The sequence below is a fragment of the Heterocephalus glaber genome, unplaced genomic scaffold, assembly GCF_053883595.1.
Source record: "Heterocephalus glaber isolate CG9 unplaced genomic scaffold, H.glaber_assembly_v1.0 deba00001509, whole genome shotgun sequence".
Lineage (NCBI taxonomy): Eukaryota > Metazoa > Chordata > Mammalia > Rodentia > Bathyergidae > Heterocephalus > Heterocephalus glaber.
In genome coordinates, this window is record NW_028258325.1 from 48,469,483 (window position 1) to 48,541,571 (window position 72,089).

The following is a 72,089-nucleotide window of genomic DNA, read 5'->3' on the forward strand; positions in this document are numbered from 1 at the left end:
TACATTCCAGAACTTCATCTGTCACTTCTCAGAGTGTTCCTCTTGCAACATTGGCATTGGCAGAGATACTTCTTGGGTAGGATGTATTAAAAGTTGCTACAACTTCTTGCTCCATTATTTGGATCTGAAAGGTAATGTTTCCAATCAGAATCCACATTTTGATCCTGGAACGAAGATCACCAATCAAAAGAAAATGCATGGGAATATTCCTATCAAAAATTGTGGCAGGTATGTTTTTCTCCAAAGACCACTTTTCAAATTTGCTAGCACAGCCAATCAAGAAGGCATCTTGGAAGAGGGGCTGAGCCATAAATGACTTCTTTTTGTTCCTGCATCACACTGTGATTGAAGACCCTAAGGTTTTTACTGTATCATATCACAAAGGATTTCAATTTGTAGTCTGCAAAATTGGCCCCAAGCAAGATAGTTATCCTGTCCTCAAAAGCCTTGAAACTTAGTATTGACTTGTCATCTTTAAGGTGAAGGGCCTTTCAGATAACCATTGTTAGACTAGGGAATTTCATCTATGTTGACTTGCTTTGGCAAGTTAACCTTCCTTCACAATCAGCTTACCTAGATGTTCCAAAAAATGTTCAGCCATCTTCACATCTGCACTCACATCCTCACTGCTCACTTTTTCATTATGGAATCATTACCAATTTTTCAGTGGTTAACCACGTAGAAGTAATAGTAAACCCCAAATCACTGATTGTGTCAGTCTTTTCATTCAACATTACATTTACTTTGGTCCCAAGAACCAAGGTGCTACAGGCTATGCTTTTGTATCTGCTGTTTAATATAGCTCATTAAGAGTTTCCCCATGTCAGCTGGAGGCTCTGTTCAAATCTTTAAGGGTCATGTTATTTTCCATGATAGAGACCCTTCTAGAACTTCTGCCACTTTATTTGGCTCTTCAAGAGTGCAGCTATGGTGGAATGGCACAAATCTGACTGAAGAGCAACATCCATCACCAATATTTTGATCACCTTATTTTAACCATACAGAATCATTATCTGCCGTGGATTGATGTTCATCTACAGAAGCATTTGTTAAAAATTGTTTGTTGATGTCTGCCGGGATACCCATGTCCCCGGGGGGCTTAGTCTGTACTGCTTCCCACTGCAGTGACTTTTACCATAGTCTTTAGATATTTCTTATACTCTTTTTCTTTTGAATAAAATTTTGAATAATTATGAGACAAACAGAAAAATTAAACTATCTTCTAGGACCAGGAGGTCTAACAAAGACTCAGTTGTTTATCTCAGATACTGATAAAGCTGTATCTAAACTTTTCCTAATATAACAGTTGAAGTTTAGTGGGCATGTGATTTTATTCCACTTTCCATAGCCAAACAGAAACACAGACAGTTCCTTACTATTGTACAAGTTAAGATTTTTCAACTTTACAATGATACAAAAGTGATATGCATTCAGACAAAATCATACTTTGTATTTTGACATTAGATCATCTCCCTGGATAATGATCCTTGGTAGGGTAATCTCTCATTGCTGGGCATCCACAGCGAGTGGCAGCCTCTAGTTGACCACATGATCAGCAGGGCAAATGACTAGCACTCTCCAGTGTACAGTGTTATTTAGCTATGATTTCTCTAGGTTTGATTTATTAAATGAATTTTGGGGTTAATGATATTTTCAATTCATGGTGAGTTCATTGGTCTGAAATCCAGTCATTTCAAGGAGCATTTTTAAGATACAGGTTTCTTCAGTGTCTTGATATTCAAATTTATTAATGGTTTAATTACCAGCACATTCAATGTTTTGGTCTAAAGCAAGCAGCTTTTGGATTCTTCTGTGTCCTCAGAATTAAAGTTCTCAAATTTAACTTTATTCTTTTTCCAGCTCATGGGAGAAATCAATATATTCAAACAACAAGTTGAGCAAAGAGTCTACTAAAATTGGTACTTATTGGAGACCTTTGACTTTGTAAGCTGGGTAGCCACAACATGACTTGCTTTTGCTTTTTTTTGTTTGTTTCTTATTTTGCTTGAATTACAGCCTACTCTTTATGGATAGGTATAGCATACAGGCCGAGATAAAATTTGAAAAGTTTAAGACTAACAGGATAAATAAAGGGAAAAATTAAAGATAATACAGATAAGAAAATACATAGATCTGTAGTAGTTAATACTGAAATATTTTGTTTTATCATATAACCTTTGAGTTAAATACACATTTTTCATTGATGGCTACATATAATAATAACTATCTACTCTTATAATAATTCTGTTAGGAATACAAGATGGGAACAACTTGATTCATTTCATCTACACAGAAAATTTTACCCTTAAAATTTGAGTGATATATGTATGTTCAGTTCATTGGCTTGTGCCCTTAATAAAAATGACATCGTTATTTCAACATTGCAAGTTTCATGAGGAATAAGAAAATGTTCAATAAGAAGCCTAGATCTAATGACTAAGCAATTTAAACTAGTCGTGATCCTAATTACTTGATTTCATGATTCTAAACATCAATCATTTCGTCTAGAAAAATGATCAATACAGTTTATCAAAATGTATATTTTGGAGTTCATTATTAATTAGCTTCCACAAACAGTTTTTTGATCCAAATGAATTTTTAATCTGATTTTTACACTCTATATTAGAGTTCCAATTGTTACTAAAAAAGAGCATTTAATTGTATTAAATTTGTGTGTTAACTTTTGTGGCTCAAATTCATCTTTTTTGCTTGTGTCATGTTTATGTATATAGAATATATTTAATATTCACCTATCCAAATTTTTTGCCTTCTCTTGCCTCATATATTGAAACTGGCTACCAATTTTATCAAAATTCAGATACAACTCTTTCACATTATCTTCAATCAATTTAGAGTTAGTAGTTTAGAATTTAATAATCATAATATTGGAGCAATCACTGCAGGACACCTTCCAAATTGTCCTTGAAAAAACTTATGTCACAGTTATTTTAAGCCATTATCTCAGTAAGGCTCCAGAATTCATTCTACCTAAACACACAAAGTACCTGGCTATGTATGATCCCAAAATACACCAAGAAGCTGACAAAAAGACATTTTATATATTCTGAGTACACATCCATGGTTCTTGTTTAATGCTTGAATAGATTAGGTGTAACAAACTCTTATTTTACTTTGAAATGTTATATTACTGTTTTCTGAAGCACTCATTTGTTTATGTTCTCAATTTTTTGAATAAATAATTCATATTCATTTCATTAATGCATCAATAAATTAATGAATTAGACAAGCTTCCTTTTTTCATTTCTCAAAGCAAAGGTTAAAAAAATATGACTTTTCTTGTGTACAAGCAAGACTAAAGATTATATCTATTCAGGACTAACAGGATAAATGAGAAAAATTAAAGATAACACAGATAAGAAAATACATAGATCTTTAGTAGTTAATACTGAAATATTTTGTCTTATCATATAATCTTTGAGTTAAATACACATTTTTCATTGATGGCTACATATAATAACTCTCTACTCTTATAATAATTGTTAGGAATACAAGATGGGAACAACTTGATTCATTTCATCTACACAGAAAATTTTACCCTTAAAATTTGAGTGATATATGTATGTTCAGTTCATTGGCTTGTGCCCTTAATAAAAATGACATCGTTATTTCAACATTGCAAGTTTCATGAGGAATAAGAAAATGTTCAATAAGAAGCCTAGTTCTAATAACTAAGCAATTTAAACTATTATTCTGGAAAATACATTGCCATTGCCTAGCCTTATCCCTGCAGTGTTTACACAGGCCAAAGAACACAGTCATTTATTTTTTTATGATTAAATTCTTTTACTGGTACATTGTAGGTATACAACACAATTACATTTCTCATTGGGAATTGTACCTTTACATAATGCATCTTGGTTCTTATTTTTTCCCCATTCCTAGCCTCCCCTTCACCCCCTCCACCCTGTCTATTTACAAAGACTTTATTTCCACTTTTTCCATTTCTCATCATTTTTCCTTTCCCTTCTTTCCTTTCCCCTGCCCCTTCCACTACCCCTACCCCTTTGGACCTTTTCTTCCTATTTTGCATTATCGATTATTCATTCTAATCATTGGTACATTTTAGGTATACAATATAATGACATTCATCCTTGGAAATTTGCACCTTTACATAGTCTCTCTTGGTTTTTATTTTTCACCCTTGCCCAGCCCTCCCTTCAACCCCTCCAGTCCTCCCTACTTACAAAGATTTTGTTCCTATTTTTCCAATTTCTCATATTAATCCCATTCCCTTCTATCCTTTCCCCTAGCCCTCCCACTTCCTTCCCCTTTTCCCCTTTTCTTCCTATTTCACATGACCTATTATACATTTAGTCCTTATTTACACTTTCAGTTTCTCACACCAGAGAAACTATTTGGCATTTATACATGTGTGTCCTATTTATTTCACTTAAGAGTATCACCTCAATGTGCATCCACTTAGCTATAAATGTCTCTAATTTCTCATTTTTTATGGCTGAGTAGTACTCCATTTTATAAAAAAAACACATTTTCTTTATCCAGTCTCCAATTGATGGGGATTTGGGCTGTTTCCAAGTTTTAGCTATCACAAACTGTGCTGCTATGAACATGGGCACACATATATCACTGTGTTATGATTCTTTTAATTCTTTGGGGAAGATCCCCAGCAGTAGAATAGCAGGGTCAAATGGGACTTCCAGTCCTAGTTCTTTGAAGTATCTCCATGCTGATTTCCACAGTGGCTGCAGCAGTCTACACTCCCACCAGCAGTGGAGCAGGGTTCCTCTTTCCCCACAGCCCCACCAGCATTTGTTATTGGTTGATTTCATGATAGCAGCCATTCTTTCTGGAGTGAGGTGGAATCTCACCAGAACAAGAAGAGACCCAGAAAAGCAAAAGCAATTCTAGGTAACACAGACATGGCAGGGGTTATCACAATCCCCAACCTGCAACTATACTACAAAGCTACTGTGATAAAAACAGCATGGTACTGGCAAAGAAACAGGCCTGAGGACCAGTGAAACAGGTTGGAAGATGGAGAAACAATGCCAGACACACTCAGCCATCTCATCTTCGATAAAGGAGCCAAACACCCTCACTGGAGGAAAGATAGCCTCTTTAATAAATGGTGCTGGAAAAATTGGGCTTCAACTTACCAAAGATTAAAACTAGACCTATATCTATCACCATGCACTAAACTAAAATCAAAATGGATTAAAGATCTAAATATTAAAATAGAAACTCTGAACCAGTTAGAACAGAGGTTAGGTAGAACTCTTGAAGACATTGATGAAGGAAAAGATTTTATGAACAAAAGCTCAGTTGGCCTTGAACTAGCACAAATAATCAACAAGTGGGATCTCTTCTTATTAAAAGCCTTCTGAACAGCAAGAGAAACCACCAGCAGTGTGAAGAGACAACCCACAATGTGGGAAAAAATCTTCACCTGCTCTTCCTCAGACAAAGGTCTACTATCTCAAATCTATAAAGAACTTAAAAAGATCAGACCTCCCAAATTTAAAGACCCGATCCAAAAATGGGCATCTGAAATGAACAGACATTTCACAGAGAAAGAAGTAGAAATAGCAAATAAATACATGAAAAAATGTTCAACATCACTGGTCATTGGAGAGATGTAAATGAACACAGAGTCGTTTGTATTATTTAAGTCAGTTGCATTGCTATATACTTGCAATAAGAGAGTAAAATTTTAAAATAAAATTTATAACACCACTGAATAAATGAAAAACTGAACTATAAATCTAACAAAATAAGTAGATGCTCTGTATGCTGAAAATGACAAAATACTGATAAGAAAAATAAAAATGATCTAAAATTAAAAGATATGTCATTCATGGACTAGAAGACAATATTTTTAAAACATCACAATTTTATCTACAGATTAAATGTATTTCCTATGAAATTATACATATGAAAAAAGTAGAAACTAAAATTTACATGCTCACAGTACTATACTGTCAAAAACAATAGGGAAAAATGTTATAGAAATTACATTGAGTTATTTTAAGAACTACCATAAAGTTGCATTAATCAAGACAGTCTGGTATTGGTAAGAGGAGAGACATATGTCAAGAATAGAGAATAGTGAGCCCAGAAAAAGACCCACACAAACAGTGTCAGTTCACTTTTGACAAAGAAGTAAAATGATTTTAAAAAAGAAATTATCTTTTAAACCAATTTAACAAAAGGTTCTGGGGCAACTGTACATCTCCATATTCCAAAAAGAAGGAAGGGCCAGCCCTCAACAAACAAACATAAAATTAACTTCACTAAGAGAAAGATGCTAGACATGAATGGTTAGCTGTTACAGAAATTAGTTCATATAATATTACTAAGAAAATATACTTATATGGATGAAAAACCATCAGTGATTATTAGAGAGAACAGAAGTGTAGTTTACTAAAAGACAGCATACAATCTAAATTTTAGGGTTATAAAGCTATTTTCTCTGGTTCTTAGGTAGTGACCCATGAATCTATGAGTATTACATAGAAATGTGTGTAAAGAATTAATTTTAATGCAAATAATTTAAGAATAGGAAACAGTACCTCAGTGATCTCAGGAAGGGATGCAGAGTATGACTTAAGAATTTAACTTTATCACAGTTTCACTAGATAAAGGGTGACAGTGAGAACCAGTTTACATAACTTTAAAAGATGGTGGTTTCCCCACAGACTAAAATTAAACATAAAAGGAATGGTAAATAAGCTAAATAACTTAGTTACTTAAACTTTCTCACAGGGACAGTCTTTAATAATTCCAAACTCCTTCATATGTATACCATAGTCCTTCAGCCTTATTTGCAGTTTTGTTTTTTGTGTTTTCAGTTACCTGAATTTAAGTGCTTTCCAAAAATATTGAGGGAAAAGTCCAGAAATCAATAATCCACAAGTTTTCAAATGCCATTCTGAGTAACATGATGAAATTTCACACTTTTCATATATGCCAGCCAAGGATGTATATTGTTTCTCTGTGTAGTGTCTCTGCTAATTGTATGTAACCCACCAAATGGAAGCTGAGACAGAGAGAGAGAGCCACCACATTCATATCTACTGCAGCATATTACAATGTTCGTTTTATTGTTAGTTATATTTGTCAGTATCATACTGTGCCTAATTTACAAATTAAACTTTATCAAATGTAAGATCAAAATATATGGTTAATATTTAAATTTTTAAATTTATTATAATAAAAGATGCATTGTCATCAATCTCCCTCAAAATACTATCTCTCACTTCAAGCATGTTTGTCCTGACTTTCTTTCACCTTTCTGAAGCCTTTCTGAAAGTCCTCTTTCCTGAATGTCTTCAGTTGAGCTGTTGTGGCTTCTTCCATGTCCTGAAATGACTCAAAATTTTTAGTTTTCATGGTCATTTTATCTTTGGAGAAGAGCCAGAACTTGCATAGTGGATAACAGTGAGAAGCAACATTACTTATATTTTTCAGGAAAGAAAACTTTGAGAACTGCTTCAGAAGTGTCAAGAATGATGGCATAAGTATATTCAAAGCCAAGGGGAATTTTGAGAGTGGAATATAATGGCAATGTAAACCTTCACCATATAGAAAAGTCCTATGTATGTGTAGGAGAAAACATAGCACAGATTGGGTTTGGTACTATTTGTAGTTTCAGTAACTGGAGTCTTTTCCCTTAGAGTCTTTTCCCTGTAGGATAGATAGCTCAACAAACATGTACATGGATAGTTAAAATTGAATGGCTGACACCAGTTTTCTCTATATGAGTTTTGAATATATAGAGGAGCAAGAAAGGAAGACAAGAATGAATTAATTAGTTGAAGACGTCAGTTTGGACTCCGTTTAACTTACATACACCCATCCCCACATACCCACACATGCACCGTTTAATACATACCCCCCATGAATATAGATGGTAGATAGATAGATGATAGATAGATAGATAGATAGATAGATAGATAGATAGATAGATAGATGAAATAATTATGGGTATGTCTTTACACATGAGGTAGATTGCATGCGTATACATATTTCTTATTTTTTTTCAACTAAGAAGGCCTAGACGTAGGCTGTGATGTCCCAGTAGCTACAATTCCACCAGTGCTTTGTTATTAATACTATTGTTGAATTGACAGAACAAGGATCCCTTGAAGAAATGTTGATTCTAAGATTGCACAAGGAAACTACAAGATAGCTTGGATTATCTTTTTGCATTTTATAAAAATGATTCTTAAAATTTGATGTTTTGAATTCACACCTTAAAAACATTTCAAAATGGTGACTTGAGCATCTGACATACACTAATATGTTCCTTTAGATGCTAGTATGGCTGGCAAGACTGAATTGATTAAGGCCTTGTCGTCTGCTTTTATTCTGATATTGAAAATTTTCACATTAGCACTATAGCATTGGTTGCAGGAGCATTAATAATGTAAGTAATAGTTTATTTTACCATTTTAGAGTTCATTTTACCATTTTTTGTTTTAGTTAATATTTTTATGATTCTGTAAACTTGGGATAAAAATTTTTATTTGCTTTGCTAATACCCTGTGTTTTGTTTATGTAACTGATCATTCTGTGTTATAGATTCCCTTAAAAAGAATGTAAATTTTTCTAGAGAGATGGGACTTGTGTCTATCAAGTAATTCCTAGTGACTAACTCAGTACAAAGCAGACAACTTATGCCTCAAACATATTTTTAACAAATTAATATTTAACAAGACGGAGCATACATGTCCTTTTATCCTAAACAGTAGAACTACTTACTTTGATTAAATCCAATTTAATTCCCATGAGAATAACATAATGAACAAAACTAAAATTCTATTCATAGAAAATATTTCAATGCCACAAAATTGTTACCTAAACGTCCTTTAGAATGTTTCTATAAATAAGTTCCCATATGGTGTTCAGTTAGACCATCTTCCTCTCTGAGAACACAAGTCATATTCTAATAATAAGGACTCCTTCTGTGCAATTAAGTAAGGGACATAAACATTCTTTTCGTGAAGTAGCCAGCTGCCTTTATCCTTCTATGTGGTAGTAATCCAGGATTTGCTGCTCTCCTTTTATTTATGCACGTTAGAAAAAATATCTCCCAGCTACACTTGAGAAATATAATATATTCTAAAATGAGTTCTTAGGGCTTCACTATACTATTTCATTAATTAAAAGATAAAAAGGAAGAATGGAGGCCATAGAAGAATTGTCAGGAAGTCTAACAATTAATGGATACATAACTGATAACATATTATACATAACTGTTTTTATTAAGTTTGACTCATAAGTGATCTTTTAGGTGTGGATAGCAAAAATCAGAAAGATGTATATTTGGAGTTTCAGAAAGACATGGAACTTTCAGAAACAATAAATGATTGCTGTTGTTAACATCCACAGAATAATAGTTAATATCTACTTACAAATTTACTGTCTATGTCAAGAACAGGACAATAAACATTCCAACAGAGTTACTGACGATAATTTACTGCATTTACAGATAATGGCATTTATTTTACAGTTGGGATTTCCAAGGCAGAGAATTTCTGGGCAAAATACTTAGTGGCTACAGATAGAACACTGGGATTCTCAAGAATAGCATAGAAACACAGACATATGTTAGAGAATGAAAATGAGAAGCTACAAACCTAACACAAGTCAGAAAGTTTAGACTCTGGGATGTTGTGAACATAAATCAGTGGAGGGTGGGATGACTATCAAATGGTACCAGGAATCGAAGTGGGTGTAAGAGAGAAGTGATGAAGAGGCAGGAGTCCTACAGACAGCTGGCAGCAAACTGTGGGAAATGAGAGATCTAACAGGGATGGTAAAAGAGATTAAATGGTTTTTGAAGAAATACCTTAACAGAAAGGAAAGAAGAAGTATTATGTTATTCAGTAAAGCAAGATGGGTGAGTTTTAGACTGCAGGAAATTCATGAGTGTGAGTGTTAAGAGGGCTTTGGGGGAAAAATAGTGTTGTTTTTTTTTTAATGAGGAGTTTCCAAACTTTGCTAAAACACATAGAAATATTCAGCTATGATTTGTCCAATGTCACTTTATAGGAAAATTAGCTTAGAAAGATCCTTGGGGAGAAAAACAGATAAGACATTAAAAATAGCTGAGGTGGGTAACATTGGAAATATGTAGATACATTTAACCTATGACTCATTTTTTTTTTTAGAAAAAAAATCAGTTAAAAAATAGTTTTAAAAAGGCCCCTTGGCAAGGAAAGAGGAGAAAATTGGTGAAAATCTGTTCTTGATAGTCTCTGTATTTCTCTCTGCAGAGGGTGAGGGTTATGGTCTTACACGCTTGAAAAGAAGAAGTGGTATGGTGTGGTGCTGGGCCACTGTTGAAATCAGGAATATGGGAATAAGAGATACACATGTAAACTGTAGTCATAAAGGAATATCTAAAGCCAATTAGAATCAAGAATTAAAAAGTGCAGTACAGCAGTGTTTCTCAACACATTATGGTTAGAGAGTTGCTTTCGGGATTGCATCTATTGTGGAGTTTATTTCTTCTATTAAATTGTGTACTCTATTTCTGTTATTAGCACATTGGCTTTTCATAAGAGGTGCCCATCCTACATCCCTGGAATGTGCGTTTCACAGTAGGGTTGGGCTCCTATGCGAATCCAGCTCATCCGCTCATCTGACAGGAGGCGGAGCTCAGGAGGTAATAAGGGCAGGGGTGGGGAGAAGTTGTCCTCACAGATGAAGCTTCACCAGCTTGCCTGACCTTCATCTCTTGCTGTGCGCAGCCCATAAGAGGCCACAGGCCGGTACCAGTCTGTGGCCAAGTGTCTGGAGAAGCCTGTGATAGAGGACCTTGGAAAACTAGCACATGAAGACTCACGTGGAAAGTCTATTGACAATGCTCCAGTGTGGGGAATATTTTTGTAAAATATCAGGATTAAAGGGATTGAAAATGAATTATGTATATTGAAAAACACCACAAAACAGGGAAATTAGGGGAGTAGTGGGAGATGATGGGGAAAATAAGTAAAGTATATTATGTGCATGCCCAAATCTGTCAAAACAAAATCTATTAATGAGTAAAAAGTGTAAGGGGAAAATCTTGGGTTAATATTTTTCAAAAATTCAGTCTTGGGTTATAAAACAATGCTTTTAGCTCAGAACATCTGCAAGTGTGCCCTGTAATCTGCAGTTTAACATCTCATGGGGTATAAATTATGCACATTAAGATAAAGCACTACACAAAGAAAGAAGAGAGTGTGCCAGCCTATGAGAACCGCAGGTAGGCAGGGGAGGAAAAAGTGGAGAAGAGGAAGGAGAAAGATTATGAAAGCATAAATACTCCCCCACCTCCCTAGTCTCAAAACACTAGGAAGTCCATCATAAATTGTAGTGTAGAGATTAACCACGTTAGTAGTTGAGAAACACAGTTCTGATGTATCTGAATACATGAAACTTTTAATTACTTAAGGCATAGCAGGCAATTCCACTCAAATTTTGTTGTGTCTAGTGGGAACCACAATCATCACAAGGGATTGGTTCATAAAAAGGAAAATTATTCCTTCATGGAGAGCTGAAATTTCTTGTCCATCTACATTTTATTTTTTATGATTAGTAAATTTATTATTATTATTCCTAAAGAAGTCATCACAGGTATTAGTTTTTCCTTGATCTCTAAGTTCTCCCAATGATTGCAATTTTGCAGTGAGGAAATTTGAATATATATATTTTTATATTCCCACTTTTTGTTCTGGTATTCAGAATCTGTAAATTCATTATACTAAATAGAAATTCCTTTATCTTTTTAGCAAAAGTGTGATGTTTCTATTATACTTGGGAGCTTTTCTATTGCCGACACTTAAAGAACTCATGAATAAGTTGAGTAAAGCAGTCATGAAGAAATAGTCACTTTCCTCATCAACTTGAGGAAAATCTATGCATAAGGATAAGAACCTTTCCAGTAACCTGAAGGAAAATGGCCCTTGAATTTCAGCAGAAGGTTACCTGTGGGCTGTGGCCCTTTTGTACTTTTCCCTCCTTGCCTGTCTGCTCAAAACAAGTCTTGCAGCTCAGAAACCAGAAATACTGACACAAAGGGCATTGTCCATGTGAAATTGGATAATTTAGCAAAATGCAAATGGCATCTTAATATTGTTGGGTACTGGATCTAAGGTAGAAAAAATGGCCTGGAGAATCCTTTAATTTAACGTATTGTATACCTAAAATGTACCAATAAAAGAATTTAAGCAAAAAATAATAATAATAATAAAGAATGGGGATGTCAATTAATGTAAAAAATGCTAAGTTCAACCCCTAGTACTGAAATTTAAGAGTGATGTTAAATTTTGAGTATGGAAAATATTAATTAATTATAATTTTAGTAAGATAGAATATATATTTCCAATGCTAGAAGACATAATCACAAATCATGAAATAAAACGTGCCACCAATATTCATAGATGTATTATCTTTAATCTTCATATTCACCCTAAGAGGGGTATTTAGATTGTTTATACCTAGAATCATCAAGAAAAAACTGATAAAAAGATTTTCTTTCCCCCCGTGGTGTGGGTAATTGGGTTAATAACCAGAAGGTGCTAGGTTAGAGAACATACAGTTATATATAATAATAATGGCTAATACACTGTATATCCTTATCTTCAAAGTAGTTACTCAGAGTACAATACATAAACCAAAAATATTCTTACAAAAAAGGATTCTTACAAAGATTCTTACAAAAGTCTTACAAAAAAAGATTTTTACAAAAATGAAAAAAATAGATAACACAAAATTTTCTTTTAATGATCTAAGATAGACTAATAGTATAAATGGAACAAATTATCACGTATATTAAAATATTTTTGAAACAATAAAACATATAATTTGGAGAAGTATATGAATTTCTCCCTATTTCTATTTCTCTCTCTTCTATTTTGCTGTTTCATATATATTTTGTACTTGTCATACAAGAGAAATCATGTGATATTTGAGCTTGTGTGTCTGACTTATTTTACTTAATATTATGTTCTTAAGTCCCATCCACTTACCTATAAATTCCTCAAGTTTATCTTCCTCTATGGCAGACCATACTCCATTGTGCATAAATAGCACATTTTCCCTATGCAGCCATCTGTTAATGTACATATTTATAGATACACTCTATAGTTCAAATTTGAAAGGACTCTTAATTTCAAAGTACAAGTGTCAGATTCGTAATAGTAGAGAAGTTATATTTATGTGCATATATATATTATATACACTTATGTAAATAAACATACACATAGTTGTCATATTTTTCTTTCATAAGTTTTTTAAGCATGATAAGAAAAAAAATTACAATTAGATCACTTAGATGTAATTATCTGAAAGATTTGTAGTGATTTTTCTTTTTGGTAATACTGCTTAATAGTCAAAAACATGGAGCTATGTAGCCTGGTCTGTTTATTCCTCTCTATAGAATACTTGGTAGTTTTAATGTCTATCACCCAAGAATATCTATTAAGCAGGAGCCAGAGACATTGTACAACAAAAAGAAAACAAGACAAATGATATGGACAGCACTGTGAATTACTTTCTAAAAATATTTTTATCTTGATGAAGTTAATTGGTTATAGTTGCATATTTGTATATTCTGCTGTAATTTCCTTCCCTCTATCACAATCCAATGCTGTAGAAGTTCTTATTAGCAAAGATTTAACCATAAAATCAAACAATTAGAGTTTTTACTTCTCAATTTCTTCAATCTCATTTTCAAATGGCAAATTAATAATATAATTATGTTTTTGTTAACAATCTAGAGGTTCAATGTAATCTAATAGGATGTCAAATTTAGTTGTCTAGAGGTATTATGCATTGTACAAAAAGTATTTTGGAAATGCTAATTATGTGCCAGCTCATGCACTATGCCTGCATTTCATCCTCGCAACAGTATCAGCAGGTAGGTCATAAGTATTTCTCCATTTCACAGAGTACCAGAAACAGATAAATGTTAGCAAGAATTGAGAATTCATAAAACGATTCAGAAATACAGATCTATTAGGCTTCAAAGAACAATTTTTTAGCCTACAAATGTAATGAATCATATTTCTTAGAATTTCAAGGAAATAGCAAATTGGTTTTTTACTAAGAATATACAAAACTAGTAGGGAATTGTAAGTATCTCATTCATCAAGTTACATAGACTTAAAAATACATGGAATTTCAGGGTGGATACATTCTGTCATCGCTATCATCAAGACCCTATGAGGAAGAAAAACAATTAACTATTCATAATGAAAATGAGGATACACTGCTAGTCATATGAATTGAATTAAGTCAATCTACCAGTAGAACAGTACATAATTGAACTATTTTTAAAATGCAGACTAATAATACACCATTCACTGATTATAACTCACTTAAAATTATACTTAATACACAAAAGAAACAAGGCAAAAAACTTACCAATATTTTCTAGAAAATGTCCCAAATAAAAATATACAAATGATTTAAAATGTTAAAATACTCATCATTGTAAAATTTGGGCTCAAGTTTAAATAACTAATGAGTAGTTAAAGTTCTTTTGGTATTTTCTATTCCATCAGAGCATTATACAAAAGCAGCTTCTTACTTGTTTTCAATAGCAAATCATGGTACAAATCTTTCTAAAGACCAAAATTTCCTCTCTCTTTTCATATCCAGAATCAAATATTAGAATCATTGTTCCATACTTGAAAGATTAATCTTACCTGATAGGCTTATGAAGAAAGCAATTCATTAAAAAAAAACTTGATTGACTTCAGTGTTCAGAATTCTTAAGGGAGTCAGTAGATCATGGCAGGCGTAAAGCATATTTATTACTTTTTAAAAACTGTGTGTCTTGCCACTTACTTTTCTAAAATTACCTCATTGGCTGGCAATCAGTCTTCTCTTGTATACTTGACCTAGCACATGATATCCATGGGAAATGTAAACAGGTGTGAAAGAGGACCAGAAAAATTAGTGAGTTCTAAAAAATTTGTATTGTGCATTTTGGCTTCACATGTTTAACATTTTTGTTAAGGAAAAAAAGTTTCATGAATGAAAAAAATCTGTATACAGTATTTGTAAAACTCTCTTATCTGTTTTAGAAGTTCTGGGACATGGAAAAAATCATACCATTTTTACTATTTAGGTTTTCTGAGAGAATGATTTCCTGATACTGAAATTTAGGGAAAATATACAGTCACTCATATAACTTATCTGTTTCTTGGCTACAAGTTATGTACTCTGGCAGACATTTATGTATTTTGAACATGGCATCAATTGTTCCTATTGGTATGAAATTTTAGTAATAATTTCTATATAATTTCATTTTCTTATTTTTCACTTACATGAAAAAAATTCTTAACTGTGTTCCTAGTTACAATATTGACTATATTAAAAGTAATGAGGGCTGGGGATTTAGCTCAGTTATTCTGCTGCCTACCTTGCAAGTGCAAGGTCCCGAGTTCGATCCCTGGTACCAATAAATAAATAAATAAATACAAACATAAATAAAAGTAATGATGCTACATAATAAAGCCTACTACATAATTTGAAATTTAAAAAGCTCTTGAACAAAATTCTTTACAAAATTATGAAATAATATGCCCAAAATACTGATGTATAAGAAAAGTCAACATTATTTCATTACTCAAAATGAAATAGGTAGATATATATAATACATATATGTAGGATAGATAAAATATCCTATATATCCATATATATGTTTATATATTCATATATATTTATATATCTACATATATATCTATCCTGTATACATCCATATCTATCCTATATATATCTATCCTATATATCATATGTATCCATCTACCATCTATATATCTCCTAAGGTTTATTATAAAATGATAATACTCAAAATTATGAACATGGGATTAATTTGTATCACTTATATGCGAAAATACAGAAAGTAAACTGAAGTTTCACAAAATATTTGCAAAATGGTAAACTTTGCCCTCTGGCACCTCATTCAGCCTCAAAATTAATGTATATAACAATAAAATAATAATAGTGCTAATGCATAATTATTTAGTATTTACCTCTACCACCTATGTCTGTTTACAGCAAAATATAAAATATTTGATAGTGACTCTTTTAAGGACAGGATACAAGAGAGGAATTGTTAACCTCAGTGATCACTCCATTATGAAAGAATCTACCTCAGATATAATGAGTTCAGTTTCTTAAATGGTTATTCCATCAAAATTTTCTGAGTGTTTCTTCTCTCTAGGAATCTGCCAAAATGGTTAAGCTCCTTGACAGCAAAAATGCTTTACAAATGTAATATACTTGCTATACAGTAACTCTCATAACTCACCACCCAATGAAAAGTTTAAAAAGGTAGTACATATTTCAAAAACCACAAATTACATAAATGTGTCACAGATCCACATTTTTCTTAAAAATGCATTTAAATCGTTGCATATGCATGTGTGTATGTCTTCACAGGTATAAGATTGAATTCTTATATCAGATATTGCCATCTCACATGTACTTATTATGTACGAAGGATGTATTCCACTTTTATGCAAGTGAAGCTTATATTTGAAATTTAATGTTATGCGAATTTCTGTTCTGGGGCAAGTCAGCATTTAGTGGAATCTTTTCCCTTTCTTCTTCATGCATTTCTTTTGTAACACCTTATGAAATAAACCATAATATTTCAAGATAAAGGCAATTCTAATGTTATTCCTTATTGCTTTGCACCTAGTGAATTTCTTGGAACAGAATAGACATTAAGTAAATATTTATGGATGCAATTGATTAATTAATCATTTATAAGAACATATTTAAACACAGAAAACCACATATTGTATCAAGAATATGTATTGACTAATTAATTTTGACATTGATTCTGTAAGGTAAATTCAGTAAATGTCAAGGTTGTGGAATGAATACAGTAATGTTTATTTTAGAACTGTGTAGCAGAATTTGACATTTAGCTAATTCTTCCAGGGAATCTGGGTAATGTGGTGAGTCATAACTTATTCTTTCTGAGACTGTATGGCAAGAAAGTTAACTTTTAGCCTTGAGGAGAATAGAAAGCTTTGCTTAAAGTATCACTCTCGATATCCTATCTCTAGAGGGATAAATCAGAAGGAAAAACAAGTCACTTTGCCTTTGGAAAAGAGGTATATCATGAATTGATCTCACACTCTAATTGTACCATAGGGCAAGATGAATACTTCATATAATCTAAGTAACTCGCTTCTTCCCAGAACCTTAAAGAATTAAGAAGTGGCTGCTACAGTTTGGGTGTTAAATGTTCCTCCAAAGACGAATATGTCAAAACACCTCAGCTTGGCACTTGGAGAAGCAGTGGAAACTTTCCGGGATGCTGCCTAGTGGGAGGTCTTTCAGCCAGGGGTAATGCCCTTGAAAGAGAGATCCGGACCCAGCCTCCTCTTCTCTCTTTTCTGTCCAGGCCACAAGGAAAATAGTTTGCTGCATCACACACCCTTGGCAAGGATGTGGTCCCACACTGCAGTCCCAGAAATAACACAGGCACCTGACTGTGGATTGAAATCTTCAAAGCTTTAACCCAAAATGAACATTTTCCCTATAGGGATAAGAAATCCAAATGAGATTAACACCGTGAGACAAAGAAGCAGAAGCAGCTACATTATTGGGAGTGAGTACTGCCCATTCAGCTGTAGAGGGAAATTTGTCAATATCCAATAGAATTTAAGATTCATATAACCTTTTGCTTTCTATATCCTGTAAGATGTATCCCAATGTGAACTATATGCTGATACATAAACACGCATTAATTTTCCTGAATAACAAAATTAGTTGAACATTTTATTCATTTTTACTATTTTTTAATTTTTTTTTTTTTGTACTGGGGATCGAACTCAGGATCTTGCGCTTGCAGGGCAGGCAACAGAACCACTGAGCTAAATCCCAGGCCCTATTCATTATTTTTTAATTTAACTTTTGTGTAGTCATAGAAAAGTTCTGAAGTACTCAGAAAAGGCAGATAAATATTTTATGCATAGTTTTATTTTTACTTTTTTTGCTTTAGAAACAGCGATATTAACATTGCTATTTATGTTACTTAACCTACTCTGACATAAGCTTAGTTTTGTTTATGTAATTGTTCAATTAATTTTACTTCAAATTAAGGCCTCTGTGTGTGTGTGTGTGTGTGTGTGTGTGTGAGATATCAGGATATAAAAGAAGAAAGGGCTTAAGTTTTACATTTATACATGTGCAGAGGCACATGGTCCTGCAAGGAAGCAAGACTGTATGAACAACAAATTCAGTAGAATTCGTGGCTCAGAGCCAGAGACAGCCATGCAAATACAAGCCACACAGGAATTATTTCAATGCCACAGAGCTTGATGTAAAACATTGATATTACATTTTAGCCAAACATGTCCATATCTTTAGGGATAGGCTGACCCTAGTTGCTACTTTGGTTATATACACAAATCATCTTTCAAGTAATATTTCATTTTTGGAAACTAATTTGATCATAAAAACTCTATGCCATACATGATCATAAATCAACTGTTTGTTTCCTGCCAAAATATAATATATTTTGTTTTATATTGTGTAAACACATGCTCAAGGCACAGAAACCAATTTTAAAAATCAGTTTCAACAAAGCCCAACATTTTATTCATAAGTATTATACAGGGAATTGCATATAATAAAGCAGAACATAGCAACAAGGTCCTCTATTCTTCTGCGGCAACTTTCCAGCTATGAGAAACCTTCGAATAGTAACTATTGATGTAGAACCAGAAGTTATTCCCTAGGTAGGAAATTTTAGAGGGAAAGAGAGAGAGAATAAGGAAGAATAAGGAAGAGAGAGAGAGTGAGAGAGAGAGAGAGAGAGAGAATTCAGAATATATTTCAGCCTAGGATTTTACAGCACTAAATATAAATCGCTTTTATCTTTGGTTGGCAAGATAGTAAGAAAATGTTTTAGGAAAAGACAAGGAAAGTGATCTGTACAGATATGTGGCCACATGCGGACTCACACTAAAATATCACTTGTAAATTTGATTTGCATTACTAGAGGGGAAACACAAAGCAATGGATATGCATTTAAATGATCAGTGAGATTAAACTGATGTCAAAAATACTGAATTAGTGCATGCAAGAAAATGATTTAAGCCAAGGCTTTAAATATGCTGACACAAAAATCTTTTTTTCAGATCAAAATGAAGCCAATGAATGAATAAATTTGTGAATTGAAAGATGCAGCAGTAAAGGTTATTTCTCTTCATGTGATTAGAAGAAGTGACATAGGACTTCTTTAATACCTTAACCATTTTTTTCAATAATAATGTTTTATTAGCATCGTGTAAGAAGTGATAACGTAAGAAGGACATAGATTACAATTTGAGCAAAAAGGCAAATATTCAATTTGTAAATATTCTCTTCATGAACAAGACTTTCTTGTTTTATTGTTCTGAGTTTATTTGAGAAGTACTGAATTCATACAGTTTCAACTATTAATCATATAGTTCTTGATCACCTCAGAAAACTTGTTTTTAAATTTTTTATTGGTACATTTTAGGTATACAATACATTTACATTTATCATTGGGTGCTTGTACCTGTACATGATGTATCTTAGTTCTTATTTTTTCCCCATTGCCTGTTCACCTTCACCCCCTCCACCCTTCCATATTTACATAGATTTCATTTCCATTTTTTTCTTTTCTCATAATTTTTCCTTTCCCTTCTTCCTTTTCCCCTTCCCCTCCCACCACTCCTACACCTTTGCACCTTTTCCTATTTCAAATGATCAATTATTCATTTTAATCATTTTAATCCTTATTTACCCTTTTAATTTCTTACACTAGATAAACTATTCAGTATTTCCACATGTGTGTCTTATTTATTTCACTTAAGAGAATGGCTTCAATGTGCATCCATTTAGCTATAATTTTCTAGTTTCTCATTATTTACGGTTGAGTTGTACTCCATTTTATATAAAAAAAAATCCTCTTTATCCAGTTTCCAGTTGATGGGCACTTGGGCTGTTTTCTAGCTTTAGCTATTAAAAATTGTGTTGCTATAAACATGGGTGCACATATATCCCTGTGGTAAGATTCTTTTAATTCTTTGGGGAAGATACCCAGCTAGATCAAATGGGACCTCTAGTCCTAGTTCTTTGAGGTATCTCCATACTGATTTCCACAGTGGTTGCACTAGTCTGCACTCCCACCAACAAAGGAGAAGTGTTCCTTTCTCCCCCAAACCCACCAATATTTGTTATTACATGATTTCTTGATAGAAGCCATTCTTTCTGTGGTGAGGTGAAATCTCAGTGTTGTTCTCATCTGCATCTCTTGAATGACTAGTGATGTGAACATTTTTTAATTTTTTTGTATTTATTTGCTGCTTTTACTTCTTTGTCTGAGAAATGTCTGCTCATTTCAGATTCCCATTTTTTAATTGGGTCTTTGAATTTGGGGGGCCTGATTTTTTTCAGTTCTTTATACATTCTAGATAGTAGACCTTTATCTGAGGTACAGCTGCTAAGATTTTTTTTCCCACATTGTAGGTTGTCTCTTAGCTCTGTTGGTGGTTTCTCTTGCAGTGCAGAAACTTTTTAATAAGATGAGATCCCAGTTGTTGATTCTCTGTGCTAGCTCCATGCTACTGAGGTTTTGTTCATAAAGTCTTTTCCTAGGCCAATGTCTTCAAGAGTTCTACCTAACTTATCTTCCAGCAAGTTCAGTGTTTCTGTCTTAATATTTCAATCTTTAATCCACTTCAATCTTAGTTTAGTGCATGGTGATAAGTATGGGTCTAGTTTTAATCTTTGGCAGGTTGAAATCCAGTTTTTCCAACACCATTTATTAAATAATCTATCTTTCCTCCAATGAGGGTGGTTGGCTCCTTTGTCAAAGATGAGGTGACTGAGTATGTCCGGAGTTGTTTCTACATCTTCTAATCTATTCCACTGATCCTCAGGTCTGTTTCTTTGCCAGTATCATGCAGTTTTTATCACAGTAGCTTTGTAGTATAGTTTCAAGTTGAGGATTGTGATACCCACAGCCATGTCCCCATTGCACAGAATTGCTTTTGCTATTCTAGGTCTCTTCTGGTTCCAAATGAGGTTTTGGATTGTTTTCTGTAGTTCTGTGAAGTATATTGTTGCAATTTCAATTGGCATTGCATTGAATCTATATAGTAGTTTTGGAAGTATGGCCATTTTCACTACATTGGTTCTTCCTACCAAGGAACAAGGGATGTCTTTCCATTTTCTTATATCCTCCTTGATCTCCTTCTTCAAAATGCTGTAGTTTCCAGTGTAGGGGTCTTCTGCTTACTTTGTTAGGTTGATTCCTAGATATTGCATTTTTTTGGATGCTATTGTACAAGGAATTTTTTCCCAAATTTCTCTTTCAGTGAGTCTGCTATCTGTGTATAAGAAGGCTATTGTTTTCTGAGTGTTGACCTTATATCCAGCTACTCTACTGAATCTGTCAATTAGGTCTAGAAGACTTTTGACCTACTTTTTTGGGTCTTCTATGTAAAGTATCATATCATCAGCAAATAATGACAGTTTAACTTCTTCCTTTCCTATCTTTATTCCTTTTATTTCTTTCTCTTTTCTAATTGCGGTGGCTAATGTTTTAAGAAGAATAGAATTTCTATATCTTCTTCATTTAACTTTGACAATTCGTATGTATATAGGAATCTGTCCATTTCTTCTGTGTTTTCTATTTTATTAGAGTATAGGTTCTTAAAGTAGGTATTGATGATCTTCTGAATTTCTGGTGGATCTGTTGTGACTTCCTTTTTCATTCTTAATTGCATGAATTTTTGCCTTTTCTTTCCTCTTTTTGATAAGGTTGGCTAAGGGTTTATTGATTTTATTTATTCTTTCGAAAAACCAACTCTTTGATTCATTAATTTTTTGTATTGTTCTCTTAGTCTCCATTGCATTGATTTCGGCTCTGATCTTTATAATTTCCTTTCTTGTATGAGCTTTGGGTTTGTTATGCTCTTTTTTTTCTAGGAGCTTGAGGTTCTGCATTAGATTATTTATCTGAGTTCTCTCTGTTTTCCTAATATGGGCATTCACTGCTATGAATTTCCCTCATAGAACTGCTTTCATTGTGTCCCATAGATTCCTGTATGTTGTTCTGGCATTGTCATTTACTTGTAAAAACTATCTAATTTCTTCTTTAACTTCCTCCATGACCCAGTGGTTGTTCAGGAGGGTGTTATTCAATTTCCATGTGTTTGTGGAAATTTTGCAGTTTCTTATGTTATTGACCTCCAATTTTATTGCACTATGGTCTGATAATATACAGGGGTAACTTCAATTCTTTTACATTTACTTAGACATGTCCTATGAGCTAGCATGTGGTCAGTTTTGGAGAATGACCCATATGCAGCTGAGAAGAATGTGTATTCTGATTTCTTGGGGTTGAACACTGTAAACATCTATTAAGTCTATTTGTTCAATAGTTTGATTCAGTTCTAGAATTTTGTTGTTAATTTTTTTGTCTAGATGATTTGTCTGTTTGTGATAGTGGGATACTGATGTCCCCCACTACAATTGTATTAGTGCTTATTTGGTTTTTTATGTCCATTAATATTTGTTTTGTATAGTTAGAGGCATTTGTATTTGGTGCATATATATTTAGGATTGTCATCTCTTCCTCTTGGATTGTTTCCTTCACAAGGATGTAGTGAAAATCTTTATCTCTTTTAATTAGTTTTGGTTTGAAATCTACTTTGTCTCAAAATAAGATTGCTACCCCTGCTTTTTTCTGGGTTTCTGTCACATGGAGAACTGCTTTCCATCCTTTTACTTTCAGTCTATGAATTTCCTTTTGAGTTAGGTGTGTTTCTTGTATACAGCATATTGGTGGATTTTGTTTCTTTCTTTTCAGGGGTGATACCGGGGATTGAACTCAGGACCTTGAGCTTGCAAGGCAGGCACTGGAACTGCTGAGCTAAATCCTGGGCCCTGGATTTTGTTTCTTAATCCATTCTGCCAGTCTATTTCTTTTGATTGGTGAATTGAGGCCATTAACATTGATAGTTATAATTGTGAGATATTGACTCATCCTTGTCATGATGTTTTACTGCTGTTGGCTCTTTTATTTCTGATTTTTCTCCCTTTCCCTTTAGTGTCTTACCTTGCCTGGTGGCTTCCTTCTGTTTGGCCTCATGGAATTGTGATCTTCATTGTCCTTTTCTAGGATACTGCTTAGAATTGTTTGGAGTGCTGGTTTGGTGTTCATGAAATTTCTCAGGTGTTCTTTGTCATGGAAGTATCTAATTTCCCCATCAATTTTGAAAGCTAATTTTGCAGGATACAACAGTCTAGGTTGCAAGTTATTTTCTTTTAGGGCTTGAAATACTTCATTCAAGGCTCTCCTTGATTTGAGGGTCTGTGTTCAGAAATCTTCCATGATTCTGCAGGGCTTTCCTTCACAGGTGATTTGTTTCTTTTCTCTAACTGTCTGTAAGATTTTGTTCTTCTGTTGGGTTTCTGGGATCTTTACTATTATATGTCTAGATGTAGATTTTTTTTGATCATGGTTAGTTGAAGTTCTATATGCCTCACTTATCTGTATGTCCAATTCTCCACCTCTGTCTGGAAAGTTTTCTACTATTACTTCTGTGAACAGTTTTTTTATGTCAATTATACTTTCTCCAGTTTTTTCGAGGTCTCCTATTAGTCTTATGTTGTTCTTCTTTGCATTATCTAGCAGCTGCTGGATTAATTTCTTGTAGCCCTTACTATTTTTAAGAAATCTGTGTTTTCATGGTCCTTCACTGCAATCCTGTCTTCTATGTCTGATATTCTATGTTCAGAGTCCCTTAATCCGCTCTGCATGCTTTCAATGGAGTTTTTAATCTTCTGAATATCTGTTTAAATCTGTTTCATGGATTCCATTTCTTTCTTATGTTGCACGATCATGGTTTCCATTTCATTCTTATGCTGGGCATTCATGGGATCCAGCATGTTTCTGAGCTCATCTATTTTTTTTTATCTGTTTCTGTTCTAGCACCTCTAATCATGTCTTTCACTCTACTCACCATCTCTGTACTTATCTGGGAGATTATTCCTGCTTTGAATTCTCCTAGAGCCTCATTCATCTGTTTTGTTACTTCCTGTGCTATCAGTTCAGGGTGTCCAGGTGGTTGATTTTCAGACTTTTCCACCTCATTTCCCCCACAATTTGCCTTTTGTGGGATAGAAGTCTGAGTTTGTGACTTGGTTAAATGTCTTTTAATTTTTGTTTTTGGTACTGTCCCTGGTTTAGTTCCTGGGTTGAAAATTCAAAGTTGCTTGTTGAAAGTATTTTTGTTGATGAATTTAGAACCCTTATGGAATGATCATTTCTCAGATGTGTCTTCCAGATATAGCTGGTCTTTAGGTTTTGAGTCTCTAATGGCTCTGAGGCTGTCTCATTTTCATTATACCAGGAAGGAGAACTGATTAGACCAATCACAACACCTTAGTGCATTTGATACAATTAGCAACATGATAGCATCAAGTGCCTCTTAGAAAATGGCAATTTGTGGTAGTTATAAATCTATCACCTTTAACTGTGTGAATTAAATCAAAATCAAGGACCAACCCAACATATGTTTATATTGAATAAACTCTTCAATATAGGGACTTTTTACCCTCTGGAATGGGGAGTTAGAAGGTGTTGGGGAGGGAGGGATAGGTAGGTAGAAGCATAGCGGAAGGTTAGCAGTGAGGCCAGAGGACACAGGTGACAGAAGGAAAGAAAAGAAAAGAAAAATAAAGAAGACATATGAATTAGGTCCAGAACAGGAACACAAAGGGTGGTGAAGAACAATGTGGGACAGCAAGGGAGTGAGGGAGAGAGAGGGAGAAAGAAAAGAGAAAAGAAAGAAAAAAGAGAAAATAAAAATTTTAGAAGAGTAGAAAAAGAAGGAAAAAAATTAAAAGTAAGAGCAAAAAAGTAGTGGTAATTTTGAAAATAACAAATAAAACATAAAAGTGAAGGGACTCCTTCAGGGTATGTCTCTTCTGTCGCAATAGACAACGTGGGCAGCAGTGTGCAGTTATAAGTCAATGAGTCTCAGTAAGCCAGTCACAGACCCGTGAGATTCAGGCAGAATTCTGGCTGCAAGTCCCAAATTGAGCTGCCTGTCCTCCTGCAGGTTTGAACTGTGCAAGGTTGTGCTGCAGGTTCCAGCTGCCTTTCCCCTGAAGATAGTCCAGGTTCTGATGGGAAGTGATGATCCCTCTAACTTACCAAGTATGGTGGTCTGGTGTGCCTTTACTACAGAGATTCTCTTCACTTTTCCAGTGGGCTTCAGTTATCATCAGGGAGCCTGAGAGGCCCTCTCTCTCTTGTTCACATGTGCAGCTCAGGACAATGGCCTTTATTTCCTCCTGTGCCTCTGTACTGTGGAACCAGGTAGCTGCACAGCCAAGAGGCCAGAGGTGGTGGTGGTGTGGGTGGGGGGGCTCTGTTGTTGTAGGCGCCTGCGCGGCTCCACGGGTGGCTGGTGGGCTTGGCTGAGGGGTCCTTACCAGCTCTTGGTCGCAAGTAGGTGTAGCCAGCCACAGAGAGCTGGGCTCAGTCAGTCTGGGCACTCTGCCTACGTGGCTCTGCCCACCTGAAAACTTTTTATTTTCCCTAGATGGTGATCTGTTTTTGAACTGATAATTTTCTGTGATGAAATAAAGCGTATTATTTCTTTAAAAAATGACATTTCGTGGATATTAGGTGGCTGTACTTTTGCAGACTGTACACAGACTGGGGAGAGTATTTCTAAAATCCTAAAATTCATGTGTTTGCTTTGAGGGTTGCTTGAAATTGGTGAAAGGGGAATGAATATTTAGAATTCATCTGTGAAAGGGTTGCTTAAAATCAGTGAAAGGGGAATGAATATTTAGAAAGGGCAAATATTTAAAAATCAATAGAGAAGTTAGCAAAGACATTTTAGCTACAATAAGAATGTCTGATTTGTTTAAAATTTACAGTATCCTTGGGTTAAAATATAGAACACTTTCATTAGAATTTGTGATAAGACATGCATTGAAAGATATTATTTATGTCTTAAAGTAATGATGTGATATGTTGTTCATCAGAATATTTTAGATTTCCATAATTAATGAAACTTCTAATGTATTAACAAATTTATTATAGTTCTACATAATAGGATACAGTTTTATTAAGCACATAGGAAAACTTGGTGGAAATGTATTCACATAAAACTTGAAAATGATATTAATTCAGACAATCTTTTTTCCCATATAAAATGATACAGTCACACCACCCTGCTTTTCCAATGAAGTATTATACAGTAGTTTGAATTGAATAAGAAACAGAATAAACTCGGAGTTAAATGAATCATAAATCAATAAATACCTCAGCCTGCTGTCTCATACTTTATTGATTCACAAGCTGTTTATCCCACACTCATTGTGCTTGAGTGCAATCATCATTTAATTATATTTTTTGTATGTACCAAATTGTATTTTAGATGTCTTCCTAGACAAAACAGTTTTGAGCTCTGTATCTACTCACTAACCATGAGTTTTGTTTATCCTTTTTTCTTCAGTATGCTAGTCTTGATTTCTGCTTGTTCACCAGACACATCCCACAATAGCAACTCATTAAAGCGTATTTAACAAACTCTCCCTAATTACAATCATGTTTATTGTTCTCATTTTTACATAAAGATTGATTTGAAATATAACTGATGATGTGTGCTAGACGAAATATAGCATACTATGAGTCACACAGAGCTACTTAATTTTATGAATCCAACCCATAAAAAGTACTTTTATTAAACCTAACTACCTAATGTTCTGGAACAAGAATATGATAATGAATTGACTTGATATGTATCATGTAAGGCATTCCTTTTCAAAATAATTGAGCATTGAATACTCTGTTTCACATTGTTTTGAGTTAAAAATATTGCCTTCAATAAATAATGCAAAGCTACCAGGCAAGCTTTTATTTTTATAATCTGAAGCACAAATTAAATTTTTGATATTGTTTCTAATTAAAAAATTTCTAGACCAAGAACCTGTAAAAACAGTGTTTTTGAGCTCTTAAAAAATCTTTCAGCAAAAAAAAAAAGACAAATGGCACCTGGTAGTTTAAAAACAGATTTTTCTAGAAGAAAAATTACATCAGATATTGACAAATAGGAGTAGACTTCAAAACTAAATTGGGGATGTAGTATAATTTACATCATTCTTCAAAATGATAATCATATGTTATTTGGATTCCTGTCAATTGCTGATGTCAGCATTGACATCTACCATGAGAGCTTAGATCTATTTCATGTTATGAGAAGAAGAGAACTAAGTCCACCATTGGCTCAGGGAAAAAGCTTCACTGACAAACAAGGCCATTGAGAAGTATTTGTTCATCAATGGTCCTAAACCAGAAAGTGTATTTTTGAACTTCATCAATTTCAGTAAACCTGGCAAAATGTTCAGTTGTCATTATCTTACCTTGTTTAAGTCCTGTCACTTAGATCATGAGAAAATGTTCCATTCACACTGCATGAATATGTAAAAAAAGAATTTGTCCATGTTTATTTAAGCTACATCCAATCCATTCTTATTTTATACATTAAGTAATGAATGGAGAAATGTAGTGAGATTTAGAAACCTGTAAATGAAAACTAAAAATAGATTCACATGGTCTTTTCTTGATTCTAACTCAATTGTGAAGCAAAAATTATAGGAATTAAAGGAAAGACTGATTTTGCCTTTTCTAATTATTCCCCTTACATATTCAGATGTTAGATTTATTTGTGAGTATGTGTGTGTTTGTGTTAAACTAAATATAATATAAAAAGGTATGCTGTTGCATAATTTGTGCAGCATTATTGAAAAACTTTATGCCTTCTATAACATAGCACACAACTTCAATGTAGTCTATACTATATTTACATAAATATATAATATAATATATGTATATAAATATTATATATATATATTTTCATAACAGGATATATCTAAAAGCCAAGTTGATGTACACTTTGGGGACCGTTTATCCAATTTCTGTGGAGCACAAGTCCACCCAACATATCTTTGCACATATCTGACGAGAAAACTAGTGTGTATCCTGTTTCCAAGCTATGGTTATTTCAGCTGTTATATTAATAGACTTACATTGTGACCAAATCTCTGATATAAACTTATCAAGAAAATAATATGTAATCGCTAAATGAATGTTAAATGGATAACTTCTTTATTTTAATTACATCCAATCTTAGAATCTTAGAGAGTAGAAATTTATGTATTAAATTCTCTAGGGGCTGAGAATTAGCTTAGTGGTTACACCACCTGTTTTGAAAGTTCAAGGACCTGAGGTTCAATCCCAGTACCAAAAAAAAAAAAAATTATCTATTATTCCAAAATGGTATGCTATAACTCTTAGAAAGTCATGCAAAGAATATTATGAAATCTTTTGATTTTGGTGGTAGTTCCTTAGAATTCTAATATATTTTCTAGAAAATCGTATGATTGTTGTATGTATTCTAAAATCGTTAGTGTGATCATGTCATCTTTTATGCATAAACATTTTAATTCCTACAGTATTTCATTGAACCCTTAATGTGAAAGGCTTTGGGCAGTTGAGTGATAGTGGGAATTAGAGAAAGAGAAAAAAGTCTCTATCAGATAAATTTAGCGATTTCCCAATATTCTATATTTTTGAGAATTTACTCAACATGTAAACATATAGATGACTCAAAAATTTTAAAATCAGAGAAATGATAATAATTATTGGAAGTATTTCACAAAGGTATTAGGCTGAGAAAATTATAAAAATCTATATATTTCTATCATATTTTAATATTTTATGGATAATATGTGAGAAATTTTATTTCTTGGAAATGAAATATTTAGTAGTTTAAAAAGTAAGCTTTAGGTTTTACATAAAATGAGTACAATAAATCACCAGTTGTATTATTTTCCTTCTTTTTTATAAATTATCTTCCAAGTAAGCTTTCTGAGTCAGAAAAAAAATGTAATACTTTTGGAAAAAAGAATAAAAATTATATTTTATTTAAATTTCACGGTTTTATTTATCTATATTTCAACTGCTAAATGGTCTAGAATTGCATTTAAAATCCAGGCATTGCTAATAGGCACATTTTAACCGCATTCTACATATTTTAGCAGTTCTTTTTCAAGGGCAATTTAACATACGATAGGAGAGGTTTTCTTTTTCTAAAAAAAAGGATTTTTGTTTCATATGACCATTTTGAATTTGCTGTCCTTTATTTATTTTATTTTGCTTTGCTCTACTTTGTTTTGTTTTACTCTAGAAATATTCTTCTATAAAAACTGATGTTAAACCCAAGTACATTACTAAAGATTATGTTCCTTGCCTTTCCCAGAGACACTCCTCACCACAATGTCAGACATGTGTCTTAGGTACCGTCCAATGTGCAGGCAGTTCATTCCAGCCGTGCTCTTAGGAGATAGGCAGCAGGAGCCAGCTGGTGGCTTTGGTCTGATACACTAAGCAGTCTGATGATCACCTGGCCTGGAGGGTCTCCATCCAGAGGCCATTGACAGAATTTGGGGGATTCTTCAATCTTTCTTACCTTTATATTTTCTCTAAATCAGTCACCAGGTATTTCTTTTATAAAGATTATGTTATTCTTGTAAGGGCAAACTTTGTTTTAAGATTCATAAAACTTGCATCTACGTTGAGTTGGCTTTCTCACCTAGAAATCCCTCAGACAGATTGAGAATCTCAGGCCATGTTGCCTCTTATTGCTAAGTGAAAGAACTGAAGACTCTGTGAGATGTTTACTTGGGAGTGTTGCCTTTCATTAATCACCTAGCCATGATATAGCAAACTCACTGGGTCAATGTTAGGAATTATCAGTCTTTGAATGTTTTTCTAAATTAGGTACACTTTCCCTAAAACCATTACACTATTATTTATTTTTCATTAAACTTAATTGATGCAATGTTTGTTAATTATCTTCTTTTCTCAATTTCATTGAGAAGGATGAATGACCTGTTTTCGATAGAGAAAAATCTCAACTGTAGTTCTTTAAAAAGGGAAAAAGAAATAGAAACAAATTATTTAATTCAAATATGATTTATACTTACTCCTGAATATTTCTTTGGAAATTGATGTTTTATTCATCTAATATTGCAGTAATTACAGAGAATCAATTTTTTTAAAGCTTAGTTGATCTATTTATATGTAATTTTTTCATTAAGTTTATTGGTACATTTTAGGTATACAATGACATTCATCACTGGGAATTTGTAACTTTACATGATATACCTTGGTTCTTATTTTTTTCCCCATTCCCTGGCCCTCCCTTCAACCCCTCCACCCCTCCATATTTGCAGAGAATTTGTTGTAATTTTATTTTTGATAAGTAAAATCATGTGAAACTTTCATGGTCTCATTCAAATAAGACTAAAATTTTCTTTAAAGTGGATAGAATTTAACAATGGAAAGTACTTCCATTAATTATTTATATAGTTAGAAATTAGTTAAGTTATTGCAATGTAACAACTTCAGAAATAAATATATTCAGACTTATGATGAATAAATAAAAGGAAATATAGATACAAGATACATCTATGAAAATGTGCAGTTAACGTAAAACAACTTCAGCAAGGTTTAAAGCATTAATTACAATGAACCTGAGTTAAATCCTTATGGTTCATATTCATCCCACATGACTATTTACCTGTGCCTATATCTTTTGATGACATAACAAAAAGAAATTTCTCAGATGAGGTAGAAAGGGTTTGCCCAAAAGGAGAGTTTCTCTGGCTGTCAGCTTTTAAACATTTGTGTTCTGTCTCTACATTGAAATAGAGAAAAATAAACAATGAACAACAAAAAGAAATAAAAGGTACTGTTGTTTGTAAGTGCTTTGGAGAGAAGTAAAAAGAGGGAGCTAATGAGGGAGATAGGGAAGGGGGAAGGGAGAGAGAGCACATGGGGAGTTTAAAAATTAAATTTAGATAGCTAGTAAAAGGACTTCTCTCTAGGAAACATAAAATTGAGCAAAGATCTGAAAAAATGTTAATAACTTGGTGATGTCATATTGTTGAATGTAAAAGAACACTCCAGGCAGTTTAGGCAGCAAGGGCAAGAGCACACAAGTCTAGCAATTGGAAGGAAAAATAGAAAAATCACTTGGGCTGAAAGGAAGTGAGTAGAAGATATTCAAGCCCAAGTGTCTACAAGGAACTAGACTGTGTTACAAATAATCCTGAAACTTTCATTTTTTACTCTGAGTGTAAGTGGAAGGTACTAGGGGATTCTGTGAAGAGGAAGGACAGGAGGTAATGAATGCTCAACAGGAACACTTTGCTACCTTGACAACAGACTGCCAAGACAGATTCTGGAAACAATTACAGTGGTCTGGATGAGTGATACTTGTGGCATGAGGGCAGTAGCAGTAGAATTGTTGAAAGATATTTAGACTGGAAATATTTTAAATATGGAAATGGCACGACATACTGACAAACTGAATGAAGGGCACAAACCGAAGAGAGGAGTTAGGAGGGCTCTTTGATATTTGCCCTGAATAATTGAAAAGAAAGAATTATTATCTGAGACAGAGCTATCAGTATGAGTAGAGTGAATTTTCAAGGGATGTGGGAATTCACTTCTAGACAAGGTAAATTTGAAGCTCCTATTATATATCCAAGCTGAAACATTAAACAATGAGATGTATGCTATTTCAAAATTTCAAGACAGTAGTTAAGGATAGCAATATTTGACTCTGAGGGATACAACCCTGTATGAAATTTTACAAAGAATAAGAAGCCTGAAAAACTGAAGACTTCCAGGGACCAGAACTGGGAACATTACAAAATTAATGAAATGAACCAAAGAAATGAAGAACAGCAAGAAGAGTAGTAAGAAATAGTTGCTGGGGTAAAAATAAAGCCAGAAATGTGAAGAACCAAGAAAGTTGAGAAGTTATTTAAATTATTTAAGAGGTGTAGATGAGATATTTTTTAAATGCTATTGAAAAATGAAACTATAAGGTAAAATTTAACTATTGAATTGAGAAAAGTAGAGGTCACTGCTAACATAAAATTTAAAGAATTAAAACCTCTAAAGTGAAAGGATGAAGACCTAACAAGAGTTTACAAGATAATAGGAAAAGAGAAATTGGAAGTAATGAAACCACATAATTACCTTTCTATTATGGGGAAAAAGGGAGCAGGGCCAAGAGGACTCACACACCTAGCTAATAACCAACTATTTGTTAGTAAGGACTGTGGTACAACAGGCATTATACTCACTACCAGAAAAACAATCGTGAACAAAACACTGACTCCTGGTCTGTCCAGTTGACAAACCTACAACTTTCAATAAGTGCTTGGTCTCATAATATATGAATCTGTTTTCAGCTTCATAAATTAACCAACCGAGTCTTAGATAGCTCCTCTTTTTCTCTTACTTTCTATACCCCTCTAAGCGTAGATCAAATGTCTAATCCTGCTCTTCTTATTTTAAACTTCATTTCTCTCCATTGCTACCTCAAAACTCTCAGATATGAAAAATGATTTCTAACTCCTTTCATATTTGTCTTAAGGATTGGTTTCCTCTAAGTGATACAGAGCTGATAGATAATGTTTTGTAACAAATTATATTTCTAGCTTTCTAGATCCAAATGAGGAACACAAAGAGCCATGAAGGAGAGTCGTGTAAGTGGAAAAACTCCAAATAGAGACCTGCAGGAACGCACAGCTGATTTTAAAAGCGTACTCGTGATTCATATGTCATCTCAGCTTTATCATGCATCTTCTTGAATTACTATGGGTTTTGCCTGATCTCTCCCTACAAAGTACAGTGGTGCCTTGGTTCTTGAACTTAATTCATTCTACGATTCTGGAAAAGATGACTACATTTGTGGTTGTGTGGGAAGGATGACAGCAGTCCTGTTCGTTTCCCAATGCAGAGTCTGCAAACAAAAACAAAATTTTATCAAATTCGTCCCAAACAAATTGTTCTCAAACAAAAGCATTTGTGAACCAAGGTATCACTGTAATTTTTAAAAGCATAAGCAAAACAGAAGCTTTTTAATAAGATGAGATCCCAGTTGTTGATTCTTTCTGCTAGTTCCCGTGATGCTGAGGTTTTGTTCATGAAGTCTTTCCTTACGCCAATGTCTTCAAGAGTTCTACCTAACTTATCTTCCAGCAAGTTTAGTATTTCTGTCCTAATATTTAGGTCTTTAATCCACTTAGTTTAGTGCATGGTGATAGGTATGGGTCTAGTTTCAGTCTTTGGCAGGTTGAAATCCAGTTTTTCCAACACCATTTATTAAATAGGCTATCTTTCCTCCAATGATGGTGGTTGGCTCCTTTGTCAAAGATGAGGTGGCTGAGCATGTCTGGAGTTGTTTCTGCATCTTCTAATCTATTCCACTGATCCTCAGGTCTGTTCCTTTAACAGTACCATCCTGATTTTATCACAGTAACTTTGTAGTATAGTTTCAAGTTGGGGATTGTGATGCCCCCAGCCATGTCTCTGTGGCTTAGAATTGCTTTAGCTATTCTAAGTCTCTTCTGGTTCCAAATGAACTTTTGGATTGTTTTCTCTAGTTCTGTGAAGTACATTGTTGGAATTTCAATTGGCATTCCATTAAATCTATATAGTAGTTTTGGAAGTATGCCCATTTTCACTATATTGATTCTTCCTACTCAGGAGCAAGGAATGTCTTTCTCTTTTCTTGTGTCCTCTTCTATCTCTTTTTTCAGAGTGCTATAGTTTTCAATGTAGAGGTCTTTTGCTTCCTTTGTTAGATTGATTCCTAGATATTTCATTTTTTTGGATGCTATTGTAAAAGGAATTGTTTCCCTGATTTCTCCCTCAGTGAGTCTGTTATTTGTGTACAAGAAGGCTATTGCTTTTTGAGTGTTGACCTTGTATCCAGCTACTCTACTGAATCTGTCAATTAAGTCTAGAAGTCTTCTGGCAGAGATTTTTGAGTCATTTATAGCTAAGTGGATGCATATCGAGGTCATAGTCTTAAGTGAAATAAATAGGACACACGTGTAAATACCGAATAGTTTCACTAATGTGAGAAAATGATAGTGTAAACAAGAGTTAAAATGATTAAAATGAATAATTGATAATTTGAGATAGGAAAAAAGGTCCAAAGATGAAGGACTGAAGGGAGGGGAAGGGGAAAGCAAAAGAGGGAAAGGAAAAACTATGAGAAAAGAAAAAAAATGGAAATGAAATCTATGTATATAGGGAAGGGTGGAGGGGGTGAAGGGCCCACAGGTAATGAGGAAAAAAATAAGAACCAAGATATATCATGTACAGGTACAAACACTCAATGATAAATGTAAATTAATTGTATACCTAAAGTGTACCAATAAAATGTACCAATAAAATTAATTTTAAAAAAACATAAGCAAAACAAAAAGCAATCCACAAGGTAAAAATTCTTAATTTACATGAACTCTATATTTGAGTCAAATAAACCAAAGTTGACAATGTTGTTATACTTAATGTCCCTCCTGTCCTTTGCAGGTACCCACATGTATCCACAAGTATCATTGTTTGCTTCACCATATATCCTTACACTTTGCATGAAAGAATTATATTGTGATATATATCTTTTAAAAATTACTAGTCATCATTTTATACAAATATAAACTGATGCTTTTCCAAATCCTGATATTTCATAATCTACAAATATTTACACTTGAAGAAAATACAAGAAACAGGCCCGCCGCCCCCTTCCCCTCTGGCTGGAAGCAGTGATGAAACAGGCAAGGATCCACACCAAGGCCAACGAAGATTACTAACCTCTTAGAAGAATCAATGAATCGAAAGACTGACCATTAAAATTAATAAATATAATTAAATGCTACCAGTTATAAGTTGAATGTAGTACAAAAACAAACATTTCTGGAACCAGCCAGCATACTAGACTAGAAAATGTAATTAAAATCATTCATGTCAGCAAAAATACCCACGAAGTATGTGGAACACTCAAGTCCACAAAGCTACTATGAAGAATATTTCAAAATACTAGTTAAAGGCAGGCATGGTAACACATGCCTGGAATCCCAGCACTTGGAGACCAAGGCAGGAGAATTGCAAATTCAAGGATAGTCTGAACAATAACTTGTCTCACATATACTGCAAACATGTAAAAGAAAAAGAAAAACTGAGGAGGATCAAGAGTTGAATGGAGAGGAGGGAGAGGAGAGGGGAGAAAAGGAATGAAGATGTGTCCTATGGCCTGTACATGGACCATCTCCACACAAGCAGTGTAGACATTATGTATAGTACACATGCACTAACTAAAAAAGAGCCACTTAAAAAAGAAAACTGCAAAAACTAAAATAAAAATTTGAATAAAGGCTATGGAAGATTGAAGTAAATGAAGAGATGTCATGCTCTTGAATGTAACACTATTATGAAGATGTTGTATTTCCTTCACTTTTTTTTTAGAAAACAAATAAACTTGCTGTCAAGTTTATATTGGAGAATAAAGGCCCATAAATAGCTTCTTTATCTTTAAAGAACACTAGAGAGACTGCTCTACCAGATATTAGGGCATATTTTAAGACTGATGCTATTTTTAAAAACCTGTGTGGGTATAAGATCAAATACCCTAATGTGTGATAGAGATTTCAGAGGTAAATTTAATGTATAAATCTTTAGGGGAAAGATGGATTATTTGGTAAATAATTCAAAGAAAAATGGCTCACTGCTTAGAAAAAAGACAAAATCCTTACCTAACCACATGAGTGGATCCTAGTGGCAAATATACAAAACTTAAAACTGTAAAGTTAATGAGAAAACTATTTTATGATATAGGTGTGGGGAAAGCCCTAAAACTTCAAAGGCACAAACCGTAAGGTGAAACAAGGATGAACTGATCACATCAAAATGAGGAGCTCTTACCTAGGAACAGTGGCGTGTGCCCATGACCCAGCTGCTCAGGAAGTCAAGGCAGGACTGGGTGGAAGCTGCCAGGCTGCACAATGAGACCCTATCTCAGGACAAATGATCCACCCAGTGTAGGCAGTCCCCAACAAGTGTCCCCTGTGATGGGAGCCCTGGGAGATAATGCAGCATCTGTCCCTCTGAGAAATTAACATTTGGGCATGCACATCCACACCTGGGTGCACACGGGACGGGAAATCATCAAGGGGCTGTGACTTGTGCTGAGAAGTAGGCAGGCAGCCTGAATGTCCACCTTGGAGCATGGAGAGGTAAAATCAGATGGGAACATACATGGGACATTATGCAACAAACAGCAACTACTGCATAGGAGTGTGCCCAGGAAACCTGACAGTCCTGAAAATAGAATAATACTGAGTCCAAAGAAAGAAACAAAAAGAAAAAAACCCGAATGAGATATAAATTTAAAATATGCAAATAAACGAACACAAATGAAATAGAACAGTTGGTCTGTGAGCAGGGAGAAAATAGAGCGAGGGTTGTGAGAAGCAGCAACTAGTATTGAGTAACAAGTAGAAGTCCTCCTGGAGATGATCCACAGCATCTAGAACACCCAGGGCATGTGAATCAGATCAGTGATGGAGAATGAGAAGAATTGAATCTGACTGAAAACCGTTTGATGGGATGAACCCTCACCATTGAAGTTTCAGTAGAAAGAATCAGAAACCCACAGCAGGAAGAGTCCCTGAAGCACGCCATAAGGATTACAGATGACATGGTCAGCAAGTTCCTGGATGACCTGGGCAGTGCCGAGTTTAACATAATGTCACTCTACAGCACATGTTTTTCTGAGATGCCGCCAGGTCCAGTAGATCAGAAGTTTCAGTCTATAGTGATGAGTTGTGTTCTCGAGGATCAAAAGAAAATCAAGAGAAGACTAGAGACTGCTTAGAAGCATTGAGAACTCAGACAAGGCCATCAGCTGCTAGAGCATTCGAAAGGAGCCAGCTCCAAAGATCTGCAAGCAAATGCTGAGAGCAGACTGAACTAGTCTCCAAGCCTACAGGCACATGGGTCACATCAAGATGCTAAGATGCTACTTTAAGTGACACTAGTTCTTTATGTCAGGCATAGCCACTTGATAGGAACAGTTATTTTAGATGAGGAAACTGTTGCAGTGTCAAAGTTTTGCAACCCAACTGAAACTAGTATTTTAATTATCTAGATTTTTTAGACTGAATTCCTGCCTCAAACTAGGATCAAGCACTATGTATTTTACTATTTTGTAGATGAATACAATATGTGGAAAAAGTAAAGCTCAGCTACGGGCAAAGTGTCACTGCTATTTGCTAGACTGGGGAAGGGAAATGGTTCCGGGACTGGAGCCTGCAGAAGCTCCTGACTTCTGCAGTACACACACTGTGCGAACAAGAAGTGTGCCTCCAGGATTCCAGGGAACACAGGAGAGCCTGTCCTGCATCCTCCCACTTATACAGATATCTCTAGGCATCTGTATGCACCAGATTACTTTGAACCTATAGATTTATGCATAATATATTTTTACATGCTTGAACACATAGCTTACAATGTGAGATAATCACCTTTCATTTTACCAATGTGAATAATTACATACCTACTTGTCTCTCAAATGCATTCTTTTAAAATTTCAAAGAAAAGAAAATATAAAAAACATAGGTGGGTTCAGTTTCAATTGAATAAAAAGTTATTTAAGGGCTACCACACTCTTATAGGGTGACCTGTTAGCCCTCAGTGTATATTAGAAATTCACTACCAGGCTACATTTTCCTACTGATTTCTTCCCTTTGTTTTCTAATCTACTGGATTTTGACCAAGGACATATTTTCTACAGAAAATCTTACTTAATTAGTTCTCCATACTCCTTACAGATTTAGAATAATTATTATAAAAATTTCAAAATTAAAAAATGTTCATTTTATTTAAAAAATACATGTAGAACTGGAGCTTTTCCATTGTGATTTTTAATTATGAAATGACAGGTTGATGTGGGTAAGTATCTCCTAGCAGATTAGTGATTTTGGGTGTGTCTGTGGAAAGCAAAGGAGTAAGGGCCACCCTGGATGTGATTATTGGCCAATAGGCTTGTAGTTTGTACAGAACATAAATGGAATGAGAGGAAAGTGTTTTCCTATTTTGGAGGCGCTTCTGTCTTTGCTATTGCCTTTCCATGTTGGTCTCCAGTTATTCCAGGCTTCCAGCACTGATTTTTCCTCATTCCAGTGAACTCCCACACGTGATTCGGCAGTGTGCTTCAGGCCTTCAACCTCTGACTGCTGCTGGATCCCCTGCATTCCAGCACAGGCAGCCTTTTGGAATTTTTCTGTCTCTGATCCATCAGAGGGCCATTGGGACGCTTCTGAATCTGATCCTGGAAGCCCACCCAATAAACCCTTGTATAATCATACATATATTTTATATTGAATCTATTCCTCTGGAAAACACTGACTAATACACCAATAATGCTATTTTTCCTAATGTTTTATGTCTATCTTGTTTTTACTGAGGCCATAGGTAAAGATTTTTTATTGTATAATGTCTGAGACTTTTAAAAATAATCATATAATCATATAATCAAATATCATGTAATCAAATATTATCAATATTTTGAGAATTCACTATGTTCCAGGTATTAAAATGATCTTATAAGTTATCTTATTTAATCCTCAGAACAACTACAGGTGGTTTCTAATAAACATTTCTTCATCTTATAAAGAATACTTAAGGCATGTATGTGTAAGTGACTTATTAAAAGCCATATTTCTGGTAAGTAAAAGAATATGGATGTTAAAATAGTAGGTATTATTTCTTTTCAAGAATGTTAACTACTGATAATATTGTATAGTATGCCATTATGAATACATATTTTATATATATTCATGGAGAGATAAAAAACCTTCTGATATGTATCAATCTATAATTGATTGAAAATAGTTTAACATATGTGAAGAAATGTTGATTTTCAAAAGTTAAGGAATAAAACAAACATCACCCTTGTATTCCATGAACTCATATGTAGGAGGGTGTTTATTTGAGACAGGATGTTGGTGGGTTCACTGTAAAGCACAGGAGGTCTGTAGTTCTAATTTACTTTTATCTTTTCTATCAATTTTTACTGACATGTCTAGAGAATGTACATTTCCATATTCATTTTTGGAACCACTTACTGCGTTCCTATATTACTGAAAGGCAGGGTGGGGACCATGTAGCTAACAAGCTGTTACAACAAAAACAGAAGGTTTACTTCTCTACTTTCTTCCATACAAAGATTTGTGAGGATACACTATTTTCTAATGTTCCCACCAGCCTGTGCTTACCATAAAAAAATCAATCTATCAACAACTTCATCATTTCATATCATTGTCCTAGTCTATTTTCAACTTTTGTAATGATTTTCCTTTTTTAACGTTGGATATTTCTCATTTTCCCATTTTTAAATTTTTATTATTCCATGTTTGCAGTGCATAATGATTGCATTCACTGTAGGAGACTGCCACACATACATAACACATTTCAATTCTCTTCCCCTCCAACCCCACTTTTATTTTTCTAGCATCAGATTCACTTATTTACCTTATAAGACCTTATAAAGTTAATTATCATATACACAGATTGAAAACCAAACTCATAGGCCAAAGAACATATAAAACATGTAAGAGAAACCATGCAATGTTTAGGCTTGTGTATCTGAGTTACTTCCCTTCACATTAGGATCTCAAGTATGTGAGAACGGGGAGGAGAGGAGGAAGAGGTGGTAATGTGTTAATGGGCACATCATCTGTTTGATTTGAGATTAGTGATAAGCAATATACTCCAATCATCTTGTCCAAAGCTCTGTTCTAGAATACTTCTCAGCATTGCTTTGCCTCTTGTGTCCCCTTACTCTGTGTCACTCTCAGAATCAACGTGATTATAGACACCTTCATTCTCTTAGGCTGCATTGACAAATCCACACATGCAATCTATTTCCTTAGCAGCATAAGCATTTTCTTCCCATTGAAAAAAAATTTGGGGGGCTATAATTCCATAAATTCAGAGATTCCCAACAATAAATAAGATGGACATATTTCTTATTTGATCTTTCTAACAAACGAAGTCATAATCAGTCCTTTTTGTTTCTCACAGCAATTTGTTATCATTATTGTGGAATAGTTGACGATCAGTAAACTACATGTTTTTGAAATACAGTCTGCTGCATTTTCTCACATATATGTGCTTTTAAAAGCATAACCACAACAAGAATAATGGATATGTTCATCAGCTGCCAATTTTCCTTCTCCCATCATGTCTATATAATTTTCCTTCTATTCCTTACAGACAACAAATAACAAGTTTTTCACTGCTGTATGTTAGTATTTATTATCTATGGCTGTGGATTAGTATATATTATCTCTAATTTTATGAAAATGAAAATTTTTTTGTTATATTCAGCATAATTATTTTGACTTTCATACATTTCAATTGATTCATTTCAATTATGGGTATATAAAATATATCAATAATGCTGCATAATTATATACACTAGCTAGATGCCATGATTCGGATCTTGAGTTTCCTACAAAGATCAAAATGTTGGAGGTTTGGGCCCCAGTTTGGTGCTACTGGGAAGTGGTGGACACTTTAAGGAGTGATGTTGATGAAGAGGTCCTCAACTTATTAAGGCAGCACCCTTGATGGGGATTGTAAGACTTCAGTCTCTGGTCTTATTCTGTCATTTTCTTCCTGGCCATAGGGCAAATAGTTTTGCTCCACTCTGGCTGCACATTTTCCCACCATGTTATGCAGTCAGAGTACCAAAGAAATGGTGCCATCCAACCATGGATTGAAAGTTCCACAACTGTGAGCCAAAATAAATCTTTTCCTTTATAAACTCACTATCTCTGGTATTTGTTGTAGGGACAGAAATCTCATTAAAACTCTTGCTTTTCTATTTTAATTAATATATTTTACTCTGTGAGATTCAATATTAATTTCTATTTTAAGTTTCTAGGGTCTTGAATTTAGAGACAATGATTTAATTCCATTCATTGCTGGTTGTTGTTTTCTGAGTTCATTTGACTGTATTTCTAACTTTCCAAATGCACCCATAACAATGATCACGCATTACTAACACTCTCTCTGGTTTTTAACCTATAGCCTCAGGGTTATAAGTTTATTAGAAATTATCTGATTTTCAATTTTTCAAAACCAAATTTTGCCCCAGATTTTACTGCTATATAATGTGCTTCACTATAATGATACACATCCAAGTTTTCAGAAAAAGCTTATATAATCTGAAGTCCTATTTCAAAAGATAACATCAAATTATGAATACAAAATTAGGTACAAAATAGAATATTTAATTATAATGATAAAATAATAAATTATCAAAGAAACATGAAACACCACAATATTCCAAATTTAAAAATATTTTACCTGATATGTCCATAAAACTGTTTTCCAGTGATTTTGATTATAGTATCATTGATCATGTCTTAATATTATGTTAAGTCTACGATTTCACTTTCTCTCAGAGAATAGAAAAAAGTCTCTCTTAGCATGGTAGACACTTTAGAAATAAAAGTCAATTTGGAAACATGAAGCATAAAATTTAATGCAGGGTAATACTAAGTAATGGAGTGTGGTTTTGCCTCACAAATACAAGAATTTTGAAATTGTGCAACTTTCATAAAAGGAGAAGATTACTTTATTATGTGTGTATATTACATTGTTTTCTATATTATGGAAAGGAGAAAACTAATTTTGACTAGTCTTTGAGGAAAGACAAATTATATGTTTGTATTTGAAAATTTTTACATTTGATAATTAAAATATAAAATTCTCTATGTTCGTATCAAACTCTACAATACTAATTTTGTTATTTCTCCACAACCCACATTCTTTTGATGCCAGATGCTACAGGAGGTATTTCTATTACATTATATTGAGTTAATTGGCACACATAGGTCTATGACTATTCTAGGAAGCATTTCTGTGTTGGAAATGTTGACAATAACTTAGCTATAAATAAAGAGTCACAGTCTTATGTTCCACTTAACTCAAATTAAATGTACCTCCAAGCTCAACTTTTCCTTAGTCAAGTGTTAGAAATAGTGCCATTTCTAATTTTATTCATATGAAGAATGCATGGTGGAGAGAAGATGATGTAAAGATACTTTGGTCTTAATCAAATTTGTTTGCCATTTCTTGTGCTTGAGTATTTTGCCAATGGATGTATAGGTAAAATTCTCTTGAGCATGTAACTTACTAGGTTTTCTTCTAGCACTAAGAATGAGCATGTGTAAGTATACATAGTAAGACTATGTTTCATTTATATCCTAGTAAACTGTCCCTTGTATTCATCTTTCCAGTCTTTGATGGCTTTGACTCATATGATTTTGATTCCAAGTTCTATTCTTTTACCATTTCTATAGTTTTGTCCTGGTTTTCATCTTCCTGGAAAGTTGATCAAATAAGTAATAAATTCTTCTTTAAAATGTTCTCTATGGAAAGCACAAGGTCCTGAGTTTGATCCCCGGTACCAAAAAAAAAAAAAAAAAAAAATGTTCTCTGAGACTTGCAATACATTATTTCATAAAATGAACTAATAATATAATTTTTATCTATTGGAATAATCTTAAACTTTTGGACATCTTTCATTTTTTGTTCAATTATTTTAAAAGAGCATTTGCATTTTATTAGTTGATTTATTTAGATCTTATTTCTATTTGTCTCTCTTTATACCTAATCTAATGCTATGTATTTTAAACTTTATACATTTAAATCATGTCTCACAGCATATTACTAAATTTTCTGAATCCTCTGTTGACTAGGTTATGCTGTAGAATTAAACACTCCCAAAATTCAGTGTTCTAACAACCAAAGTTTGCTTTATGTAGGTTCACAAAAGTAAGTAGTATTTCTGTATGAATTTATTTATGGATTCTATTGATTATGAATCTCCACTTCAACCTAAACTCTCACAATCATCCAAGCAAGGGAAATAGCACCCTGCATTCTAGTAGCACTGTATGTAACTCAAGGTTATGTATACTCTGGGAAGAAAGATTTCTTTTTTAATTTCATAGATAGTGATAGAAATTGATGTATTTTTTTACTTTCAGCAAAATTAGTTTTGATTGTAACTGAAGTAATATAAATTCAAATATTGTGAAATAAGGAATGCAGAGGATCTTCTCCTATGATGAGCTGGGTGATTTGCTGAGGCTCTCCACAGACAACCAGTAGTTACTGGCGTGGGACATTCCCAATAGCTTGATGCCCAATTCAGTGCTTTCTCCATTTACATAGTTTTGACATAATTTTTTTCCTGAATACTTGACCAAATAAGTAATAAATACATCTATAAAATGCTCTCTGTTACTGGAAATATCTTATTTCTTAAATTGAATTAATAGTTTATTTTATATCTATTAGAATAATTTTCATCCTTCTGAATCTTCCATTTTCATTATTCATTCATTTAAATAGGCACTGGTACTTTTAATAGTTAATTTATTTAGCTTTTATAATTTGACCTGTTCTGGGAAACTAAAAAGGAAAATATCAAAGCTCTTACTTTGAAGAACCTCATAAGTTGACTTGAAACAAGAGTTCAACAAAGAAACTATAGCAGTACAATTCACAATAGCTAAATTTTGGAAGCATCCTATATGCCTATCAACAAATGAATGCATTAAGAAAGTATGGTATTTATACACAATGGAGTACTACTCTGCCAAAAGAAGGGGCTACTTGAGTCATTTATAGGTAAATGAATGCATCTTGAGACTATTATGTTAAGTGAAATAAATCAGAAACATAAGTTTAAATATCTCATGGCTTCTCTTATGTGAGAAACTCAAAATATAAATAAAGATCAAAGTAAGAGCTAGATAAGAAGAAATAGGGAGATACATCCTTTGGAAAAGGGAAGAACCCCAAAAGATGAAGGTGGGGGAAGGGAAGAGGGGAACTGGATTAAAAAAGAAATTAAGATGTGTTACATACATTTACAAACTCCCCATCCATAAACTATTATGTAGTACAAACATGGACTAATAAAAAAAATCTGAAAACTAAAGAAAGTAAGGAAAGACAACTACAGTAAGAAAATGAATATATAGTAGCATGACATTCTGAGAATACTTTAGTGTCTGAGTCTTTCCAGAGCAATGTAATTCTATAAAATTGACGATATGCTTTGCGATTGGTATCATAGCAAGAAGAGGAACTGGTCATGGACCAAAGAGAAAAATTATCAGTGTTAGATCATGGACACAATATTTTGCCACAAGGATGTAATCAACTGTACTATATATAATGGAGCCATGGCAAAGAATAGGATGAACTCCTTCTTATTCTTTCATAATACCACCATTATATTTTTAATTTTTATACACATTCAACATCCAGATTATTTTGACAATTTTCATACATTCAAACAAAAACTGTTTTTGTAGTAGGTGTCTCTAGTTTCTCTGTTTAACATTATAATTCTAAATTTTAAATCAATTTTTCCTGCATTATTTTCCTAAGTTGTCGCATTTCAGTAAGTGTTATTTTCCCTGTATGATCATATTTAATTAACCTGCTTTTCCTTTCACATTTTACAATTTGCAGTTCACAAAACAATAATTTTACACTTTGCTTTTCTATGAATTAATACAGTAGTAATATAGTAACTACTGTATTAATAATTTACATGCATTATATAAAAATAAAGCCTTTAAAATGGGTTTAATGCAGAAAGTAGTTAACAATTCCTTGAGGAAAAATGTACAGTTGTAAAAATGCTGACATTCGTTACATTTAAATAGAATACTACTTTATGCATTATAGGAATTGGGAATGCAACAATTATGGAATGCTACAATTGCAGAATGCTATTTTGTCACTGAAATTGAGCAGAAAACAAAAAATTTTAAGATTAAAATTTTAATACTAATTTTAGAGTACAGTTAAAACATACCTTTATTGGTCGGGGATTTAGCTCAGTAGTTCCGCTGCCTGCCTCGCAAGTGCAAGGACCTGAGTTCGATCCCCGGTACAAAAAACAAACAAACAAAAAAACATACCGTTATTAACCCACATTGATTAGATAATTTTGAAAAGCACACTTTTATTTATAAAATTACATTTTTATTATTTTACTCTTGTTTAATTTTTTATTATAAAAAACTTTCAAATTAGTGTAAGAAATAGAATTTCTTTTAAGTATGCAATTTATTGAGACTCACAAAAGGCATGATAATAACTGAACATTTGCAAAAGTTAGTAATGATTATTTTCAGCTTTTCAACGTGCATTAAAAAGTCAGCTGTTATGATATATTATACAACAATCTAAAAAAAACAAATTCTCAATATCAATCTTTATTTAAGAAATATTTAAAACTCCACTGTAAAAATGAGGGTATTATTGTTTTCTCTGGTTACTTTTGTGTTAAGTATTTGCTAGCACAATAGCATAAAACTGGATGCCAAAAACAGCTATTTTGTGGACAGACTCTACTTGTTATCTAATTTTTGGGGGGAGGGTACCGGGGATTGAACTTGTGTCCTTGCGCTTGAAAGGCAGGCAGCGGAACCACTGAGCTAAATCCCCGGCCATCTAAGTTTTGATATTTAACGTATCTGTGGAATTAAGTGAAACAATAAATACATATAGTAATGACTAGCATGGAGTTATGTGTTTAATAAATAAGTGCTCTTAACAAAGTTACTACTATAATTTTTATATTCGATAATTTTAATAGTAAAAAATATTATTATAAATCAGGCTACAACTCATTACAAATATCTATAGTAATATTGTGATATTAATTAAAATAAGTGACTTTAATACATAAATATCCTTAGGAAAATAGAAAAGAATCATATTAAAACTGAAAACATCAGTTTGTAGTAAATTGATCTTATGAAAAATTCAAATGAAAATCTATATTCAAAGTTACAAATGAAATCAATTTAAGATTTATTCAAATATTTTTTAACTTCCTGAAAAGTGAGCTCTAATATACTGGTTTTAAACTGTAGAAACTAAATATAGTTCAAAAAGAATCATTGAAGGAACTGGGAGATGTACAAAAAGTCAACATTGAAATGCCTATAGAAATGAACTAAGGAAGAAGAGTTCTAAGGATATATGACAGGGATTTATAAAGAGAGACTGCACCTGGAATAATCAGCTGAAACTCGTTGTGTTTCTTAATATTTGATCAAAATTTAAATTGTAGAGAGTGAGGAAGTAGTTTTCTAATATAGGGTATAATGATTGACTATCTCTCCAAAGTCTAATTGGATCGCTATTTCCGGAAGAAGAAATTACACAGATTTACAGAACTAACACCTACTTCCACTGAAACCTTACTTCAGAGATGATTACCATGGCAATTTTACCCAAACTATTGTTTCTATTTATTTTACCATATTGATTATTCCTACATTATGACATTTAAACAGATTTTTTTTTGTTGTTTCAGCTACAGTCTGATATCTTCTATGAAATAAATCAAGAGACTTTACAGAAACAGAAGTAATTGATGACATAAATGCACTTTGTAACTGCCATACATGAGTAATTGGTGTTTGGAATTGTAAATATACTTTATAATAGGTTGAATTTGATTTCCTATCTACTGAATAGAAACAAACAGATTGATTGCCCTTCCATCATTCATTATTTGCTTCTATTTATGCAAATATATACATATATATACACACATATATAAATATATATATATAAGTATAGAGAGCAAGAGTGAGTGAGCGATAGAGAGCAAGCAATGTTTTCCTTTTTGTTGTGATTTCTCCATATTGATAAGCTTTATTTTCAGATCTATATGCCTAGATGGATCACTGTCACTCTTCATAAATTACTCTGTAAACTGAACATCAGATTACACTTGAAAATTTGACATTAACACACCAGATGCTATGTTAACATATGTAGATGTCATCATATGCATAGAATTCCTTTAAAGTACTTGTTCTGTAATTCCAGCACTCAAGGAAGCTGGAGCAGGAGGATAGCAAGTTGGAGCCCAGCCTGGGCAACTTAGCAAGTTAGTGAGAACCTGTTTAAGTGAACGAATGAACGAATGAATGAATGAATGAATGAATGAATCGACTATAGCTCATTATGAAGGTCCTAGGTTCTATCATCAGTATCTTCAAAACAACAGTAACTAAAACCAGTTATTGTCTAGCAAAATTAATATCAGATTTCCTTTAATAGAGCTTTATGAACTGGATTTTTTTTTGCCCTGACTAAGGTTTGCTAATATTTCCTCATAAATTTCCTAATTCTTCTTTCAGGAAGAACATTTCTGAATAAATGGTAGATCTGTAGATATCAATATATGTTCAATAGTAAAGAATTAATAGTTGTTTTAACTAATATTTATGAGTAAACAGTCAAACAATCATAAGTTGTCCTGAAATGTGAATGAGGGTGGATTAAAAACTTCAAGAATATGAGAAGAAATTTTGTAAAATACTCAAATTTTTACAACATATGTAAATTTATTTATTTTTCAAATACAGTTTAACAGATAAAAATCAAATTGTGAAAAGATTCTACTTTCAAATTTATATTATTAAACTTTCTCATCAGATTTTTTTATAGGGCATACATAAACTCACCCAATTTAAGCAGAAACAACAATATGACAATGTAAGATATCACTTTTTCATTTAGCTTTTTAAATTATTGAATAAACACTTGCATAGTCCCTTCTTTGTTCTAGGAAACCTTCTATCTGCTTTAGCAACTTATATTAGTTAATAACTATTAATCCCTGACTCCTGACTGAACTGCCATGCGCTGTGGAGCTTTCATATGATGTAAGTACACGCATTGAAAAGGAACAGTTGAGCCTCCAACAATGTAGAGGCTAAGGTTGTTGACTCTTGTGCAGGTGAACGTTCACAAGCAGTTTTTTAAAGTACTTAATACTTTTGTGAACAGCAACCTATAGTTTGCTGATTTTTTTTTTTTTCTTTTTTGGTACGGGGCGGGGGGGATCAAACTCGGGACCTTGTGCTTGCGAGGTAGGCACCGGAACCACTGTGCTAAATCCCCGACCCTAGTTTGCTGATTTTTAAAATCAAGTTGTAGGGCCCGGGGATTTAGCTCAGTGGTTTTGCCGCCTGCTATGCAAGAGCAAGGACCCGAGTTCGATTCCCGTTACCCCCCCCCAAACAATAAAAAATAAATAAAATAAAATCGAGTTGTAAACTTTTTTTGCAAATTAAAAATAATTTTTTAAAAAAATCTCAGCTTACTCAGGGGACAATTTTTAAATGTTTAAATGTATAATGAGAAAAACTGTGCTTTAAAAATATTCATTTACCATTACCGAAAAGAGACCTTTTTAAGTAAAATTAATAAATTATGTGCTGCATACATCATGCAGGAAGTTTGAGTTATCCAGTGAAGTAGGCAAAAAGCAAGCACTTAAGGTCTGCAGTTCCAATATTTTATTGATTTTGTGTGCTGGAATTTATTCTTCACTTCTCATTGGATGCTGTATTGTGGTAAAATGATAAGACAAAATTTATTCAGACACATGATTCTCAGCCTCAGGAGTGAAAAACTTCTCAGCTTATGGATGACCCCCTTTTCTGTATTTACTATGTTGTGATTTAGATTTCTGTGGGATTTGCAATGGTGTTTGTGTGACTTAAGTGTCACCATTACAGAGGTGTCTTTTGGTTTTGAGTGTTCTCTCCATTTTTCTTTTCTTCCTCTTTGTCATTCACTGTAAACTATCTTTAATATGGAGTGTTCTGCAGATTCACGATCTTTAACTGCAGTGCATAGTCTCCTTGTTTTTTCTTGTTCTACTGCACCTAGTTATCAGTGCCTTCTGTCATTTAGACTGGCACGGGAGGGTTGGCTTACTGTGGTTGATTTACGTTTTCTCTCAGCCTGTGGTAAGGGTGGAACCTTCAACTGAAGTAGGGTTAGTACTGTTGGAGCTGCCCTTAGAGAATCATCTAAGATTCCTTGTTTTCTGCTACCCTCATCTCCTATTTTTGAAATTTTCTTATTCTGAACTCAGGCATAGTGAGGCTGGGACACCGCCCTGTGTGCCGCTGTCCGTGGTGCTGATCTTGGTGTGCTCAGTGATGAGTTTGTGGCAAACCAGCCAGTCCAGGTTGTGGTGATGTCTGGGCGGATGACAGTGCCTACAGCTGTTCCTGGGTTGTGATGATAATTAGGTTGATACCAGCGCTGGAGCTGCTTAGGGCATCTGGGGCTACTTGTTCATACTCTGCTTCTTTACCTGTAAAGTTCCACCTTTACCTTTTTACATTCCAAAAGCTTACTCATGGCCTGCTGTTTACCAGAAGCCCTACCAATAACATAAGCACAAATAATAATACACAAACATTATACAGAAAGGAAAATAAAACGAGAACCAAAAGAGATCACTTTTTACCACAGTATGCAATTTCTTGGAGGCCCAAACAAGATGTTTAGCCTTGTACAGCACTGTGTGTTAAGGAATTACTTGCAACACTTGAGCTCACCACAAAACAAGGTGATTGCTTAATTTTACAGCAGTACAGTATGTACTACAGTCAATTTTATGCAATTATTACTTAATTCTGCATCTTTGTATACATTTCGGTGAACTGGAATGACAACATGCACAATGTGTGGTGTATGTCTGTGTAAGTTTTGATAAAATTTAACTTAATAATAGATTTGTTGATATTTAACAGTAGTAAATGATAAAATGGACTAGAATCTACATATACTTTGTAAGTTCATGAATATGTGAGCTTGTTCTTAATTGTTCTCTGTATTTCTAGTGTATGCACTTTAGAAGATTTTAAAATTATTTCAATCTAACAAAGAAATTCATGTACAAGGAGTCCAGCACTGTTAAAACCTTGTTCAACAGTTAATGCACTTGCCAGTAGGAACAGAAGGATTTTAGGATTAATGGAGATCTTCATAACCAGTAGGTGATTCATAGTAGTCTAATTGTAGAAGGCAAGAGCAGAATATATTGTAAATACCATTCTGCCTTTCAAATCTGAGAACTTCTTTTACTGCAACCATTTTGTGGGATAAATGTTTTCCTCTCAGTGCAGAAAAATGAAAGAATGTATGCTTTCAAAAATAATTTTGTAATAGAAGGAGCCTTCCATAGACCACCGTGTATATTCTTGCTTGTTATTTAATTTAATAAGTGAATATTATGAGATAATTTCTAGTATTTCCTGACTTTATGACACAGACACTGGACTGACTGCCTCAATTTATTTTAGTTTTCACAACTGCTGATAATCTGAATATTATAGAAGAGGAAACAGAAGATCTATATTAAGTACTCCCAAATAACTGTCTAATGATAGACTTAATTATGCATGTATTGACAGAATAAGTGGATCTTTGATCCACATTGGTTTTAGCTTACTACATGGTGAGATTTGGGTCCACCTTTAATCTTCTGCAAGCAGTTATCTAGGTTTTGTAGCACCATTTGTTGAATAGACTATCATTATTCCAACATATGCTTTTGGTCCTTTTGTCAAAGATTAAATAGGCAAATGTATCTGGAGATGTTCTGGATACTCTATTCTGTTACACTGATCCACATGTCTGCTTTTTGCCAATACCATGCCACTTTTGTCACTGATACTTGATAGTATAGCTTGAAGTCAGGTATTTAAAGTCCTCTTGCTTTGTTCTTGTTGCTCAGGATTGCTTTTGCTATTTCAGGTCTCCTCTGGTCTCATATGAATTTAGGATTTTTTTCTTTAAATCTATGAAGAATCCCATTAATATTTCAATTGGGACTTCACTGAATCTGAATAACAGTTTTGGGAATATGACCATTCTGACAACATTGGTTCTGCCTATCCAGGAGCAGGGGACACTGTCCCACTTTCTGATGTCCTCTTCAGTCCCTTTTTGCAGACTACTGTAATTTTATTTGTAGAGGTCTTTCGTTTTCTTGACTAGTTTAATTCTAAAGTATTTGATTTTTCTTGATGATACTATGATTGCTATTGTTTTCATAATTTATTTCTCATTCAGTTCATTATTGATATACGCAAATGCATTTTTGTCTGTCAATTGACCTACTCAAGAAATGGACAAGTGAAATGAGCAGACATTTCCCAAGGAATAAAAAGTTTTTAAGCTTAAGGCTGGGAATTTAGTTCAGTGGTGCCGAACCTGCCTTGCAAGTGTAAGGTCCTGAGTTCAATCCCTGGTACTGGAAAAAAATTCTTTAACTTGGGAGAAATTAGAATAATATAACACAGTGCTTGAAGGGCTGGTTTCTGCACTCATAACCTCTTGGTACCAAAACATACCCTCCTTTCTCCTAATTTTATTTGCGTGGGCCTGCAGCTTCATTTTTCTAAATCTCGGTGTGATGATAAATACAGTGAATTCATGTAGATGAGAAACAACAGTAAGCTCTTAGGCATAGTTCATGACATTTAGTATGCTTATTTTTTGTTGTGATGATAATTATAATGGTTCAATAGATCCTATTATTTTAAAAGTATTTGGACACAGCCCATTTGATTAGAGTGACACAAAGCAGACTGATTATTGTTGGAGCATGGGGACACTACTTATTAGCGTTAGATCTAGTGTAATTTGAAAATACATTCTGCCAGGCTAAATAACATGAGTAAGTCCTCTCAAGCTTGGCCATCCCAAACTTTCCATCTTTACTTGTCTATAATTCTAAAATTTTGTTGTGCATTTAGTTAAAATGTCATTTATCTATTTTTGAGAATTGTCAAATGTATAAAGCCACTTGTTTTGATGGATAAACTCAAACATGAATCAAAAAAATTTAGAGAGAACTGAGATATCTTAAAAGACTAAAGTCATTGAGAAAATTTCTGGTTGAATTTGTACTTCTCAAAAGCATTGAGATTTAGAAAAACTGCCTGTCAACATATGTTACCTTTTTCTAAACTCAGTAAAATGCTTAAGGTAGTTTCACTCACTGAGGATGTTTGAGAGTTTTTTGTATTATTGGGAACTCTTTTTAAAACTATAGATGTTAAAATTCTTGGTGGAATTTCTTTTGAGCTTTCTTTTGAGCTATTTTAATATTTCTTTCTCATAGAACTGTTTTCAGTGTATCATAATGGTTTATTTACTTTTCTGTCTCTCATTAGACTGAAAACTGCTAAGCAAACATCATTTTCAAACCAGACTGCAGAACAGTGCTTGTTAATATACTCTGTATTTTCTAAATTAAATTGAATAGCACGTTGTATCTTCTGGTCTACATACTACTGTTACATAGCATTTTGTAAATAATACCACATCTGTTTGTTTTTATTCCTAGTGCATCACAAATTTCTTGAAATATGGAGCTAGAAATTTGCTTTCTTGTTGGTCTGGAGTAAATAAAATATTTGGGAAGATTACTTCTACCTGCCTCTAGAAGTCATAATGCTTTTGCATAGCACCATTACAACATTCCATTTATGGCCAGGTTCCTAATAACCCAGATCTCACAGGTACTTGACATTGTAATCACATGAAAAGGAAAAAAACAAAAGAAGAAAGGAATAAATATACTAAAGCTTTTGGCTAAATTTTCAAAAAATTCCAATTTTTAAATAATGCAATTTGAGTGGCTAGGTCCAAAATAATGAATTTCTGAGAAAAAATTTTAAAAAACTCCATGAAACAAAGCAGAAAAACCCATCTAAATGTAAACATGAATAGGAATATCTGAAGTGTGTACATATAAAACCCTGATCAGATTATAGAGTCAGAGTGTCATTAGATGTGTAATAAAAAGCAAATCATAGATTTAATTATTTTTAGTGGCATAAATATATATTTTTGTCATAGTTCCCATATAGCAATGACTTCATAATATATAAATGAATATAATACTCATTATTGGTGAATATACAATATGTTAATGATTAATATTCAGGTTTTATTGAGAATTCTTTTGACCAGTGCTAAATTATGATCAGACTGTCCTGTATTTTCACATTTACATGATTCCTTGTTCAATAGAAAGCGTTTCAGTTCTGAATTTATATAACTAATTTTGCATTTTAGCTATATGTTATCTCTTATTTTCACATAACCATAATCTAATCACTTGATGTAAACTAAAGAGTAGGTAGACCCTCTAAGTCAGATCTGAAATGTCATATTTCATATCTGAGTTCCAGTGTTAATCTGATGATGCCACAATAGTGCCTGGGAACCTCATAGTCTTTAAACTCTTAAAGTCAGGACAAGGTTAAGGATTGCTTTTAATTACTTATAGTCATCTGTAAGTTAATGCGAATAATTTTTATTGTATCTGTGGTTTCTTCTAGCACAGGAATTGAATCAACTTATGGAAGAAAGGCAGTTTCTTCACATAAGAATAAAAGCATTAATGAGTAAAGATAATTAGGGTATAGGTCCTAAAATTTATATAAGCATGATCATCTTGCAAAGAACTCAAAAAAATTACAGGCAGTTTTAAAACGAAGCATCTGAGGGAGCCGGTGCTCAGCAGCTCATGGTGCACATAATTATTTAGTGAGGAAGTGTACAACTATTTTTCCACAACCAGGCCTCAAAGAAGAGAGGGTTGATGGACAAGAGCAGCTCACAGGCTTGAAAACAGAGAGGGTGAAGTTTAACTCAAATTTACACCGTTTGAATTTTTTAATAGGTTTTCTTTAATATAACAGATGAAGAGCTTCCAGATATAATTATAAAGGGATCTACTATTATCAGATTTAGTCTCTTTAGAGTCTTTTGTTTTGTATTTTTCCCTCTATAGTTTCTTCTGTCAGGGTATTATTTTATATGTATTGAGTTACTTTGACATTTTTATAGGTATCATTTTTAAAGTCAAATGAACAGTTTTCATATATTATTTCCTTTTCCTTTCTCCTTGCCTTCCTGAAGAACATGCCCTTTTTATCAACATAAGACCTTGACCATGCTATGATATTCAACATGAATTTCAAGTATGGCTAAAAAATATTATCCTTCTTCATAGTTTTATTATGATTTTTGCAATAAATTCTGTATGTTAATGTGCTTTGTAAACTATAAAACACTATGTGTAATTTATATTATTATCCTTAGATTTTGAGGCAATAGTTTTTCATTTTCCATGCTCATTTCTTTCCACATGGCCAATTCAGAATTTAGGACTAGACTGGCTTCCCTCCAGGATATCATTAGTGGTGACCTTGTCATTGAATGTTAACTGTACCTCTTTCACATCATAGTTGAAAATGGCTTATAGCCAGTGTTAATGAAGCATTGAAAACCAGGTGAGATGGGCAGGCACAGTCCTTGTTTCCCATGTCTGTCAAAATAATTCTCAGATTCCCAGCTCATTGGATCTGTTTCATTATTATTGACCAGATCTGAAAGTTTTTCCAAATTTGTCTTTCTTGGAATTATTTTTCAGCCATTAAAACAATTTTTTAAAAATTTTAGATGAATATCATTTCAAGGATCAATTAATCTGTCATTTACATAATTAATTCTGGGCTAGTAATATAAACTGATTTTTCCACCACATAAACAAATACAGAAATGACTAACTGCTCTGTGAGTAAACTAGAATGTCTAGTTTTTCTTCAATAAAAAGTCACTGAATTGATGTTTTTAGTCCTGTAATCTAAGTAGTATTAGACCTAATATCCTTAAGATTATTATTTTATTTCTTTCATTTGCACTAACTACAGGAAAGGTGTTGTGCTTTCTCTATGCATGTTCAAATTTACATTTACTTTTGTATTTAATACTGTCCAAATTGATACAGTTTTACTATATCTCCCTGAAAGATGAATACATTATTAAAAATCACAGATACTTCTATTTTTCCAAACCACCTTTATTAAAGCTGAAGCTAAGGGAAATAACATTTTTTTACTCAAGCCCTATATCAGTAAATCTAATCATTCTCAAACCATTAGAAAAAATCAATTATTAAAGACATTTAAGAAAAACTACAGAAATTGCAGTTGTTCTAACTTGTTAGTTTCCAAAGTTAATCTACAAACATAATGTTTACAGCAGGTTTTTCATGTGCCTGAGAAAAAGAAAATAATCAGTTTTGGAGGTCAACTGAGTTTCCATTTAAGTTTCACTTTAATGACAAATTGTATAAATTAAAGTACACAAGTGATTTGGTATCCAGAGATTGCCACATTTTTTAACACAATCAATTATTGCATAAATAGTCTATAGTCATACCGCCCTAAACATGTCCAATCTCATCTGATTATTGCATAAATAGCTTCTAAATAACTTCTTGGAAGAAATGCATTAAAGCACAAATTTAAAATAAGAGAAATGATACTTAATGTAAAAAAACACACATTTCACTGAAGAAAACTGCTGAATATAAACTATAATCTCACACAAAAGGTTTGCCTACACAGTGTGTTTTACTAGTTTATCTTTGTTTTTGTAAATAAAAAATCTAGAATGGTAATTCAAAAATATCATCTAAATGGCTAATTTTGATAATAAATATTATATGTACGCATATACATGTTTATGTGTGTTCATGTGCATATGTGTATGTGCACATTTTTGTATTCAAAGCAGAGAGATTTTTTTCAATGAAACTTGATAGAATGATGTTTTTATCAAACTCAGAATTTTCTCTATTGACTGAAAACTCTTGGAAGGCTTACTCTGAGGCAATAAACAAATTTTGTTATTCTTGCTAGAATTAATTTTACAAAATGAATTTACCTTTAATATCTCTTTCATCCTTCAACTGACTACCACTGTCACAATATCATATTATATTAAGCTTTATTTTACACATTAAAACCATAGTTTTATGTATGGATCCCCTAAAAACATTTAATTTATTACTTCTATTTCTTATTTAGACTTCTGGAAGAGAAGAAGCGAATTAGTTTCTAAGAATTGGCAGAGAAAAATCTTTTTCAAGAATAAAATGAAATATTTAAACTTTCTGCTTTGAGTAACTGAAACTCATTTATAAAATTATCACTGGATAATGCAAAGTAAAATTTTGACTTAAAATTACATTCACAAAATAACTTGTAATTGTAAGGGATATCAAAGTGAGCCATGATTCATACTATTTACATAGTATGATGGTCATTATAAAAAACAGATTACATAGTGCACTTCTAGACAATTGTGCTATATTTTGTTCTTTTTTAAAGAAGTAAAAATAAGCATGCATATATGTGTGTATATATATGTATGGTGTGTGTGTATATATCATTATTTATATGTAAATCTAGATATAACTGGTTAAATCATACAAATAAATGTGAAAATAGAAAAAATACAGAAGAGTATAGAGAAAAATACAATAATAAATAAAATAAATAAAAATTAAATTATAAAGATTCAAAATAAGCATCTACATATTTTCTCATTATTATAAAGAAACAAAAAGGTTAGCAACATTTAGAGTGCATCATTTCAAACTATAGAGAAGAATGTGACTTACTGGACAGTTCTATGTACTTTTTTTCGAGACAGAGTCTCACTATGTAGCCCAAGCTGGACTTGAATTTAGCGATCCTCCTGCTTCAGCCTCCCAAGTGCTGGGATTAGAGGCATGAGCCACCACACCTGGTGGTTCTGTGTACTCTTGTACATGATGTTACTGTTGTCAGGGATAAAAATCAGTATAATCTTTCTGATAATAGTTTTTTCTTATACCTGATGATATAATATATGTATGTCTTTACATTCAGAATTCCACATCTGAGAATTAAATTTAAGGAAAAAATTAGGTGAATGCTTAAAGATGGACACACAAATCTGTTCAACATAATGTATAAGTAGCCCAAGATTGTTTTCCAAGAGGTAAAATTGTGTTACAATGCATAGTAAAACATTAGAAGTCCTAGATACTACTTTAAGAAGTGGAGTTTTTGTGATTGAAAGATATTAAAGTAGTTGATTGGATTGTTTTCACCTGATTTCTATAGAGATACTTCAGAAGAGAGTCAGTGACTCAACCACATCTCCCTGTAAATATATAAAATGCAGACTCAAACACACAAATGATAATTTTCCATAAAGATTCGTTGTAATTTACTATGTGATTTGGTGTATGGAAGATCTCATCAATATATACAGCAAATGCTTAAACTAAAAAAAATTACAGTAAAAGACAAATTGTCTTTCATCCTCCTAAAACTACTCCTTCTCACTTTGAACGCATTTCATCATTCTCTCCACTCAATGAAGTAGTCCTTGAAGGCTTTTTTCTTTCGTTTTTTTTGTTGAGTGTCTTCCAGGTGTGATGAATGTTGAATGTCATTCCTAAGCGCTATACACTGGAAAGGCATGCTGTTAAAAGCATTACCATGTGTCTTTATCCACCTTATTCACCAGATCTGGCACTTCTCCAATATCAAAATGAGCACGAGTATAAATGTTTTGAATCTATTTAGGATTTCAGGTAGTCACTAAAAAACATGCACAAAAGAGGACTTTCAGAACTGCTTTAGAAAGTGGCAAAAATGAATACATTTTATCAAAGTGATGGGGAGTATTTTGAGGGGCCTAGCAGCAGTATGTTCTTTATTATAAATTTTTTTATTTAAATGTTTATCACATTTTCCAATCACACCTCATATATAGACAGAACGATTTTAGACCCTGGGTAGGATTGCTCAGGAAAAATAAAATCCGAATCTATATTCCTAACAGGTATAGATTGCACAAAAATTTCGTTAAAAAACAATGCTCTGGTGTATAACTTGGTGACATAAACACAATAGTCCCTATGACAGGAACCAACGTACTTCAGTTAATATACACATCTTTTACTCTGGGTCAGAGAAAGTGACTCTCATGAATAAAGAACCCAGGGAGTTACCATCTAAGCCCCATATGTTTGTTTTGCCTATGTGCTATGGTTTGGAGTTTCGGCACCCACTCCCCACTCCCCCAAACCCCCATTCCTGCCAAAGTGCAGGTGTTGAAGACCTGGTCCCCAAAGCAGCAGTGTTCAGAGCTTGGGCCTTGGTGAGGACCTCAAGAACTCATGCACAGGTTAATCCATTTATGGGTTCGTGATGTAGGGAGCTTTGAGGGGAGTGTGGAAACTTGATGAGTTGGGGCCAGCTGGAGGAACTAGGTCACTAGGGATGCACCTCACCCCTGGCCCCTACCTTACTCTGATAGTTAACTGTGTGGGCTTGAGTAAGAAATGCCCAACTTCTGGGATCAGCATAGTTCTGGGTGTGGCTAAAGGGATTTCCTGAAGACAGAAGACCCACCCTAGGTGTGAGTGGCACCAAACAATGGGTTTGTGGGCTGAATGGAATAAAAGGAAAACAAAGAAGGAAGGCTCACTTCTGCTTTTGTGGAGAAACTCGAGTCTTTACCTTCAGACCTTGGACGTTTTCTCCAGGCTTCCAGCTCAGACTCTTCAACTTCCTGACAGACTCACAAGGACACTACAGTGGGACCGAGACCTTCTACTGGATCCTAAGAGACCTCTCACTGGATCCTAAGAGACCTCCAGTACATAGACAGACCTTTTCCGCTTTTCTGCCCCTGAGTCTGCAGACAGCCATTTACAAGACAGGCCCTTTACCTGACTGGTAAATCCTTATATATCTGTATATCTTGTATTAACCCTGTTTCTCTAGTAAGCACTGATTGATACCCTTTCCACCTCCCATTCTCCTCTCTCTCTCTCTCCTTTCTGCATGTCATAAGCCAAAATAAGTCATTCCTCTTTTAATTTGATTTTCCCAGAGATTTTGCTACAGAAGCAGAAAGCTGATTTACAGATCCATGGTAGGTGACTTCTTTCTCCTTTGTGCTACATGTTATCCGTTATTTATAAGAATCTAAGTATGAAATCTATTCCTAGTGTTAGCTCAACGGAGAGCAAAAGAATTTTTCACAAAGGAAGGAGTTTGTCTTTCAATAAAGAAACTGAAAATAAATATACAGGCAAATTAGAAATAAAAAATTTTAATCATTTTGGGTTCTAATAAAATTAAAGTAGAGCAATGTGATAGAAGATACAGTGAAGGATGACAGTACTGAAAATTGTGTTAGCTAGACTAACAGGACAAGTTTCTCATAGAAGCTGCCACTTGAAAAGTGACCTGAATATTAAAAGCATGATAAAAGAGATGTGAAAATATGGGAAAGAATACTTGAAAAAAATAGCAAGCAAACTTAAATGTTCTGTTCTTGATGACATCTTTTTGTTTTAAAATCGTCTTCATGCTAAAAATTATTGAAGATTTCAAAGAATTTTGTTTTAAGGGCTATATCTAAGCATTTTGCCATTTTCCAAACTAAAATGAAGAATATAAAAAGATACATTTTAAATTCACCTGAATACAGTAAATATACACTGGCATCAATATTAAAGTAACAATTACATCTTCCAAAGCATCAGCAATAAAGGTGGAGAAAAATGACAAAAAGTTCTAAATCTTTGTTGTAATAGATCTTATTTGGATTCTTATCTCTGCTTCTGCCTTTAGTTTCTGTAAAATCATAGTTTGTGGAGACCCTCATGAGAGAATGAGACTTGAAAAGATGTGTAAAATCTTAGTATCACCTTAAAAACTGTTCAGTTTCATTGACCACTTCAAAGCATCTTGGTTTGAAGCACATCCTTCATGACCATGTAGATGATGGCAGGAAGTTTAAATTTATCCTTCCTCTAAGGGAAAGTCATTGGAATATTTTAAAAAGAGAAGTGACTTTATCTTATTTTTAGAAAATTAATTTTATAGTATCCAAATCTTGGAAACAGCCTAAATGTCCATCAACAGATGAATGGATAAAGGAAATATAATAATGTACACAGGATGGAGTCTACTCTTCCATAAAGAAGGGTAAACTTGAGTCATTTGTAGATAAATAGATACATCCTGAGAATACAATATTAAGTGAAGTAAATCATATAAGAACCCCAATATATAAATAAAGCATAAAGTGAGGAATGGACTGCAGGTAATAGTGAGATGGATCTGTGGTATATGGGAAGGGCTCCAGAAGATGGGGAGTGAGGGGAAGGAGACTAATTAAACACAAAAAGTGAGGGAGGATTGTGAAGGGTTCTTTGCACACACCAGGTTCCTCCAGGGAAGTGATCATCATGTATCACAGATAGATAGATGACAGATAGATAATAGATAGATTGATAGATAGATAGATAGAAAGAGAGAGAGAGAGAAAGAGAGAGAGATAGGAAAGTGTCCAAGATGTTCAAAGAGAGAGAGATGGAAGCAGAGGGGGTAAAAAAAAGGAATTGAGAAATGTCTAGTACATGCACCAACTCTCCGTGATGAATGTAATCAAGATGTCCTACAAGCATGTACCAATAACATTTTCTCTGATTAAAAAAATAGAGTTAAATTCAGTAGCTTATTGAGAACTTAAGCTGGGTGGGGTAGGAGATTTGGAAAGGGGTATTAGGTAAAAGATTTTTTCAACTGTAAATCAAATATGATGATTACTAAAGAAAACAGATAGTAATTATATGTCAGATCACACCAATGTCTTAAGGAAGTAACACAGACTTCTTGGGGGAGACTTCTCCCTTCTGGTTAAATAGTACTCATTGTCGAAAGATACTCATCTTAGTAAGGCTGAGAATTTGCTAAGGGCATGATATCCTTTTTATGAATAAAGATCAGTAAAAAATTTAATATATTCAGAGAAGTTACAGAGATAGAAAATCCTGGGAAATAATCATAGAGATAGTGGCAGTTGTCCTTAAGAATTGAGTAACCAGTGATTTTCTTAGTACTTGTTTAAATGTATCAATTTCTCTCCTTTCCCTTAGCATCTCATTCCTAGATATGTTCTTCATTAATATGAAGAGAGGTATGCATAAAATCTATAATCATTATTATAGTGTTGAATAGATTATGATTTTATTTTATTATGGGAAAATGAGAGATACACTACAGTTGTGTTTTCACAATAATAATATCAATATTTACCATTGGTGAAATTACATGTTTATCAATAATAAACATGACATTTTACAATTTGTAGGATGGCACATTTAAAACAAATAAAGCATTACTAAAATTTCAAATTTCATTAATATCAATTGTAACATAATTTTATCATAAAACAAATGTAAAAATTATAGAATGGGTTATCTCTTTGCCTTAAAGATCAAGTCTATACTACTTAATAACAGTTAATTTAAAAGAAAAGTTTGAACAAATTTCTATATTCAAAAAATAGCACATATAGCCTGCTGCAAAATAAACCTTAATATTTGTGAATAACAAGTTAATAAGTATGCTTTTGTATGAGTTATTACTTTATTATTTAATAATACTTTACAAAGAATTCAGATTTAGCAATTATAACTAAAAATGGTATTAGGGTTCTGGAGTGTTTTTCAGAGAGCATTGCTTCCAAATCTGTAGAGTATCATGATGACCGGTTAATAAATTCACAGTGAATTCTTAATAAACTCAAATATACTTGATTGTTCATAAGTATTAGATTCACAATCATCACACAGTCCAGTGAGCTCTTTGAGTCATCGAGAGCATATTTTCATCTGAGCTGGGAGTATTCATGGTTTTGACCAAATTATGAATGCTCCATTACAGAACAGAGCAAAGTCTGGACTATAGATAACTGAGCTTAGTTCAACAGAAATGACTTCTTACACAAATTGTCCTTGAAGTTCTATTATATGTGCAATTTCTTGTATTTCCAAATGTTTCTGAACATTTAGATTTAGGTCTAAACCAAGTGAACATATATTTTTCCATTTTGCAGTCAGAATATTATATTTTATGCAAGTGTTTTTACTTGCTATGTAAGTTTAATTGGGGAATGTACATTTTAATTTTAATAAGATGTGCTTTTCAAAATGTGATGTCATGTAGTCACATGCTCTTAACTCTTACATAGCATATTTGTGCTATAGTTCTCAATATGTTTGTTTTTCTTTTGTTTTCAAAACACAAACACCCTATAATATATATTCTAAACACAAAGACTGGTCTTCTGAATTTTCCTAAGACAAACCGAAACTTTGAAAATAGAAATCCATCATTCATAAACTCTTGGTGGAAAGCCAGTAGGTGGAGAGCTGTCCATTTCTTATTGTCTACAGTCACCAATTTCAATTACTTTTCTTGTTTAGCTGGTTTTGAATACACTTAGGTATTTTGGTTATATTTTTCAAATCAGATAAAATCCCACCTGGCTTTGAATGTAGAATCTCTACTGTGATTGATATCTCACAGCGACTATTGTGATTTATTTAACTCTGGGAAAGAAAGATATTGGCCTGAAATAAATTAGGTGTTTGCACAAAGAGCCATCTGTCAAAGATCTCTTCAGGAAGCTGGTTAAATATTTCTGATGTGATGGGATTTCCAGCTTCTTCTGCAGAAACAATGCTGCATTACAGGATGTGGTCAAACTTATTTTCAAATAATATTTTGTTTTGATTGTGTACATTTATCTTAGTGTGTCTATGCAAATTTGTATTGTTCCCAAAAAGAGTAAAGTGTGGTAAACAATGGTTTGTCTTCCACTTCAATAGCAAGGCTCCAGAGAAAAGGCAGAGAGGCACATAATGGTAATCATCTTGTATATTTAGAGCTGCTGAGTAATTATTTATGTATTGTCAAACAAATATCAAGAAAATCCTGTTATTAAGATCATTATAATATACCTACTTGTTCATGTAGTAAATCTACTTCTAAAGAGGAGTAAAGCTGCTGTTATAATCCAATTTTATAGTAGTAAAAATGGTATATAAAACTATACTGTGCATCTATAAAAGTTGTACAAACATAAAATAAACCCTTAAAAAGAAGAAAATGTCTTTGGCAAGAGCCATACTAGTCAATCATCAATATTGTGCACAAATATCATACGCTGAAGTGAGAAAAATACACATAACTTATATAATCTCTGTAATATTGTAGTGTGAAATGTTACACAAGGCAAAATAATATTCAGAAAGAAGATATGGGAAGGTGATTAGTTTTGAAATAGCTTGATTATTATTATTTCCACTTTGTCAGTAAAATTCAATTGAAGGTAAACATGAAATTTCAGCAGGGCAAAGAAATTGATAAAACTTCTTTAAAAATCAAAATGTAACTAAGAAAAAAGTTTAAATTATTTAAAAATCAGTATTTGCAAACTCATTGTTTTCCTTATTTTAAAGCATTTTTTTGAAATTCATTAACACTTAAGCAAAAATTCTGCTCATTGGTTTGCAGCTGCCTTGGTTGAGTGGAAATTGCACTGATTTGCTTGTTTTCCTCCACATGATAAACTTCCCTAAACAAAGAACACAGAAGTTTGTTTCCGAGAGAGCAGAAATTTTTCATACCTACAAGAATGCCAAGCAGAATTGACTCTTCTCTCCCAATCCAGCCTGCTCTCCAGGTGCCTCAGTGTAAGAATATATGTTACATTTTAATTTTTTTTAAAGAAAAAAGAAAAATAATGTTTTCTAAAAATATTTTCTGATATTCAAATTTAATTGCTTGTATATAAAAGTTTAACTTGGTGATATCACACAATACAAATTGACCATTTAAACTATGCATTTAAATGGGATTCATTATTTTCACAATGGGTTGTCACATGTCTCTGGGCTCAAAATATTTTTATTACACCAAAAAATGCTTCCTGCTTTTCTTCTTCTCTTTTTATCCTGTGGAATCACTAATCTACTCCCTCTTTCTAATAATAATCATAATGAACTATTCATAAATATAATTAAAGTTAGAAATAGTGAAGTGAATTAATGCTAATATACACTAATATTTATATCAATATATATGGATGGACACACACCTACATTTATACTTAAAACAGTGTCATCACTCATTCTTAAAATTTGTTTTTATTTCAGTAGATTTATTATTGTTGGCTTTTCACATTTTTAATTTGAAAAGAAAACAATTGGAGATGTACACTCCTAACAGGTGTGTCACTGTGCATGACAGTATTATTTCATATGTATCCTCTTCGGAACTTAATCAGTCTTACAGGTTAATCAGCCACCCCATTTCCACCTTCCCTTAAGCTGTTGTTAATCATGATTCTATTCTTGCTTTTATGAGTTTGACTATTTTAGATACTCCATTGGAGTGGGATCGCTCAGTTTTTGTCCATAACTCGATTATTTCACATGGTGTGTTCACTGCAGAAATGTTCACAATAGCTGAAATGGAAAAGAGTTTACTGTCCATTAGAATAACAGTGAATGAAGAAATTGTGGTATACAAATATAATGGAATATTACTCAGCCATACAAATTAAGGAAATCCTGTATGATGTGAAAATATGCGTGATCCCCAAATTTGTCATTCACATGAATCATTTAGGATTTAAACCCTTCTATTAGGCTCTATAGTATGTATTTAAAAAGTGAGTCATATTTTTGTGGTTTTTCCAGTTAGTATGAGAATAGAATTATAAGTTACATAAAAATTATGGTTATTATAGCTACTTAGTGAGTTTGAATTCTAATTAAATTGCAATTAGGTAGAAGCTCAACTTTCACATGTATTTTCCATAGAAAACATGAGCTGATTACTCAACCCATTCTAGCCCACCTTACTAGAACTATCATAAACAAATTCCATGAAATAATAAAGTGTTTTTGGGTCAATGAAGATGAATCTATGAAAATTACACATCAGAAGTGGGTCCCAGAAAGAAATTTGTATACAAAATTAAAAATATTGTCAAACAATTAAAAGAAGGGAAAGGAAAAATTATGAGAAAAGAAAAACTGAAAACAAAGTCTATGTAAATATGAAAGGGTGGAGGAGATGAAGGGTGCACAGGTAACAGGGAAAAAATAAGAACCAAGATACATCATGTACAGGTACAAGCACCCGATGATAAATATAAATGTATTGTATACCTAAAATGTACCAATAAAAAATTTAAGCAAAAAAAATGTTAAGCATCAAATTTTAAAAGCTCAAAAGAATAATTCTGCCAAGGTTGAATTTTTTTTCGAAAATGCACTCAACTGAGTACAAGTGTGTATCTGTCTACACGAGGATTTAATAGCCATCCTATTCTTGATGAGCTCAACTACATAATACCATGTTATTAGGGCAAATAAATTCTTACATTATCATAGAGTACAAAAGTAAACCACAAAATCCTTTTGCCTAAAGGACTTAGCACATTGTGATATGTACATGGCACATAACTAGGCTAAGTTCTTAAGCTTTTATTTTACATAAATAGTATGTCATGTGACTTCATAGTTCTATTGGGGTTATTGACACAGACGCACAGGTGACAGCTGATGGGAGGTCAAGTCTTAGCAACTTGTCTACCTTAGCACTGGCTATGCTGCTGTGAGCTTTTGATTTCTGACATTCAAGAAGGTAACATTTTAAACTGGTCTATTCCTTGATCTGTTGTTGAATTAAATTAAGTTAGGATATTCAACATAAATTATGTGTAATTTATTAAAAAGTGTATATTATATGCATATATATGTATATCTTCTGAGATTTTTATTTTGGTAATTACTTGGACTCCATCCAGGTTTATGTGCGTTTTATTGTATCGCAGACAGTTCTAACTTCTCTAGATCCATTTACCATTTCTGGGTCATATTTTTTGTTTGAATATTGTAGCATTTACCCTCATTTTTTGAATTAAAGATTTATTATGAATTCAAAATGTTATAATAATTTTGTCTTCTTTATTAAAATGGAAACCCTGCAACTTAATCGCTCAAATATTATAATCAATGAATTCAAATCAAATATCTAATTTCTTTGACAAACATTTTGCCACAAATAGAGCACTTCATTTGAGAGGGCACAAGAATTAAAAAAAAAATTACATGTGCTTTTAAAATACAATTATGACTAAATATAGTCAATCTGTGTGACAAATTCCATATATATATATATATATATATATATATATATATAAAATCAGGTTAGATGTATGAAATGTACTTTGATCCTAGTGTCTTTAGTAATATAAAATGTGCTTACAATCTTGTCAATCCTCTTAGATTCCTATTTTGTGATGGTGTGGTAATTACCGCCATGACTTCCTAATGATGATTAATGATTAGGGTCTCATCTAGTATTTCTCTTTCTAAAAGACCTTTATCAACATTAACATTTATGACCTTTTTCATTGCATGGATTAAAGCTAGGAATAGATGGTTATTGATGTTCTGTATGTTCAATTCCTGGAGCTTAAAATAATGTTTGCTTTTGTAGTAGCATTCAGCAAGTTTACATTCCTCTCAGTAAATGTGACTTTAAATGTGGTACCATGGTGGTTTTTAATTTGGTATTCATAGTCCTTTTAGCTACAATTAGAGGCTTCTCCATGTTGGCTGAAACCTCCTTGATGCATCTATGACATTCTAATTGCAGATTTTGACTGGGGTGCACATACCCATGCACCTTCTTATCATAGAAAGCAAGGAAAACTATTTATAAGGTTGTCTGCTTTTTCTTCTTTTGATACAAAATTTAATATGTTGGTTTTTGCACTTGTCAGTCAAAGCTGACAAGGAATGACAGTGATGTGAAGTGATATAGAGAATGTTTAGTTATACTGGAGAGCTAAAGTTATCTTTGTTATCTAATCTACCAATTAGGCAGGTTGCCTATTGTTCATTTCTAGAAAGCCTGTGATCTGAGAAAAGCTTTTATTGACATATATATGCAGGAAGGAAAAACATCTTAGCTTTGTAAAATATATTATTGGAAAATAATATAGTTATGAATAAAGGAATATAAATAAATTTGCAGATACCAATAATGCAGAAATAAACAATTGACACTGTTACACATATAGATACAATGTATATATGCATCTGTTGTATATATAGATATATCATTAAAATATCTCTGCTATATATTAAAATATTTATCATTTCATGGCATTTTATTGCCAATCAAGAACAAAATGCAACTTCTTTTTCAATTTTTCTAACTGCCATTTGTGCACTAACAACTGGAAGTTGAAGCCACAGTTTTATCTTTTAAAGCTTTATCTGAACAAACCTCAAACAAAATGAAAATAGATAGTGGGAAACTTGGCAGATGTGAGAGAAAAATCTCTTATTGTTCATAGTGAAACCCGTTTGAACCTAATCATTTTAATGCTGACATGAACAGCTGTGCTAGTTCTCATGATTTGATAATGAGGACTGTGAGTCTTTAGGGAAGTTTCTAGAAAACTAATTCTTGGTAGGCTAAAATTAATGGTGTCTACACTCAGATACATGTGACTAGAAATTCTTTCATAATCCAGTTTATATTTTCTTCATTAATTTTTGTTGGAATAATATTTTATGAACAATAAATAATATGCTATATTTTTATGAGTCTATAAAAATTCCAGGGTAATGAATTTATAATCTCATGACTTGTATTTGTTTTGCAGATTTCATATGTAAAAATTAAGCAATGTATTTTCTTCCTTTATATAAATAAATCAGTTGTTCACCAAAATCTTCATGAAATAAAAACCTGAGATATTGCTTTTACATATGAGAAATCTTAGCAATCTAGAGTTTAGGTGATTTTTACAAGATAACACATTGCATTGTGAATAATGTGACTCTTGATGCTTATAAAAGTTTTGTTAACCTCTGAATATTATATTAATCATTGACTCATGCACTATTTTTTATATCTCTAAAGGATTTCCTTTTGAAAATCCATGAGGAAGCCCAACTTATGGGAAACAGATAATACTCAGTAACTAAAGAAAAGATTGAATGAAAGTATAGACTTTTAATTTCCTAATCTCATAAAATTACAAAAAAACCTTCATAATAGGGTGAAACAAGAAATAGAGCTAATATAAAATATATTTTCCAATGAATTATATTTTGACTATTCTTGCTCTAATTTGAGTAATATATGTAAGAAAATTTTTATTTCTATATTAACATATTCATGGAATTAGGAATGAAAAGGATGAAATTACAGTAGACCCAGCAGAAATCCAGAGGATCATCAATACCTACTTTGAGAACCTATATGCCAATAATAATGATGGAAAACATAACAAAGTTTTTTAAATCCTCATATGACACAAAGATATTAAAATAGGAACTGAAAAGGAAGAGGGAATTTTAATTGCTATTTAAATAAGTTATAAGAGCCGGGGATTTAGGTCAGGGATGGTGCACCTGCCTGGCAAGCACAAGGTCCTGATTTCAATCCCGAGTACCAAATAAAACAAAAGCTATAAGGATAATATAAGATAATATAATCCAAAGTAAAGAAGTGCACAGAAAAAAATTTTTAATTCTAATATTAAATCAAAAGTTACATTCAAACAGACTTTATTCTTAGAAAATAATAACAGCGAGGTTCATCTAATGGGAATAGTCTTTAAAATTAGCTAAAATTTCTCAAAACAATCAAAATTTAAACAACATAATAATTATATAAACCTATAGAGAAAATTTTGGAAGAAATGATGACAAAAAATTTCCAAAATGAACATCGCGGACATCAAAATACATGTCACTTGGAATTGTAAGTTGTGTGAATATATTAGTTTTTTATAGTTTTATTAGAGTAACAAATGGCATGCCTCCAATATTATAGTAGAAGTTTACCTCTTGTTAGTGCTGTATCAAATGTGATCCTGCTTATTATGTCGTCTTCATCTAGAATTCAGATTCAAGCATAAACCACAATCTTGTCACTTGGAAATGATGCTCAGATGTGAATCCTCCCGTGTATATTCTCTGTTCTAAAGCAAATTACAAATTCAATCCCACAGTCATTGTGCTGAGCATACTCTGCCCATAGGAAGAGACTTTGTATGTATATGACTGGAAGCGACATGGATAACTTTTATTTATTTATTTATTTTTGCAGTACCTGGGGTCGAACTCAGGACCTTGTGCTTGTGAAGCAGTCGTGGCACCACTGAGCTAAATCCTGGCCAAATGGCATGGATATTTTGAGCAATTACAATAACATATTGAAGAAAATGTTATGAGAATATTTTTCAAAAGCTCTCAAATCTACGAATAGATAGCGGGTACTCTGTGATATTGCTCAGTAGTACATATTATTGTGGATGCTTCAAGGATCCCAAATTTCCTAGAACATTTAGGAAACCATTATTATTATCTTTTTTTTTTGGTTTTTCGGAAGCATAGATGCATTGTAGATGCAGATCATGTACACACTATTTCAAAACCAGTAATACTTGGAGTTCAGATAGATGAAGGGACTTTGCTTAAAAAAATATATGCAGGTGGAGAATTATGTGTTATTGTCAAGAAAGCTAAATAGTGTAGTTGTTGGGTCAATCCTAAAAATGGATAGGGATGACTAGTATTGAATTCATGAGCTATAATCTCGTATATGAAGAAAACACGTTTAAGATTTATAAGAGCCAGTGAGTGAGAAATGAATGTTTATATTTACCTAATGAATCTATCAGAGTAAAGGGCTTGCTACATTACAACTAAGTTTAAGGAAATTTCCGAGATAACACATCTAATTATAATCTCAAGATTAATTTTCAGAATTAGAAGTTAAATTAATTTCTGATATTCAGTCTCTTTAATCCCACGTTTCAATGAGTTTCATTAATATTCAAAGTACAGTAGTTATTAACTGTTATTATTAGAGTTGAGTTTGCATTGCAAATGGTGGGGAAGTAGCAGAGCAATGCTACTCAGAAAAATTGCAATAAGGTCACACTTGCAACATTATATCTTGAAGCATTCATGTTTTCAGATTGTCTTAGTGACTAAATGATTTTACAAATATGAGGAAAGCTGTATCAAATGATAAACATTGTATTTCCCAAGATTTAATTTATGTATTTATTTTACATACTCACTTATCTGTTTCTGTGCTTTTGTGAAAAGAAGTTGTATTATGAAATATAAATGCTTACTGTGCTATCTTGCTATATAATATGTTATGCAGTTTTTAATTCTTTTGGCTTAAGAATTTTCAGATAAAGTGTGTATATGTGACTGTATCTGTGGTTATATGTAGATTGAGAGAGTTCCTTATGTTCTTAACAGTATTCTCTTGCAAAATTGAGACAATGTCTCAGAGATAGTTGAAAAATTTTTAAATCCCAGTGCAAGAACTTGAACTGAGTTAATTAGGAAATCCATAGATATATTGAATAGCTTCAGATGCAATTGTATACTAGAATTTCAAACAATAGTACACTGTATTATATTGCATTTGACACATGATTATACATATTTATAGGGCACAAAGAGCTGTTTTGTTTCATGGATACATCAAGTAATGATCTATTTGGGATAATTAGTGTATATATATATATATATATATATATATATACACTAATATATATCGCTTTATTTTATTATTTGTTTATGCTGATTACATTCCATGTCTTTTCTTTAGCTATACAATGTATTATTGATATTATTTCTCTACTTTCCCAGGCCCTGGTAACCAGTATTCTTCTCTCAGCATCTATGAAATCAATTATTTAAAATCCACATGCAAGTAGAATCATGTACTGCTTGTCATTCTGTACCTGGCCTATTTCCTTAGCATAATGTCATCCAGGTTTACCATGTTGTCACAAATGAATGGCCTTCATTCTCTTCTATGGTTAAACAAAATTTCATTGCTTATACAAATACCATATTTTCTTTATTCCCTTCCTGAAGGACACTTAGGTTAATTCAATATATTGGAAAGATATTTTTCAAAAGAAAAAAATAAATGTCCCAAAGATAAATGAAAAATTGCTGACCATCACAAACCAGTAGGAAAATTCAAACAAAACCACAATGAGATATTATCTCACCTCACAATATTGTTACCACAGAAACAAAGTGTAACACATTCTAACAAGGGTGTGGAAAATACTGTTGATGGGGGTATAAATGTATACATCCATTAATGAAGATAGTACATGTTGCTCAAAAGTTGAAAATAGAACTACCATTCATAGGATCCAGCAATATTCTTACTGAGTATTCAACAAAATCAAATGCAACCAGAGTGTTGAAGAGACACCTGCACCCCTGTTGTCATCAGGGTACTCTTCCCCCATAGTTTAATAGTTTTCTTTATGTACGTTTTGTTCTCTAATCACACTTTTTAGATGCAATAATGAGGTAGATTTCAGGTAGTCCTAGGTTTAATTCCTCCCTAAATTGGAGTCTTTGGGAAGGAGATCACCATTTTATAAAACCTAGGAGAAAATCTCCCGCTTGGTTTGGGTTAATTTAATTATCCTTCTCAAGTATATGTACATAGGAATGTGTCTATGTGAGGGGGAAAATCCCAGATAATCGATGACACACCCACTTAGACTATAAGGATTTCATGAAGCCAGATCCCTACAAGAAAGTATATGGACTGAGAAATATCTGCCCATTGAAATTATGTGTATGAATGAAATAAAAATACATTTGAAATAATTTAAAGTTCTCTAGTGCTTTTTAGAATGAAAGAAAAATGTGATCATTTTTAACAGGTACAGTGCCTTTTACACATCTATGTAAATAGGGATCTCTTTTCTGCTTTTAATTCTCTCAATTTTATTTTCTTCACTGAAGAACAATCTGGAAAAACATTTTTTTTTTACTTCAATAGGCAGAATGTAATGGAAGATTATCATAAATCACACAAACAAAAGAAAACTAGCTATAGTATGACAAAAACAGAAAAGGGAAATCACTTTGTATTCAGAAGTCAAACACTTAATGGTTCTTTAAAGGAAGAAAACCTCCTAGAAATCAATTAATGGTATTTTTAAATTTAGAATTTCATTTTGTCTAATTATCTAGTTTCATTTTCTTTAATTAATAGTGAATGTTATGACTTGAGGAAGTAAACTATCATGAAGCTATGGAGATGAAAATGTTATTGAGAGACATAGAAATTCATAAAACATATGGACAGGAGTAGAATAACATAAAATGAGAAACTCGGACTATACCAAAATTTTAAAAAAATATTTTATTTGAACTTGATTATAAAATTACTAGTTCTCAATAAAGAAGGAATTGATTATAAAAATCAAGAGTGTCTTTTTTCTATGCTCTCAACATATATTTTTCTCTTCTTTGAGAGATTATTCTAAATTATTATATCTTCTACTATCATAATTTCCTGATTCTTCTTTATCTTTAGTTATTTCTCTCCAGGAATAATTTGTTTTTAATGGTAAATCTAATTTTTAAAAAATTCAAAACAATAAAATTAGATATGGGTGTATTTTCCCTCATTTAATGAGGCTATGTGAGTGG

The 72,089-nt window shown here is 33.0% G+C and overlaps 1 pseudogene; it reads left to right on the forward strand.

Moving 5' to 3' along the window:
- Positions 1 to 10,602: 10,602 nt before the first annotated feature.
- On the forward strand, positions 10,603 to 36,890 carry LOC101721713 (BAG family molecular chaperone regulator 2 pseudogene; annotated as a pseudogene).
- The last annotated feature ends 35,199 nt before the right edge of the window (positions 36,891 to 72,089 follow it).